The sequence below is a fragment of the Lepeophtheirus salmonis genome, chromosome 2 (assembly GCF_016086655.4).
Source record: "Lepeophtheirus salmonis chromosome 2, UVic_Lsal_1.4, whole genome shotgun sequence".
NCBI classification, from domain to species: Eukaryota; Metazoa; Arthropoda; class Copepoda; order Siphonostomatoida; family Caligidae; genus Lepeophtheirus; species Lepeophtheirus salmonis.
Window position 1 is genome coordinate 35,149,516 of NC_052132.2, and position 72,089 is coordinate 35,221,604.

At 31.3% G+C, this 72,089-nt stretch overlaps 2 protein-coding genes across 3 annotated transcripts; both read left to right on the forward strand.

Moving 5' to 3' along the window:
* The first annotated feature begins 21,964 nt into the window (after positions 1 to 21,964).
* Cbl (E3 ubiquitin-protein ligase CBL) lies at positions 21,965 to 32,325 on the forward strand. 2 transcript variants are annotated; one of them, XM_040707718.2, is made up of 10 exons: positions 21,965 to 23,426; positions 24,168 to 24,416; positions 24,483 to 24,899; positions 24,969 to 25,188; positions 25,253 to 25,444; positions 29,397 to 29,521; positions 29,591 to 29,727; positions 30,566 to 31,009; positions 31,684 to 31,807; positions 31,871 to 32,325. In XM_040707718.2, exons 1-10 carry the CDS (start codon positions 23,125 to 23,127, stop codon positions 32,064 to 32,066), a joined length of 2,406 nt encoding a protein of 801 aa, XP_040563652.1. In that variant the 5' UTR covers positions 21,965 to 23,124; the 3' UTR covers positions 32,067 to 32,325. The 2 variants fall into 2 exon arrangements, with proteins under 2 accessions (XP_040563652.1, XP_040563654.1); XM_040707720.2 differs by lacking the exon at positions 30,566 to 31,009.
* Positions 32,326 to 32,723: 398 nt separating this feature from the next.
* On the forward strand, positions 32,724 to 35,467 carry mst (misato mitochondrial distribution and morphology regulator). Its single transcript, XM_040707721.2, has 2 exons — positions 32,724 to 32,942; positions 32,996 to 35,467. Exons 1-2 carry the CDS (start codon positions 32,779 to 32,781, stop codon positions 34,275 to 34,277), a joined length of 1,446 nt encoding a protein of 481 aa, XP_040563655.1. The 5' UTR covers positions 32,724 to 32,778; the 3' UTR covers positions 34,278 to 35,467.
* The last annotated feature ends 36,622 nt before the right edge of the window (positions 35,468 to 72,089 follow it).

A 72,089-nucleotide genomic window follows, 5' to 3' on the forward strand; every position in this document is an offset into this window, starting at 1 on the left:
GTGTGAGATTGCTAAAAACCGCCGCCGCCAATACATCCAAGGAACCCAAGGAATGGCAAAAAATAGTTTAAGCCCTAAGTTTGTAAATTGAAAACTGCAATTTTTCTGTGTGTGTGTTTTTTTACGCCATTTAACTCTTTTTTTCTTATGAATGCTACGTTACATGCAAATAACATTATTTCATTTGTCATATCAATAATTGGGTTTTCTTTAATTTTTTTAATGGGTACACTCAATTTTAAATTACTTTTTTGAAAAGTTAAAGTATCTAACGGATTTCTGTTGTAGATAATTCATCGAATCCTCTGAGTAAATGGAATATAAAATAAAATTTAAATAATTAGAATTTTGTTTACTCAAATATTTATATTTTATAAATAATTAATAGAATTAAAGATATAAAATAGATGTAAATTATATTATAAATCTTTTAAAAATACATACTTTTAAATTTATAATGTGTTATTACTCATCATTAAGTTTGAATACGGGAAATTCCTCTAACTGGCAATTTTCCTCCATGGCAATTCTCTCCAGGGCAATTTTCCACGGGCAATTTTCTCTAAGGCAGTTTTCTGCGCACGGCTGAAAATGCATATGAATTAGATATGATATTTATAAGAGACCAATTACAAAAACAATCAGAAACAGTGCTCTTTGTTATAAATGAAACCGACTGCAATATTTAATTAATACAACTACAGCATTATTAATTAGATTATAATATGTACATATATGATATATATCAGTATACACGTTCCATGTTGTATGCACTCGACTATATTAGTTTATTGATACCACAGCATTGTTATTTCTTAAATCAAAATATTTTTATGGTATACATCAGGGGCCACTATATATAGTGCACCCATTTTATACAGACCGACAGAAAAACTTTGCTTTATTCATGTAGATACAACAAGGGATTTTTTCATTCTTCCTAGCATTTCACACACTATGAAATATTCATTGCATGGCGGAGCATAAGCATTGGACACCCTTAACTATTAATGGCCTTACTTAATTGCAGGATTTATATCCTTCTAATATGTTAATTATTAACAACATGACTGACTAACTCATTGTTCATAGTTTATCCAAGGCCATTTTCAAAATTATAGATAATGTTCATACAAATTTTGATATTTTTCTTATCTTTTATTCAACGACTAGATATGACGTCAATGAACATTTTATATTCGTATTGACAAAAACTTGTAACAATAGATAAAAGTAGATTTACTTAAAGATAGAAAATAATCAATTTATATTTATATTCCATATACAAATACTCGTATATGACAAGTTGATGATTTTATATATATATGTTGTAACTTGTTTAAGTCATAACCAAAAATATATTAGTATTAGCGACGAAAAGTATTTGAATATTCCTTTTGTAGGGGGTCATGAACTACCGAGTCGTAAAGAACGTTTATTTAATGACATCATTTTTGACATTTTGAATGAAAATTACTAATTGATAAGTATTCTATCACACATTAAAAAAAAACAAATACCCACAGATATATTACAAGTAAATACAAAATGTATAGGTTGTTTTAACAGATAAAAATAAATTGTAAGAATGATGAATCCCTAAACTTGTACTTACACAAATACAGGGTGGGTGTAAACAGGGTTATATATATATATACCAAAAAAGTTTTTGTCCAACAAGATATATTTTAGTTAATGATCACTTGGGTCCTCGTTTCCATACAATGAAGATGATTTTTGTGTAATATATCAGTCAGGGGCGTCCGTAGGGGAATAGCTGGAGGGGTTGTTGGAGGCCCCCAAAAAAAAAAAAAAAAAAATAATATATATATATAATCCTGTGAACCCCCTTGTCAGTCCACACTTAAAAGATATAATCATCAATATGATTTTTTTAGCATAAAGTCTGTTGTTATTTGAGAAAGAAAACGTAACAAAGATTAACATACACACAGTTGTATTATTTTATACAATGGTATTGTTTAATGTATTATGTCTGTTCATCGAAAGAGTCAATGACCATTGACCATAACATTATTAAGAATCTAATAATTAATTGCTTTTGAGGTTTGCTCCCTGTTTTTTATCCTCACTTTTTGTAAGTAGGTACATGCTATACGTAAATAGATAATTATCTGATAGACCTAATTAAGTAGATGAACAAATACATATTATATAATATATTGCCTCACAATGGAGAAAAAGTGGTGATTTGTTATGTTTTTAATAAAGCTAACAAATTAGTCATATCACTTCAGTTACCTACATAGGTGTTGAAGTAATTGATATTATACTACTTACAAGGCCTTGCAAACGTTTTTGAATCACATCAAATCTTTGATCTCAAAATTCCAAACAAAAAATTGTTATTTTGTTGTAGAAACAGGAAATTCTTTTGATAAATCCAACGTATTTTAAAATTATTTTACAAAGTATATTTATATAATCTAAAAGATATAAAGAACAGTATCCGTGACGAGTGTGAGCCCTAGAGGTTACTTCAAGATATGAAACTTAACAAAACGTCAATCCACGAGATGGCACAATTATGATATGTTCGGGTTAAGTATTTAATACTATCTACGAGTCCGATACAAACCTAATATTAGCTTAAGTAAAAAGTTCTGAGGGTTTTTCGCTAGATTAATACATTGTATTAGAAGAACTTCAATTATTATTAAAGGTTAAGTGTACCCTTAAAAACAGTACATTTACTATTTTGTGTTTTTGGTAAATCCACCTATGTGTTACCTTTGTGCTATTTATGGACTTAATACAGTATGGAATGCCTCAGCAAAACGGTAGTTCCAACGATTCCATAATGATGATATGGACGTCGAAAATCTCGATAAAATAATATAAATTTTCGAGTTAGGCGGGTATATGAGCACTTATTCCATTGCCCAGGAATTAAAAATTAGCCAGAAAACCGTTTGGAACCATCTTAATTGGAAAATCCTAACTATGTTAATTTTCTTTCAAAATAAAACAAATAAACACTCAAAATTTTTACTATACCTATTATTATCCATTACAAACTTTATCTATTGAATTAATCCTGTGTATTAATAATAACATCAACTCCTCAGCTTCCTTCAATCTAATAGGATGTTCCATTAAGGAAAGTAAGGATTCATTATGTGATCATCAAATACAATTTGAGTTCTTTTACAAAAAAAAAAAAAAAACTTGCTAATTGTTGTGAAAAAGTCTTTACAAAGTAACATTGATTCAATTTAAGAGCTATCTAGTGAGTAAAAAATAAAATCACGTCACCCGGTAAACTATTTATAGTGCTCCCTGATTCATATACCAATACATTATAGAGAAAAAAAGGAGTATGTATAATATTCAGGGAACACTGTAATAAATTGAATCTCGCAGGTGTTTAGTTCAACTCATATTAAAAAAGAAGAAAAAGCTGGAAGTACTTAATTTAAAATTTAAAAAATGAACGTGACATTAGATGAGATTAAAAAACGAGCAAAAGTACTCCATGGCTCATCGAATCATATTATTTTTTTCTTCTTAATCTGTCATTTTTAATATTTTTCTTTTGGAGAGTATTAAGAGAGTTACTACGTTTGAGTGGTTTATGAAAAACGAATGCTAACTCCTAGGATTTGTCTTCTTCATTTTTAAAGTAAAATTTGTATTTTTGTCAATGCATAATAACTCTGGGCAATTGGAAAACGTAAATATATATTGTGTACAGGTTACAACTAGAATAAGAAAATTGTACAAGTTGCATTTTTTTTTGTCATAATTTGCATTATTTAATTACAACATTTGTAATTCACGCATTAATCAATAAAATTACAGGGTTATTATGTATTTATAAATATAATGTACTATGTCGCCCCCTGCCCCCAAAAAAATATATAAATATAATCCTGCGGACGCCCCTTGACTTAGGAGTAGAATTGAGGATGAACATCGTATAAATTCTGGGCAATACCCTTGCTGGATACAGAGGGGGATTTGTGTTAATTTTGTTCATGCCGGGATTGTTTGCAGCTGATCTAATAAAATGTAATAACAGCGAAGCTACTCTTCTGCCAAACATTCTTCAAATGATCTTTTTTACAACTCTTAACAATAACAGTCAATAGACTAAACATGGAATATTATTAAGCATTTATTTATTTAAGATTATGTATTGCAATTAACTACTAATGCATTTGATATCGAACAAAAGAGATGATGAGAAAAAAGTTTCTTATTGATATTTCGATTAAATCCCCTCCCCTCCCCCCCTTATATTTCATCTCCAGATCTGTATTTTAACCATTTTAACAGCTTTGTTATTTATTTATTTATTTCGTTTCTACCTACTTTATTTTTACTTTTTTGAATAACCTTTTGTTAATACATTTAATAATTATATTATATGTCTATTATGACCACATTTACTTGTTGGAAATGTAATAAATAATTAGAAATTGCTATGTATACATACTAAAAAGATAAACTTACTTTTTAAAAATATATATTTTCTCTTAATGGGATTACAGGACCTCCATAAATTACTCTTATGAAATCTCATATAACTTGAGATATTCAATACTTTTGATTTGACTTTGCTATTTGAAAATAATATTTATGGTATAACTTAGGGGCGCCCGCATGAATATAATATATATATATATTTATTTGTTTGTTTTTTTGTTGTTTTTTTTGGGGGGGCCTTGGTTTTTGGTATTTTTTTAATTAAAATTCCAATAAGAGGTGTTATTTTGGAATTTAAAAAATGGCATTTTTTGAGATAAATGATCGGATGTTTATTTCAATGTATGGTATTAATAGTGGAAAAAATATCAGGCAAATGACTGCCACAGCTTTGCTTACAAGAGGGTATCCTTTTTATGAAACTTCCCTTTAACAAATCTCAAAATGGATGTTGCATGCCCTCAATAGCTTCACGAATTCCATCTTTGAGGTCTTGAATCGACGCTGAGCTGTTGGTGTAAACCTTATCTTATATGACCCCAAAGGAAGAAGTTGCAAGGTGTTAAATCACAAGATCTCGGTGGCCAATTGTGATCCCCTCTTCGAGAGATGACAAGGTCCGGAAGCTTGTCCCATAAAGGAATGATGGTTTCGTTGCATGTGTGGTACGTAGCATCATCTTGTTGAAAGTAAATATTGTCCAGATCAATACTCTCCAATTCCGTCTATAAAAATTCATTAATCATCTCTGAATAGCGCAATCCATTCATTATGACTGTTGCTTCAGCCTCATTTCTAAAAAAGTAAGGTCCAATTAGCCCGCCGAACGAGTAACCGTATCAAACAGTTATACGTTGAGGAGGGAGAGGCTTTTCAAGAATAAATTTGGGGTTTTCTGAGACCCGGATGCAACAGTTTTGCTTTTTGGCGTAGCCATCAAGCTGGATATGTGCTTCATTAGTCATGATTTTTCGATAAAATTATGGATCATTTCCATGCATTTTAAGAACCCAATCAGCAAAAACCCGACCTTGTTGATGATCGGCCGGCTTTAATTCTTGAGTTAACTGAGTTTTATAACCTTTAAGACACAAATTATTTATGCAAAATACGATGTAATGGCGTTTGTTGAATGCCCAATTCTAAAGAAGGACGAGGAATGGATAAACCTAGGTTTTCTTCAGCACTTTGGGCTACAGCAGCAATATTCTCAGTTTTTTTTGAGCGACCTAGACGAGTTTTATTCTTCACATCAATAACCTTCCCAATAGCTCAAATTTTTCCAAAAATTTCCGTATTGCGGTTCCATCCCAAAAAGTTTTAGCTTTACGAACCATCTTCCCCATTTTTATAGTGAATTATAATAATTTCAATGCGTTGTTGAAGCGTGTGTCGTACTATTTTTAATAATGGCGTAGTTTGTACCTGTCAAATGCAAAGAAATTAGAGCTTGAAAAGTGACTTCTTTGACCGAAATAACGGGCTATTCAAAATAACACCTCTTATAGCCAACCCTTTATATAATTTGTTGTAAAAAAATTTCAAATATTAAATTATTTTATTAAATCACAGAAAATTAATTTGTTATCCAAAAAACTTCAAAATCCATTGAAACTCACATAAAATTAAATTTTTTGACAAATATATCACAAATTAAATTTAAAATAATAAATTTTTTGGAAAAAAAATCAAAAATCTAGAGTAATTCATAAAAAATTGAATTTGAAATATTAAATTTGAAATAATAAAAATTTCAAATATCCATTGCTGTTCACAAAAATTATAATTTACCCGAAAAAAAAAAAATTAATATTAAAAAGCAAAAATCATTTAATTTGGGATGGGCCTCGGTAAATTCTAATTAAGGTAGCAAATTCATAGTCACAATAAAATAATCATAAATTGATTGAATTTTTTAAAAAGAACATATCGGTACCAAATTAAGACTCATAAATTAAATGAGGGTTTATAACTTGGTATATAAACTATTCCCACAAATTTGAATGCAAAATCTGTCAGAAATATGACCATAAAATATTAGGATGTATATAAATCGTTAGTGGTGAAAATTGTGTGTATTTTGGACATGTTAAAAAAAATTAACCCAAAATCAACATGTTAAGCCATTATATTTGAAGAATATTTTATAGGAGAGCAGCTTAACTGCCCTGACGTTTCATTAGATCAACTACAATCATCTGTGACAAAGGAAAAGGGGAGAAGGACATACTTTAATGTCGATTATTGGGCGTGCTTTTTTTTTTTTTTCATTCTTTGTCAAATCATTGTTGTGATAACATTCCCCTCTAATAAATAATCAATAGTTTGTCGTCTACCTTTGTGTAATATTGTAATTAATGTTATTAGTGATATACTTACAAAATTTAAACTATTTTTATATTAACTCTTCTCTGAAATATCATTTGAAATATAGAAGACTAGCTAAGGATTACCCGGCATTGCTCAGGCGTAGAAGGGAGAGGGAAATCACATTGAAAATGGTCAAATTTATTGAGAAAATTAAAAAAAATATTCAGAAAATATTTCTATATATTAATAATTATAATATGAATGTTTCGTTGATGTTGAAAAAGATTCTAATAATCCTAATTCTCTTGGATTCTCCCCAACTCCCCCAAAAAAAAAACAACAACTCTTATGATTGCCTCCTGTAACCTTAATAGTATTATTATGAATATAAAAAAAAAATGTGTTATAAAGATCAAATAACATACCAACATATATGCATCTAAAAAATTGACTAGATGAAAAATCCATTTTTCAAATCAAATCAAATTTGCCAAGAAAATTGCTAAAAACATTTTTACACTAATTTTGCAAAACAAAAATAGTTAATAGCATTTATTGGAATTGTAAAAAAAAAAAAAACTACCAAAATATTTTCTGTAAATGGAAAACAAAAAAGTTATGAAGAATAATGTTGTCGAAAAAATAAAACTCAATTACTGGTTGATTTTTGCAAATATTGCAAAAATAATGTCATAGAATGTTTCGTAAAATTAAAATACTCCAAGTAAGTAGTTGCGTCGGCATTTTTTTGTGCAAAAGCATCGTCTTGTGATATTTCTACTTAAAAAGCTGAAAATTATCGTTCGATAAAAGAATGGAAAAAAAGAGAGAAAAAATGAAAAAAAAATGAAAATTTATTCAGAAAATGACAGATATTTCAGTTAAACAAAGATTTTTATTTGGTAAATTTATATACAAACGAATCTCTAGACACATTTCTACAAACTGTATTTTATCTACTAATCCCATATTCCATTAGAAGTTCATTTTTTTGCACCTGAAATAAACGAAATTGCAATTTTCAACGATTTCTTTTTTTAGCCCATAACTTTTTTGATTTTGAAAAAGTGCAAAAAACGGTTTTTTGTTTTGGATATAGCATAAGCCCCCTTATATGACCTCTCCAAAAATCGACACTCCCGTCTTAGCCTGTCCAAGCTCAAAAGGGTGACCTATGGAAAATTTCACCCTCCTAGGTTCAATGGTGTGGGAACGTGTCAAGGACCTGTAGCCACACACACACACATCTCTCTTTTATATTGATAATTGTCAGTCCAGTCTTCTTTATACTATTTAATATTTAACCACTTCCAGTTTTAATATAGTCATATACATATTTCTTAAATTTGTTACTAAAATTCTAAATGTAAACACTTGTATAAAAATATGTGCTTTTAGAAAATAAATATACACTTTTATTAGAGATTTCAAGTTGGATCGAGTTAATTTATAAAACCTTAGTCTACAAATTCACATGTACAAGAGGTGTGATAACTAATGAAAATGTAATATTATAAAATAAAAACTTGTATAACATCATATTCTTTGCCACATCAGGCAACAATGATATAAAGCTGAATCCATATTTCTAAATTTCTAGGATTTATATTTTTCTCCAAATCTTGAGAAAGGATCTCCAATGTGACGGTGATGAGCAAAATTATGTAGTTGTGGTATTTGGACTTTTACCGGGTTTTTCTGAATTAATTTGGAAAAAAGTATTGACCAATTAATATATTTTCATTTTTTTTTAACCAACAAATAATCGATTTTGCTTAAAAATTAAAAATAAACCTTACAGGTTGGGTTCTAATCCTTGGAGATCACTTTGATCCCCTTTTTTATTTTTAAAATGGGAACTTTTTGATTCTTTTAATTATTTATTTTGGTCTAGTCTACTTATAAATCAAGATAATCATTTTTGAGCAATCAAAATGAAAAGTATATGCTTAATGAAATGCATCTCTTTTGGATTACATCACAGTGTGTGATAATTCTGGACGTCATTAAAATGAAATATTTATTTTTCCTTTAGTCAATTAATTTTTGCTTCATCTGATTAAATGATAAGCATTGTTGATATCTCTATGGATTTTATTTCCTTTCAAATACCCATGACGTCAATTGAACAATTCAATAATAATATTGCAAAATAGATTCAAGTCTTTTATTTATTGTTTCAAAACCCTCTTTTGTGATGAGAAAACACTTTGCAATATAAGATTTTATTCAAATGGATTCTACTTTTGATGATGTACATTGTGCAAACATTTGTATCTCCCTTTATCAATATGGAAGTTGGGAAATAATATAATACATAAGGCCAATCAAATGCATTTAAAGTGAAACAAAGGAAATATTGCCTAAAATATTGGTACTTTATTTAAAGCAAGTAATGAACAGGTAGGATATTATTCCATGCTACATGGAGTTATAAGAAAAAAAAATTCCCTGTTCTTATACCTAGGATACATGCATATTAGTGATTTAATGGATGATTATATAAATTTTATTAGTTTTGATCCTGTTCCTCGGTTAGGCTGGATATCCAATGTTTTTTATCCCATTTTCTCTTCAAAATATTACCTATGTAATACCAGGGACGAGGAGGAAGGGGTAGAGATAGACTCGTTCCTATTGTCAAAGGCAAATTAGCACTTAACTAGGCTGATATCCTGGGACGTCTGCAGGGAGTGGGCTAAAAATAATGTAGCAAGTATTGTGAAGGTCCTTATTTAGAAATGCAGTACAGTTTAGACCGGTCTCATCCAGTCCAGTTCACTCCCACTTGTCAGAATCTACGGTATAAAGTAAATGAACAATAAATTGCATCAATGTACTATAGTATTATCTCAGGGCATCATAAAAAACCAAGATTGACAACCAATTTCCATACGGGAAAATTAAGTTAGAATCTCCTAAAAAATACCACTCCAAGCCCTAAATCAAAACACTATATGTTGGTAATGCCTTATCAGGACATTATAGCAATCCCAATTTCACCCTATTTTCAGTTACACATTGTATTTTAAACTTTATGGATACATATTTAAATGAAAATTATGAAAACATTTGCTATGGATAGTGTGGATTTAAAATCTTCTCATCAATGTCTTCAATACTACCATTTTACACAAACTGACTGTGTTTGTGCGTTTTTCTGGAGGAGCTTAAGGTGTCTTGTTTCCCCGTTTCCATTGAATTACGATGTATAGTCACCACTCTTTAAGGCATGATAGGCAGGTAGTGATTTGCAAAATGTGCTGTAGACATCCGTGTTATGATTATATATCGCTGAGATAGGGATTGTTATAATGTCCTGATAAAGCATAATTAATATATTGATTTAATTTATGCGGGAGACGTGGTAATTTTTTGGTGGTCTGACTTAATTTTTCCCGGACGGAAATTTGTGGTCTGTCTTGGATTTTTATGATGCCCTGAGATACTACTATGTGTTGATAAAAGTTTTGTCCAATTACTTTATGGGTGAAATGAACCGCAAATTCAACGTTTTTTTGGACGACTTTGGAGGGTTTGCAAGTTTTGTACGTCATGTACCTTATGGTTCAAATAAACCGTCCAGAGGCTATTTTCACGGGGGTCTTGATGCCATACTCAGCAGGGGGGTCAGGTTGACAAGCAAAAATTCTATGTTCTAGGTGACTTAAGTAAATTTCTGGGGTCAAACTTTATGTAGCTTTAGGGTGAAATCAACCGTGATAGGCTCTCTGACTAAACCGGTTAATTTTTCGAGAACTGGTTCTTTTAGGTAACCTTAAAAACAGTTTGCAGGTATATTATTTTTCTCGTTTTAGTGGTTCGCGAACTGGTTCGAACCTATGTTTCGTGACATCACTAATATTATGTATATATTCATACATGCCTACCTAATATTCAGAGCCCATTAAATGGTTTGCTTTTAGATTAGTATCTACAAATTTTTTGAAGTGTAGAGAAAATGAATGATTTTGTAATAGAAAAATAAATAAGTTTTTAACACACGCAAGAGTAATTTTTCCACGATCACGTCCTCACAAATATTTACAAAGTAATAATTACACAAATACATTTTTTTATTATTATATCTTATGTTTTTTTGATACAATTTATTATATACCTTGAAATATCACGAGTTATGAGCATGGATGAAATAAGGATTTTTTCAAGAAATTGCCGCATGAAGTTTTCAAGTTATCTTGCAATCTTTCCACCAAAAAGAAACTAAGAAAAAATAGGCCCAGAATCAGTTGTGAGTTGACCAAGTCTTCCCAAATATATATAAATATTAATCAATAACTGTTGGAAATTGTTCAAACCAAATCAAAACGCTGTTTCTAATTCAACCAATCAACATTCAGAACAATAATACTGGGGGAAAATAAAGAGAAATTCGATAGCTGACAAAAAAATACCGTTTAAATTTTCCTTAAGGGAAAACATCGTTGCCTTTTTTGTATCTCGCAACCTTCTTTATTTTTTTTAAATAAACAGAAAAAAAGCTACCAATTCTTTCTTACTTTGGAATAACTATTTCTCAAAAATTGTTGGGGATTGTTCACAGCAATTCAAGGCCTAATTCTTATTCGACCAATCAATGCTGACACTGATTTGGAGAAAAGATGCAGAAAAATAAACAGCTGACACAGAAATACAGTGTAAACTTTTGTGTTAGTGAGTTGACGCCGTTCTTACTAAACCATTATTCTAAATAGAGAAAGAAAAAATGCCCCGATAAAATAGATTTTAAATTATAAGTAGATTTTCAAGTTGAATATATTAATATTTTAAATCTATTTTTAGCGCAACAATGAAGATGTTGCACTTAACAATGTACATGGTATACTGCACATTTATTAAATAAAAGTATCATTGAATCTATTATTATTATTTGTTCAGCTATTTTGTCTTCCTAAAGACACCCTTCAAATACCAATCGATACTAGGTATACCCAAACCTATAAACCAAATCGTTGACCCAATGCGAAAACCTGCTATCTGGACAAAACTGAGATATTTAACTTTCAATATTTAGTTTTTTTCAAATTTCAAATTTTCCTATTATTAGAAACATTACATAGAAACTCGATTATCAGTTTTTTTAACTATGTATGCCTGTAATAAATACTAAACCCATAAAATGTATTTACATTACAGCATAATTCTTTTCATAGACAATCCTTTTGCTGTGATCACGTTTCCTTTACTATGTACAATGTGTACTCAACTATTAATTGGCGGGGAAAACTGGATTTCGCACTGAAAAAAAGTTTTTTAACTCATTTTTTTATTTTTAGCCAGTTAGTTTGATTTTGCACTTTTTTAAGTGATCCCATTTTGAACTATCAAAATTATCTACTCATCGTGAATGGATCGTTTTATTGTTTAGATCCTGGTATCTCATTCCCAAGTATAAAGAGTCCACTCTTCTCTCTTATGGGGTCAGATAATTGTCCTTTGATGAATTATCCCCCCCTTCATTCCCCCTCGGAATCCGAATTCAAAAATCCCTTGAAATATATGATCAAGTTATAATCTTCCACCGCGTGCCTAGATCTTTCTTTTATAGGGAATGATGTCATGAAATTAGCTTTGAAATCGGATGATAATGTTGACTATTTGATAGTATCCCCCCCCCAAAAAAAAAAAAAAAAAACACACATGGGATCTCTATAAACGGATCTAAAAATCCTTGGAGATGCAAATTTTTTAAATAGACTTTTTTTTTTAAATATATACTGAATATTTTCTATAGTATAAGATACGATATTCCAATTTAAAGAAGAGTGTCTTTTTGATCATTTTTCACCCTAAAAATGGAAATATATCGAGTTCAAAGCAAGATACAATATGAAAAAAACCAATATGTAATCATCAAAAAAACACTTTTACATAAGTTTTATAAATCCTACTTTTAATTTGGGGATTGTTTTAAGGGTAAAAAATGACTCTGAACAATAATAGTCCTGAATTACTATAATCCCAGATATTTCAGAATTTGTATTCTTCACTTATAGATAAATTTGATTATTTTCTTCAATTTATTTGCACAAAATTCCCCCCCCCCATTTCCACTTTCTAATTAAAGTTTTACTTGATTAAATCATATGATAAATGGAAGTATTTTTATAGTATATCAGTGAAAATGATAACCTGTAGAGCACGCTTTAAAATTTGTGATTTTTTAAAGAAACTTTAAATAGGAAGGGACTAGGCAGAGTGGGGCATGGGCACGAGTCGCTTTAGGGCATAAACTATGTAAATATCTATCATTATTATGATATAAAAATATAAAAATTTCATATTAATATATTTTGTTTATTTTACTTTAGGATAAAAGAAGTTTTGATACAGCACACTGTATTAAGACTAACAAATTCTACTTTAGGTAATATCGGTCCTCTATAAGTGTAAAATGATTGTATATATTTCACAATATGACTTGTAAAAATTAAGTTGCATTGAAAAAAAATCTCATTGTCACAAGTTTAACTCGACAAAAATACTGAGGGTGGTCTGAAAAGTTTCCGCCCGAACAAAGATACAATACATTTTTTATTTTTCAATATAGTCTCCATGTAACTCTACACACTTCTCCCAGCAATATCTTTGACCCCACCAATAAAAATCGGCGCTTTTCTTCGCAAAATAATTTGTTCACATAGATGATATTTGACGAAAATCTTTGCACTCCACTATTTAGACTGTATTTTTGTTTTGGGCGTCTAATAGTGCATCCAAGTTTCATCTACAGTTATTAATCGGCGCAAAACTTGGATTTATTAAACTAGATTTTGTCCACCTTCACAAAAACACTCACCTCAACTCATTTAAACAACTGTTACATAACAACTGTACGTCCAAAATGGCTGATACTTTGGTGAGTCACTGTCAACAGATACTAGATAGATGTGACTAGCTTTTGTTTACTTGTGCTGCTATCTTCACTTTGAGGTCGGAAACTTTTCAGGCCACCCTTGTAAGTAGGTATCTACTAATGTAATTTCTATCTTTAAAAGATCATAATATATAACACAGGAGAAAGTACATTCACGTAACAGGTCTTATTGTCTATGTACTTGACGCTCTAATTCGTTTTCTTAAACTACACGAACAACTTAATAGAATGTAAATAGTGATAGAATCAGGTTATCTTTCCTTTATAGAATCAGGGCTACTTCCCCAGGGAAAATTAACCAAAATCAGTTGCTACTTAGTTGATTATACTCAACTAGGAAATAGGACATGAGCTGACTTAAGAAAAGTTTATACTATCCACATGGTGGCGTGAAAGTCCCTAGCTTGTTTTTAAAAGATGGAATATGCTCAGAAGAATTTTGACGGCACTCTCTATGTGAGTATAGTACGTCATGTTATTTTTTATCATATACTATTATGATTAAAGGAGTTGTATTTTTTGCCACAAGATAGCGCCACCCTCTGTTGCTTTGTTTTCAAACGAATATAAGTAAACAACGCACATGTCCCATTATTAACTATGTCATAATTGTGAGGAATTGTTCAGAGCTTAACTAGAGATTATTCTAATTAACCAATCAACGTTCAGAACACTGATGAGGAGGGGAAACGCGGAAACATCCATGGATGACAACAAAATAAATAGTTTATTTTTGTGTTAGAGAGATAAAAACGTGTACATAGATCGTGCAAACAAAAAACATTCTTCAATAATTCAAATAGGGCGGGCGGAGTGGGGTCACATGGATGTCCTTCAGTTTTAAACTTATAACTTTTCTCTATCAATAATGATAAAAATTTCATTATAATACTTAATATAGCTCGTACTACGGATTATAAAAGTGTATAATTTTCATCAAATATATTTAAGTGACTGTATATTTTTTGAAGTAGTCGTATAATATGCTTTAAAAAATATTAATGGAAAAAATCACTCAAACTGAGGTTTCTTTAATCCCAAGAAATAAGTATGGTAAAACATTTTTAAAGTAGGTTCATTCAATACAATTAATGATATAGTTTCAGGAGCTATAAAGATATTTTTCTATTTAAATGATATTAACCAAAAAGAAAAAGAAACTTTTTCGAACGTGATAACAGACGATGCTAATATAAGGCCCCAAAAATTGATTTATGCACATTTCGACAATATATTATATGGTGTTACTCAGCGTTGTTTCAAATCCTTTAATCAGAAAAAAATAATGACAACTATTCTTACAATTAGTAAAATGATAAACTTAAAAAATGGATTTTTTTTAATGGACCTTTACAGAAAAGATTAAATAGGATTTAGGTCCAACATTCTGATTTGATCCTTTGATTGTTTTCTCTACTCCATCTATTATTTCGAGAAGCAAGAGTTTTTTGTTAAATACAGGCACTAAAACAATTAACAGAAACGACAATAGTTGATTTATTTGTTTTATAAATATAATAAAATTTTGTCCTCAAGTAGGGGGTTGTTATTTTTATCATTTGAGAGAGCTAAAGCCCCCTCAAAAAAAACATCCCAGTTTGTAATAATCCTTCTTCATTTAAACTTGGCAAATCAATATAATTCTAAAATAAATACAAAATAAAATCTGTCAATAATCGGAAAAGAATATATATATATATATAGATACTCACTCCATATAAAAAAAGGAGCAGGTAAGAAAATAATGTAATAAAAAAATCACTATTAAACAATGTCAATAGCAGCAGTGTTTGTTTGTTTGTTTTTTGTTTTTTTGAGCCATCAACAACGTTATATAATTAAATTTATAAGTAGGCTTACTTTATATAAGCAAGAGTTAACTACGCATCATTAAATGAAGAATTAATCCAGGAATAGTCAGTCATTTTCAAAATAGATTCAATTCATTTGATTGCTTACAACTTCAATACATGGTGAGCTGTTTCATTTAGTATAAAGACATAAATAAGTACATAATATACAACACACGTGATCAAAAATTATTTTATGCCTCAAATTCAATTTTAGTAATACTTGATGTACTGATTACAAAATCTGTAACTAGTTTTTTGTATCAAATCTGGGTTTTTTCTCAATAAAATTGAAGACAAATCAATATCGTAGCTGTGTGGAACGTTCAAGAAGACTTTTTTTTTAAATTTTTTTTAAGGACCCTAATAATTTACGTTTTAAATGAACTCATTTGACGTACAAACTATGGAACCCGGAGGTGTTTTTCCTTTTCAAACAAAGCCCTTAAAATTTATCGTGTTTTTTTGCTTGAAAATATATTCCTTCTCAAGATTGGATTATTGGATATAAAATATGTATAAGCAGATATTTGAAATTAACATAAATTTTGCAAAAATAAAAAAGAAGAAGTTTATTTTCATTGTATTACTAATTACAAGTTGGTTCAAACCTATAAAGAAGGTAAAATACTCACAAAAATCAAATCGAAAATTTTCAAACACCAGATTTGATACAAAAAAATTAATTACAGGATTGTAATCCCTGCGTTAAGTACTTAAAAAATAGAGGAAGCAAATTTTTGTTGACTTGTTTCCTAATTAATTTTTGATTGCCACAATCAATCCATAGTTTAACTTTTGGTTAGTGAACTGGTATTTTTTATACCCCACATTTTATAAAATTGCTTAAATGAATGAAATAATTATTTAATGGTTGACAAATTTAAATAACTTCAAGAGTATTAACCCTTCGTCAACTAATTTGATTGATATTTGCTTTAATTCCAGTTCACGTACTACATTAACAAAAATGTTTACTAATAGAGGGTTAAAGAAACAAAAATATTATATACAAAAGCCTATTTGACAAATAAATTTGAAAAGGCTTTGAAAGTATTACATGAAAAGAAAAACTTGTTTAACGTCTACGAGGAAATTCTGATTGATTCACAGATATCCCCAATAATCGGCATCATTATTAATTTTTCTATAGTCAATCAATGATTGATGTAGAGTTTTTGAAGAGTGATAAAGGGGTGGCGGGCAGTGTTGTGTCAGTCGTTATTTATTTGGTCTACTCTAGTCCAGTGTTAGGGCCGGTCCTTCAGACCAGAACGAGACGGAGCCAGGGAGGACTGGAGTCTTCAGTTCTAAATAAGGATCAACACAGCACTAGTGGCAGGAGTGGAGGAGCGAGTATTGAATGGCGTATGTTTTTAAAATTTTTGAAATAAAAAGGCCGTTCAAAACCATCTTCATAATTTACATCAATATATTGACAAAAAAATGAAGATTTTTAATGAAACCTATAAGGTGTCTACTGGGATGGCAAAAGAGTTCCATCCCTTGTCGCTCTGTAAAACGGCCACTGGTTCAAAAGTAATAAAGACCACAGGAGACATTTAACTGTTAAGTAGCTTATCATTTAAAAATTATTTACTACTTATTCCAAGACTCAAAAGGAGTTTTTATTTATTATTAAAGATATGTACATTGATGGGCAGTTAATGTTTAGTGAAAATATTAAAATAACTGAGAGAAAATTTGTTAAAAAATGGTGTTCCTTCCGATTATTTCTAGAGTCTTAGATATTAATTTGAACTCAAGTCTTATATTTCTATTTGTTTTGTTTGATTTTGTAGTATAACCAAGTGCCCTGGGCCAATTTTAGGGGGAACACACTTTCTTCAGGCCCCTTTTTCTATGGGGGCCCCGTGCTGGACATAATTTGTAAAAAATCAAATATATACATCAAAAATAAATTTTATAAAAAGATAACAAAAATATAAATTTATATATTTTCTTCTTTTTTTGAAGAGGTCATTTTCAAAATAGAAATAAATACTTTTCTAAAATTAAGAAAGACAAATTTTATGCAAAGGCATTAAAGAAGGCTTGGGGTTGTTTTTTTTTTGTTTGTTTTTTTCAAATTGAAAAAAAAACGGCCCTGCACATATATAGATTTGATGGTGGTAATTGAATAAAAATTACGGATATGGAAAATATATCGTGTCTATCTTCCCAAAAAACACAAAAACCCTTTAACATACCCCACTTAATGTAAAGACAGTTTTTCCCCCCTTCAAATACCACAGCATGGGGGTACTTGAAAGGTATCATCGGAATGTTTAAATGAATAATCAAATTCCTAGCCTTTCAATGTATACATAGAGTATTCATGAAGTACATATTTTTGTAATGAATCATGATTTATTTAGTGAAAATAATTATACACATTATATAATTTATTATAATCATCTTATATGAGTATCCTTGATGATTTTTGTACCACAAATAATTATTCATTGACATCTTACCTGGGCGTGGGTAAGAGTCTTAATCATGTTCAACGACTGACTATATACCAACCAAAGGTGTGTATGAGTCACTTCTTACGAGCTTAAGTCAAATTTCGAGTCTTTATGCTCAAAAATTCAGGTAAATTATCGAAACGAGTCTCAATTCAAGTTTCATACCTTTTATACGAGTCGTAGTGGAGTCGAATGGGATAAAACTCAAGTAAAATTAAGAGTAATATATCCATATCATTTCTGATATTATGATAAGTTTAATCACAAAGAGAACCCTCGCAGGCCAATAGTGGCAGAATATTCAACATTTTTGTTTTAAAAAAAAGGTTTATGACTACATTAAATAGTTATTAATACAATGATGAGATCTGAAATATTAACGGTAGTTCATCAGTGTCTTTTGACCAGAGTTGGGCAAGTTAATGTATATTAACTTAACTTGGATAACTTAATTAATGAAGTTTTATTCACTTTTAGCTGAACTTAAACAATAATTAAACTAGCTTTTTTAATCAAAATTAATTTTTTAAACTGCATTCTCTTAACTTTAACATTACTGGGTTAAGTTAAAGCTAAAATGAAAATCCGAAGAGACGTCGTTGAACGTGTTTCATTCCACATTACCCTCCTCCTGTAGTTATCTTATGAGGCAGGCTCCTAGCTATTGCATTACTTTTTAGCTTATTTTTGGGAGTTTGAATCTATATTTTTCTTGATCGTTCAATTGGAAGTGGAAAAAATCCCAGACAGACCGACAGAATAATATTTATTTTTTAATATCAAAATTAACATAATTAAACTCAAAATTAACTTTAACTTAACTAGTATATTTTTAGAAATCGAAATTAACTTTAACTCAACTATTTATTAAAAAATAAAATAATAATTAACTTTAACTTAACTACTTACAAAGATAAGTTAGCTTGTCCATCACTGATTTCGACCATGAGTCTTAATATATAGGTAGAGATGAAAATTCAGTGTATGTTTTAGTTTGCACTTTTTTTTGGAATTGGTAATTTGAATAATGAATTTTCTTTTCGTCAGTTGTTGTCATTATTATTTAAAGTTAATTATTGTGGATTTCCTTTTCCACTAAATTCAATTATATTCAAACCCTAATTAAACATTCGTGCGAGCTCATAAAAGACGGAGTGTAACACTGAGGATTTGTTGCGGATTTATAATTGTAAGTCCTTGTTGGACTCAGAGTAGAATTGGGGATCGACATAAGAGTAATTCTAGCAACTGTCCTTGTTTATATCCTTTTTTCCTTCCTCTCTTGTCTCAGCTGATTGTAGTTGATCTAATGAAACGAAAGGACAGCTAAACTGCTCTCCACCAAAACATTCTTTAAATTGTCTGGGTATTTATGTTGATTTTCGGTTATTTTTAACATCCCCAAAATACACATTATTTCATCACTACTAATACAAGACTTTGAATGTGAGTTCAAGTCCTAATCTTTAATATCAACAATAAATACATATAATGTTTATGAAGATAAGTTATATAACATAGTACCTTGGTACTCGACGAATGCTTGTTTTTATAATTACGGTTGTGAAGTTAGACTTGGAACATGAAAAATCGGTCTTACCTTGGATTTGAATAAAGCTCTGACCAAAGCAACTACATCCATTGAAACTTTATTTAAAAAAAAAAAAAATTATAATAATAATTTTATTTTTTAAGTCTCGGATTTGATGGTCTTGACTCTAATACTTTATGACATACACAACCCAAACGTGAAAACTAATGCATTATATCTATGATAGAAATCGATTTCAAAAATTAAATATCCTCTGATATTATCATTTAATTAGTGCTTTCATGGTTATAAATAAGTAATCTACGCAAACAGTGAAATTCATTTAAATATCAAGCATGCATAATTCGATGAATAATTCAATAAACAATTCACATACCAGTCTTAATCTACTTTAATTCAGCATTTTTCAAAAAATAACTTGAAATGATTACATTTATAAGAAGAAACATTAATTTACTTAAGCTAACCGGTGTGTTTCGCTACTTTTTTTAACTCCACCAATGATGTTGAACAGAGATTATATTTTTACCCCTGTTTGCTTGTCTGGTGGTCTCCAGGATTACAGCAAAAGTTACTGACGGTTTATGATCTAACTTATTACGGAGATTGTACATTGTCACAATTGGAGGCCTATAAATTCTTAGGGGTCAAGGTTGTAAATAACGTTAAAATACAAAATCGGTCATAGCTTTCAAACATATTGAGATACGGAGCTCAAATTGGAGTCATGATGTAGGTTTAATCAAGGTTAATAGATAGACAAGGGTATACCATAACACGTGTACGACTGATGTTTGACTTCCACCACGCTTTTAATATTGACGTCATAGTAGATGATTGGTTGTGTGCTTTATCAAAATCTGTTTTTCTTGCCCAGCAGTCTGTACGATACATTAAACTGAAAATTCTAGCAATAGTGACATCATGGACTATGAGTGGTTGCGTGTTTTGTCAAAATCTGCCTGTCTTGCCCCGGAGTCGGTACAATACATCAGATTGAAAATTCTAGCAAGCCCGATTACATAATAGTCTAACCTTGTTTTTATTAACCTTTTGGTTTAATGAAGATCCCTCAATTTAGTAAAAATAACCAAAGGCGGAGGTTTGCACTCTACCGAGTGTGCATTCTAGTTTTATTTTTTGTTGAAAAAAGGAAGTATACAGATACAATTTTTCTTTTAAATTACGCTTGCAGGTATTTTGACAATTTCTACATCCCTGAGTTAGTTTAAAAAATAATATTTGTGGTAAATCTGAGAGGCAGCATATTTTTTGTATTTATAAATAATTTTAATCTTAAAAACAGGAGGTAGTAAGAATGTGTAACTTAATGCCTTTTAATGAAAAAGTTAATTTATATCCATAATACCTTAATCTTACAAACAAATATATATATTTTTTTAATACTCTAATATTTCTAATAATGTTGGAATTTTTTTTTATTAATCATGGTCCACGTTAAATACGTATCGTATAAAAAATTTGATTAAAAGCTAATTTAAAACTATATCTTGTTTTTCACATATATTGTTTGACCGACCGGGTGAGACGGGATAAAAGTGTTTTGTGTCCTTATTTTTAATAAAATATTTATTCCTCTTTAATTATATTTGCAACTTTTGAATAATTATATGAATATCACAAGGAATTCACTATATTCTATCTACCAACCTTTCCTTCTAAAAGTATCACAAAAAAGGTACAAAACGGTTGGTAGTTGAATAATTTTCCCCAAACATGTAACTATTATTCCATAATAGGACATAAACAAAGTTTAAGAAATACCATGTCTGCAAGGTGGCGTGACAGTCTATAGATTGTTGTTTACAAAAAATGACGCATGTGGAGAATAACATTAACAGTGCTCTCTATGTGAGTTACATAGACCTATATTTTTATTAAATTATCTTATCATTCAGGCAGTTATATTATTTAGCCGCAAGATGGCGAGACTCTCTGTTGCTTTGTTTACAAACAAATATAAGTATTAATGCCCATGGCGCACTGGGAATTGCTCACAACTTAACAAGAGCTTATTCAAATTCAAACAATCAATGTTCAGAACATACACTGCTGAGGGAGGGAAAGCAAGCAAATCTATAGCTGACAACAAAATAAAGTGTAAATTTGTATACTAGTAAGGTAAAGCCGTGATAGCAATCTTCTTTGTATCTTCCGACCTTTTCTTTAAAGGATAACGAAGAAATTCTAAATTTTGAGGGAGTTAGGATTAAAGAAGAAATAAAGTTGAGTGACATTCAACATTCAAACAATAAACGTCAAGAATATTAATAAGGGTGACTGAGAAGAAGAAAATCGACAATTGACAAAAAATATTCTAGATTTGCTGATGTTTTGCAAATATCATTGTAATAAAACACTTTTACAGCAACACTACATTGTAAAAAAACAGTAAAAAGCTCTAATATGACATATATGATATATTTATGAATTAGAGGAAGAAAGTATTTTAAATAAACAAAAACGATATCAACATAACTACAATAAAACATGACGTGAAAAAACCAACTTTCTACGTCGTAAAAAGGGAAACCGAGACAAGGACTCTTCAGTTAGAGAGCCTTATTTGTAGAAAAAAATGTATAATACCTACGTAAAAATTAAATTCAGTATTATGACGTCATGAGATAATAGATTAAATAAAAAGAAAATTGAAAAATATATGTTGTGTACAAGTTGCGATCTCTGTACGAGTTGCAACTTGTATGAGCAAAATACAAGTGTCAATTTTTTCATATTATTATTTACTTACAACATTGGTCCCTCTCATTACCAACTATTAATAGATACTATCATTTCATTTCGATCTATTAGCATTATATGGCTATTATGTATATATTTATGAGTAATATACTCTGTGGGCCTTTGAACTTAATAATGTTCCACATTATACATAAATTGTAGTAATTTGTATTAAAATAGTCAAAATTAGACCACTAATATGTTAATCATCCATGGAATATTCAATTTTTGGATTATCCTTATCCCAAGTAGGCTGTAAATCCTACATTTAAAATTATTCATCTCATTTTTAGTTTGCAACTCGTAAAGTTTGCTTATACAAGATACGACTTGTACAAAATCGCAACTTGTACACAGCATATTATATATAAATATTGAGCTAACAATGATTTGAATCCTCACTCACGCACACAGCGTGAGTGAGGAAAAAGAAGAAAAAGAGAAAAGGAGGGTGAGTGAAATAATAGAATTTTATATAAAATATTAAATATAGAGGTATGAAGTAGAAAGAAAGAGAAAAGGAGGTGCGTTGATGAGGGAAATGGCCGGAGCACAGTAGAAAAGAAAAGAAAAAGAAGATGAGCTGCGCGGAGAATAAGGAAGGAAAGAAGAAGGACAGCTGCTGCTATTAAAGTAGTAGTATTTGAGCTAGAAGAGAGAGATGGAATAAATGTAGAAGTAGATGACTGTGCAGCTGTTGTTAGTAAGAAGAAATCCCATCAAAAGGAGATCACTAATAGTACTTCCCGATCCAACACGCTTGTGGTGAACATTGTAGAAGTGGAGAAAAGAAGAATCGGAAGTGAAATCATTGAATTTTGTTCTGCCTGGATGTCGAGCAACGGCGGGTCCCTAAGTCACCTTCTATCGCGTTTGCAAGGTGCTCTTGGAGATCGCGGAGGAGGGGAAGGGGGAGGAGGTGGCCATGGAACCCCGAGTCCCATCGATCGGAAAGCCATTGACAAAACGTGGAAGTTGATGGACAAGGTCGTGAAGAATTGTCAACATCCGCGGATGAATCTTCGAAACTCTCCTCCTTTTATATTAGATATTCTTCCAGACACGTATCAAAGACTCTTACACATCATTTCCCGCTCACAAGAAGAGGAACTCAACTCGAATGAGTATTTCAGGTCCGTCAGCCCATGGATTCTAACCCCTTTTACTCCTAAACACTTGGCCCCAGACATCATGACAACCTTCTTCATTTATTCATGCAATTCATGGATTCATTCATTATTCAACGCCTTCTTTCTACTTCCAAATATTACTGGCAATAAGAAATCAATAGTTAACGTGTTATAATTGAAACACCACGCTTGAATTTATAAACATATATTTTTGCGTGCAAGTCGCAATGTTGTACAAGATGATATCATTTCTTCCATGAGCAGATTGTGCAAGTGACAATTTGTACCTCTCACGCCCCTTTATTTAATTACATCATCTGTCATTTTCATTAATTACCATATATTGATGTTGTCAGTATATTTTGATGTATTAAAATTGAGCATTTATTGTGTATTTAGGAGAAATATAATTACTGCAGACATTTGAACTTTATACCACAGAATACTTTGATTAATGTCAATGAGTCATTTTCGTAATTCATTCAAATATAACACAACTAATATATTGACAATCCATGAAACTTTCAAGAATTACATTCTCCTCATAACAAATACTCTAAATTACTTATTTAAAAATAGTCAACACATATTTTGGTTGCAACTCGTATACGACCTATGTATACTAAGACAATATAGCTTGCAAATGAATTTTATTTTATTCGTTTCTCGTCTGATTTTTTTATGGAGGAATTGTACCTGTTAATTGTTGCAGTATAATATCTTTTATTATTATTTTAATTTCAGAGTATTTTTAGAAAATCTACAACGAAAGTGTAAACAAGCGAATAAACTTTTTAAAGATGGCCGTGATAAAATGTTTGACGAATCATCACATTATAGAAGGAATTTAACGAAGCTTAGTCTTGTTTTTAGTCATATGTTAAGTGAATTAAGAGCTGAATTTCCAAACGACGATGGTGTATTCGCCGGTACGAATTTTCGGATAACAAAAAGTGATGCTGCAGAATTTTGGAGACAATCTTTCGGAGATAAGTAAGTAATTAATCAAACTGGAGTTATTGTCCGTGTTAATTATATTTCCATAATTTTTTTTTACAGAACCATTGTACCATGGAAAAATTTTCGTCAAACTTTAACTCAGGTCCACACCATAGGATCAGGACTTGAAGCTATGGCTTTAAAATCAACTATTGACCTTACTTGTAATGATTATATTTCAAATTTCGAATTTGATGTGTTCACACGCTTATTTCAACCCTGGTCAAGTTTACTAAGAAATTGGCAAATCCTTGCCGTTACGCATCCTGGATACGTGGCTTTTCTTACGTATGACGAGGTTAAAGCTAGATTACAAAGGCATCTCGATAAACCAGGAAGCTACGTTTTTCGTTTGAGCTGTACCAGACTTGGGCAATGGGCAATCGGCTACGTCACTGCCGAGGGTAACATCCTTCAAACTATTCCTCAAAACAAAAGTCTTTGTCAAGCCTTATTAGACGGATCTCGTGAAGGATTGTAATAAATATATTTCCTCCTAAATCTGTGTTTCCTTGTGTATTGCAACTAGACTTCTTTTTTTTTTAGTTATTTGTATCCTGATGGGCGTTATTTGAATCCAGATCTTAGTTGGGCGGTTCAAGCAACTCCCGAAGATCATATTAAAGTTACCCAAGAACAATACGAGCTTTATTGCGAAATGGGATCCACATTTCAACTTTGTAAAATTTGTGCCGAAAACTGTAAAGATATTAGGATTGAGCCTTGTGGTCATCTCTTGTGTACTCCTTGTTTAAACTCCTGGCAGGTATGAGGACCATTTATACGTCGACTTAATATATCATTCTAATGCATTATTTCTTCTTAAAAAGGATTCGGAAGGAGGAGGAGGTTGTCCTTACTGCCGAGCAGAAATTAAAGGGACGGAACAAATAGTTGTTGATCCTTTTTCTCCAGAGTCATTGACAGCAGCTGCTAATGCTGCACATTCTATTAATAACCCGGATTCTGTTACGGGGAATCTAATCGACTGTGATGACAACTATGATGATGTTATTGCAGAGGTAAGTCGCATGATTAGTATAATTATTATTTTAGCAATACTTAATAAACTGTTAAATGTTATCCCCGATTGGCATGTGACATTAGTGCGTAATGTAATGATTGTTTTAAGATATTTATTTTGTCCCTTTTATTTTATTATTTAACCTTTTCTGTTAAAAATTTCCTTGCTAATGGAATATTAATTGGCTTATAAAATAAGTAAAATATTGTCTTCCAATTTATTTACAAGAATGATGATTTATATCTTGTTAAATTAAATAGTTTTTTCTTGGCTTTTTTCATTTACTTATTTTTATATGTACAGAGTGGTCTAGATTTAGAGTCCCATGAAATTTAACAGACGTAAATTAAGAGTATGTTGTGTAAATATATCTTTATCTATGTCAGAAATATTGCAACAGCGATTTGTCAGCAAAAATACAGAATGCAAATAAAGTGTAAGAATAATGCAGACAATTTTTAGCACTTTTGCTCTCCATCTTCACCTGATCTTAACCCCCTTGACTTTTAAATGTATGGTACGGCCAAAGGGGAGGCCAATGCAGTTCCCACGCCGAGTGAGGACTTCCCTAGGGCAGTCGCGTGAGAAAACCCTCCGTAAGACGTTGTATATAATTGCTGCTAGTCTTTGCCAAGCTGTTCAGAACAACGGCAAGCATATGAAATGAGATATTGGTCATTTGCAGGATAATATTAAATCTGTAAAAAAGTACTAGTATATATTCTAATATGAACCATAATCTCTGTGTAATATAATTTTTTTTATGGGACTCTAATTCCTTGAACCACCTTGTAGGCTCACTTTTAGTATTCAATTGGTATCTTTTCGTTTGTATTATTTGCTTGGCTTTTTTTTTTCCTTTTTTTTTTAGTTTGTTCTTCTTATTTTTTTTCGTTTTTCCAATTATTTTGCAGTACGCAACACTTGATAGACATATTGCGACATCATGACCATACATCGTAGTTAATAACTTTAGGAGATAATTTTCTGGAAACTGTTTCGTGTGCTGCAACAGCAGAGGACCAAAATATTTATAGATTGTTAATTAGTTATAATAATAAATATATTCAATTCAATTCTCCCACATGCAATAATGATTTAATATTTTTTTCTTTCTCATATTTGTTACGAAATCACACTAACTTCTCAATATGAAGAACACATTCAATATATACATCTACAACATAATACATTCAAAACTATTTAAAAATCGTCATATCTTTATTTTTTTATTTTAATACTAAATACTTCTTTTTACATCTTTTTTTATTTGTCGTTATTTTCATGTTGTTAAGTTTTTTTATTTTCATTTTTTTTGTACTAGTCAACTTTTTATCCCTTGTTTCAAGAGCACTTTTTTTATATAAAAATCATATTAATAAAAAACCATTCAATACTGTTTTTGAACAAATTGAATAATTTTCTCTTCCATTTCCTATTTCAAAGCTTTAATTATGATTGCCTACATTCAAGTATAAATAAATAAAAACAACTTACATGTTAACGCCTATTTTTCTGGTGGTTGAAACTAAATCATTCGAGTCAAATGAGAGTTGTTTCTTATTATAATTTACGTCATATGTTTTTATATATGTAGCCTTCTGTATCATTGTAGGTTCTCTAGTTTTTTTCCGGCTTGTGTGTATGTTTAAACTAAAGTTTGTTTCTATATTGTACTTATAGACCTTTTTGATTCTCCCATAATGATAAATTACTTATTTAACCTTTATTGGTGGGGTTGTGGAATGGCTCAAAGTTATTCATCATTTGATTTTAATAAATATTGTATCCTTGGGAGGATTTATCATAATTTTTTAAATAATTTAGATATTGTGGTCCGAACAGGGCCAGTTTTAGCATGAACGGTACCTAGGGTAAAATAAATGTGTGGGACTTTTTAATTTAAAAAAAAAAATGTATATAAAAACTTTTTTATATAAAAGACCCATTCTTCATATTTTATTTAATGACCTCATTTTGTAACTTCATTTTAATGACCTCATTTTTTTAAAGTCTAATAATTTATAAAAAATACTCTTACTTATAGTATATATTTAAGTTTTTACGAAATTATATCTTCACGAGCCGCCAATCAGAGCCATGGCTGGGGAAAGTGTCTTACTAAAACCGGCCCTGGATCCAGGGTGTTTGTATTTTTGTTTAGTTTTCAAATATACATTCCATTAACGTTATAATACATTTTATTTATTTAATAGTTTTTTCAACTACGTACATAAAAGTTGATGTATGTTGGTGTGAGCTAACATTAAAAAACATTAAAGACTTGAGCAAAAATCAAGAAATTGAGAAATATCCCAGTTATTTTTTGTACATCAAATATAAGTAAAGCCCAATATTTCATATACATATTATTTCAATCAAGTATAGGGCCTCTACTCAAATTTATGGGATGAGTTGATTATAGTTTATAACCTTTATTTGGTCTATGAAAGTGTTAATTCGGCCCCTCTCTATTATTGCCTTTCAACCATAAAATCCATCAATTTCTAATTGTTTCAATGGATGAGTAATTTTGGCTACTTTGAGTACCTCCAAAGGATTAATCAGAATAATTCTCTGTACAACAAAATTCAGGCCTGGAAACGCTGGTCGGCTAAGGCCCATATTTACTATTGCTATTTAAGCTGCATAACACAAAAATTACCATTCGAACCTTCAACCTCAATAGGTTTCCTCTTTAGAATATATATTTTTTTTTAATCACGTTTTTAGAGTATACTTATTATTGAAAGCCATATTTCGAAAGGAAATAAATATATAGATGAAAATAAAGGTAATAAAAATTGATAAAAAACATTTTAGGATTCGAAAAATAAAATATTTATTAAGTTATCTTGAATACAGTTCCTACAAAATGTGTCTTAATTATTCAAAAATCCAGTAAAATGAATTATCATATTTGGAATTTAATATTTTTCCAATTGCTTTATATTATAGCTAAAACTAAACCTTACAATACAACTTACAAAGATTTGCCTTCTAAAAAAAGTTTGATTTTGATGGATTTTATAGTTTAACTTTCAATTTTCTTAAAGAATATTTAATAAATAACCAATGCAAGACTGCGTAACAAAATGTTCCGAAATTAAATATGATTAAGTATATTATTTGACTAATTTATATAAGAATTTAATATTTTAGAGACAGGAACATTAACTCCTATTTAAATATGTTTCATATCCAATGTATTTGATTTGTATTGAAAACAGATTAAGTCATTTATTTTTTCGGTTTTATCACGCAACCTTTTGTATTGATTAAATACTCTATAAGATAATTTTAAGTATAATTGAAAAAAATCAATCAAAATCTATTTTTTTGACAGCAAATCTTTTGAAGTTGTATTGTAAAATTTATTCCTTAGCTTAAGCTATAATATAAAACAATGAAAGCAATATTAGCTTCAAAATATGATCCTTCATTTTACTTGATTTTTAGCCGACAGACAAAAATGATGTTGCATAGTGTAATTTGTTAATAGGAATTGACGCTAATTCGTCGTAAAATAATGCAAATGTAATCCTTATTTGTGTTGACGTACCAGTTGTATTTTCTTTTAGTAGATTTTTTGATAGAGACAATAATAAATGTAGTTTTATCCACTTATAACGATAAAATAATGAACTACTAATGATATTATAAGAAGTGGCAAAAATTAAAAGAAACCACATATATTAAATAATCATTTTTATTTTAGTATTCCAATAAACAATCCCTGTGGACTTGAAACTTATGATATTGTTATCATCCCTTCAATCATAAGTATAGACGAATTCTTTTATATGAAATTGCATTAATATTGAAGGGTACTCAGAGTCTCATCATAATTCATTAATTGAATAATGAGGTGGAGTGCAGTAGTTTTTCAAGTGTATATTAGTTGTTGTCACTTTAAAAAATGATGTATAAATAAATATATCCTGTTCTAGTCAACTCAGAGTCCCAATACATCACCACGAAGATCCCCAGCCATACCAGCAGAAGCTTCCCTAAATTGTTGTAGTGTCTTATCTAAAGTACCACCTCTGCCTCCTCGACCAATCATCCACAAAAGGTATAGTTATAATATTAATAATGGTTGTTTAATTTCGAAGCTAAAGTAATACATTATTCTTATTTGTAGGAAAGACTGTTTCAAAACAGAAGTTATTCCCAGACCAGTTCCATGTGAATCTAATCTACCCGTTGTCTCTACAAATGGACCTCCTCCCCTCCCCCCACCTCCATCAACCCACAGTCGTCCTAGAACAAAAACTGAAAGTAAGTGATAAAAATAAACGCATAATTCCTAAATAGTATTAGGATTTCTCATTTCCCGGGGAATTGTCCTTCAACAAAATGCAAATTCTTTATATAGAGTGTATATGCAACAATGCCCCTTTAAATTGTTTCATCCTTCCTAAAAAAAGTAAAAATATTTGGAACTCTTTCGAAACCTTAATGAAAATCTAACAAAAAAAAAAAAAAAATGATTGAAGCAACAACGAAAAACACAAAGAATCTTCGATCTCTTTGTCGTCCATTTCGGTTAAAAAATATTGAGAAAAATTGTTGGATTGGATGTTTGTTCAAAATGCCAAAAATACTAAATAAGGAACTGATAAGGTTATAGGAATGTTGGACTTTATAGGAAGCCCAATGCTATTAAAAGCTATAAAGGTACAAGAAAATAGAGAGAAAATCGGGACTCATGTCTACTACAAGGTGCGGAGGTATAGTATTCTTCGATGTATCAAGGCAAACTATTCTAAGGAAATTATTTATGGTGAAAAACTCGAAAATTATGCATGGAAGCGCCGTAACTCAATGTACAACGCTCTCGGGAAAAAGTATTTCCTTGAACTCAAATTGTGTAGGCTTGATACTCCGTCGTTCCTATAAATAGAAATATATATTATGTATAGATAGATAATAGATCCGTTGTTACGCAAAAAAGAATATTATGATTTCTAGAAATAAATTATATAAATGGAGATAATATAATGAAATAATGTAATTTCCGCGGAATTTCTCGTAGATAAAAATATAGAGAGATTCCAGGAGAGCAGTCCTAATATTTATATTAATTATAATTATTAACATTCTTTCTTATATGTAGACTGTGATATGCAGGAACATTTGTACGAGAATGGAAGTCAGGCAATATCATCCAAGAGCAGGTCTCCTAGCCCTAATAATTTAATAATTTTGAATCCGACTATACTCCCTACCAACAAAACCTCATATACCTCAATGACCCTCTCACCTAAAACTGCTTCTTCAACTTCTTCAGCACAATTGTCAATTCCTAATATGGTGCCTAAACCTTCATGTTCAAATTCCCGCTCTCCTCTAAGTGATCCTGTTAGCCCAAATGTTCCTCTTCTGAGAAATGAATTAGGTAGGAGACTAAGTGATACTACAACCTGGCTTAGTGCTCCGGATCCTTTAATACCAACATCCTCGTCATCCTCGTCGTCGACATCATCATCATCATCAAAGCCCGGAAGCAAGTCCAAAGCTAGTGATCACACATATCAAAACACCAATATAGTACCATCAAGTAAAAAGAGGGAGATTTGTTCTGTAGACTGTCCCGTGTTTGAGAGTATATTTTTTTTACTTCACCAATACATTTTCTGCTTGGTTTGGTAAAAAAAATCCGATTTCCAAAATTGTTCTAGATTTTTATAAAGGTTTTGGGACATTGAGCCTATAAAGAAGTAATTTCCTGTTGTCAAAATTACGCTTTTTCACCCTTGTTCCATTTTTTTGATAAAATAACAACTATTCTATTTGAATTAAAGGTTTTACACAATTTTCAATTTTAATAATTAATCGGGGAACAATTAAAGGAAATATAAATAGATTAGTATTTCGCTCTAGACAACTCTCGAATTATTGACTCTTTGAAATTTTGTAACGACACATCAGACGTCATAAACATAGAAAATAGCTTTGCTTGATAACTTTTTTAAATCGACAATAACTCAAAAACCCTTACAAAAACAAATGGGGTAGATAGACTAAAAATTGAAATGGTTCAACCAAAAAAAGTTGATTTTTTCCAAACTAAAAGCGCCCATGCCTTTCCGAAAATGCATTAAATTCAAAACAGCTTTGGGAATCTCATTTTTTCTCTAATTTGCATTATAAGTTTAAATATATACTCAAAAACGGAGCAGTTTAGTCTAAGTGTGTTTTTATCTCATTTGTATTGTGTTTCATTCTTTATAGGTTCAAAATCTGGAGAAGTTAGTAGTATATTTAAGGAGATTTTACCAATACCTTTCGAGTCAATTATCGGGAGCAGAAGTAGCAGTAGTGCTAGTAGCACGAACATTGGATGCTCAGATAAGAGGTACACTAAAGAAATTACTTTTATGTATAGCTTATTTTATTTCCTTTCATTTTTTCTATATAGATCTCGTTATGGGAATGTGTTTAAGAGCATGGACGCCTCAGTTTCTTATGAAAATATTAACATGGATTATATATCTCAGTTGTGTATTGAGGGTTTCCCCCAAAATCTTGTCATTCGAGCTCTGGGCATTACTAGAAATGATTTGTCTATGGCGAGAGATATTCTCAAAGAGTTCGCTCAACCCAATAATAATTAATAGATCAAATTCATCGTCTTCGGAACAAATCCTCTAGCTAGCCGTGGTTCAATCTTTTGTTGTTGTTTGATAAATAATTATTCACCGTTTTATCAATTCCTATTGATGGGCTTATGTTTTTGTTAATTAGTTATATAGTTCAATTCTATCTAATTAAATGATCAAAACTTTATAACAATTATATTATTACTTAATAATATTCATATATTTTGTCTCAATCTAGTCAATGAACAGAAATATATATATTTATAAATTTCAATTTTGAAATTATTTATTTCTAATTACAACAGTCAAAAAGTGAGGATTAAAGGATATTGGGGATGAGGTAATTCACAATTCCATAGAAGGCTTAATAAGAATGTAGTATTCCAGATTCTGAATAAATTTTGGAAACAAGGCTTAAGAATCGACCCTTTTTTTTCTTTTTTTTTTTTGTATCTCTAGAATAGAAATTAGTAAAGACAATGGCGCATTATAATTTATAAGTACAGTTCTGGCTTCGAATCAATTTAATAAACCTCATCACGATTCCGCAACATTCATAATTAAATTTTATGATTATTCATTCACATTTTTGCACCCAAAAATGAATTCCCGAGTATTTCATCGACCACGAAATTATAATTCATAAATACACGTGACTTGCTTATGTACATTTCCTCTTTTATTCTTCTTTTTGCAAAGGTGGGTGTTGTGAAATAAAACACGCACGATGTCAACGAAAGAGGTTCTTACGCTCCAATGCGGTCCATATTCCAACTTTGTTGGCGCTCATTTTTGGAACATTCAAGATAAGGATCTTCTCTATGAACCCCGAGCCGTTCTTCCCAAGACGAATCCTGGTGTTTTATATCGAGAGGGTCTTTCATTAACTAAGTACTTATTTATTTAATAAATTAACAAGTTGTAGCTTTTTATTTTGATTGAAGTGAAGTGACGTTTACTCCACGCCTTGTATCCGTTGATTTGAAAGGAGGTCTTGGCTCTCTTCCTCGATATGGAGAACTGTATTCAGTGAAGGATGATAGAGAAAATACGGGTCTTTGGGATGGAGAAATCACAAAGGAAAATAGTAATGAGTATGAAGAGAAAGACATTGATGAATCGGAAAAATTCGCAAATCCTCACTTTGAATTTTGGTCAGATTACTTAAATCCTATGCTGCATTCGAATACTAATGTTGTTCTGAATGAATATCAAAAGAATAATACTCTAAAGCCTTTTGACATTTTCGGACTTGGAACCAAGCCTGATGAAAATGCGGAGGAAGAAGTATTCGAAACTATACGATTCTTCTCTGAAGAAGCGGATCACTTGCAAGGTTTTCACTTCTTGACTGATATTGACTCTGGATTTGGTGGATTATCTCTTCGCATCAAAGATCATTTCCTTGATGAATATCCTAGAAAACCTATTCTAACTTTTCCTATGTGGCCTTCTTTCTATAATGATAGTACAGATACTCCTTTCAACCCACTTCGAAACCCATGTCGGTTTCTAAATATCACTCTGTCTTTGTACCATCTCTATGAAACTTCCTTACTTACACCCATGTCTCTCAATCCAGGGTATTTTCCTCTTCCACGCAGACCGAATGCCATTCCAGGGATTTCCCTTGATCACTCATCCTTCTATCATACGTCAGCACTTTTAGCTTCATCTTTAGATACTCTATCTCTCCCTTGGAGGCTAAAAAATAATTCACATGTCACACACGAATTTGTGGATTTATTATCCCAAAGGGGAAGGAAATTCTGCTCCTTAGCCTTTTCAATGCCACTACGTGATGATATTCCGCAATTCCATACTTTAACACCTGGTGTAGACTATTCCTCCAGCTCCAAGATTGCAATACAATCTGCCACTCAAAGGGGATCACAAACCAAATTTAACTTACAAGAGTATTTATCAACTAATTTTTCTACAACATACAATTATCACAATGTAATCCTGGATGAGGGGTCTCCTGTTGGAAGTCCATATCCACAGATATTTGACACTTCTATGGAAAGAGCGAATATGATAACTTCATGGAATTCTTCAAATAGTATGGAGAAAGTGCTGGAAAACATATCTAATCAAGCTGAAAAATTAAATTTGCAAAAAATGAATCGATTTTTGGAGGCAGGGCTTGAAGAAGACGAATTCAAAGAGGTTATTAATGGTTTGAGAAGTATTGCTGAGGACTATTCAGATGCTCAGTATATATGAAAAGTTCAAAAAGATCATTCATTTTTGGGATATTGCCATCTTCTACTGAAATATATATGACTAATTCCTTCAGTTCTTTTACTATAAATTTGTTGTTTTAATTTTTTCCCATGGTTACTACACTGGAAGCCTCATCCCGCTCATTCAAACCCCTCAAGGGACCTTTCTTTGTTTCATTATTACCCCTAGCTACATGATAAATTGATATGTATGACTCATCGTTTGCTCAGGCAACAGTACACCGATATTGATCTCACTTTTAACATAAAATAACACATTTACGTAATCCAGAAATATTCACGATTCACCGGAAGTTTATACATGTTATGCTCTCAGACGTATCCTTTAGAGCTCATGGATTATGTAAAGCCTGACATATATATGTCATGTTACATTTATGAACTGTCAGCCATAAAAGAAAATCATCGACAATAAATTAAGGACATTTATGGAGGAAAATTTTAAACTTAAAAATTTAATACACACATACGTAATCATAATTTGTAGACATTAATTAACTTATATCATTTTTAATTAAAAGCGTGGTTATACATTTTTTATTCCGTCTACCAAAGCTTTTTAATGCTATAATATGAAAATTAATATGTTAAATTGAATAAGAAAAAACACGAAACCTTACTAAAATAACAAAACCTCAACATAAATTTTACTCCTGTAGTTTTCGTTAACCCTTAAAAAATCTGACATACTACCACACATATAATACCGCTTGCGTCAATTGGAACCATTTTTACTCTTCGGTATCTTTTTATGAATTCGTCGCAAAATATGGGTGCTATTACAAAGCATTTCAATAGCAATGTATAATTCATAACAAAACTGATAACATGTTTATGGATTAACCGATTCATATCCGAAAGAACGAAGAAATTGCATCATAGTAGAATGTTCCTTTGTCTCCTATAAGTAAGTGATTACTTATTCAAGCAACCAAATTGAAATGAGTATTTGTAGCTTTAATTGTACAAAAGTTAAAATTATTTAGCATATATTTTGTGTCAAAATGGGAACATCTATTACTTTACTTATTCCATAGTTTACACTTATTTTAATAAATAAGTGTATAAGACTATACTGGGTCCATTGGTTGCCATAAAATTGGTATTACATGCTATTTTTTTTGTATTTATATGTATGTAGAATATAATGCAAGACAGAGGAAATAAAAACCTATGTTTCATTTCATACCCAGACGTACACATCCAAAAATTATATTTGGCTCTGACAAATATGGGAAATAAGATAAATAATCAAATTTTCTGGAGTATTTGAAGGATTTAAATAAGGATATTATTATTTTATAAGTGATAACATATATTTTGGATTTCAGACCAAAGAATACTCATATTTTCATTGTTATAAAGTCAAATAATTATTTGTTTTAATTTACAAATGATCAATAAATAGGAGTTAACACAAAAAATTATATTTTTTAGTTGCATGATAATCCTAAGAGGTAAGAAATCAAGTGGTAGCTTTCAATAACTGTCTTTTAAAATCAAATACTTTGGAATTTTATAGAGCATTCATGTTTTTTAAAAGGCATTGTTATTTTAGTAGAATAGAATTGAATAATAATAGGATTTCAATTAATAATTCTTTCATTTCTTAATTGGGCGTTTATAAAGTATAAAGGGAAATGAAAGGTCTTTTGGTAGTAGTTGTAACCATATTAGCCTCGAATATCTTTCAAGATACAAATCAGTGCCATCATGATATAATGCGTTTCAAACTTTACCATAGACTGGAATGGAATCAAAATAATGAAGATAGGCTTGTGGATATCATAGAAGAAGAATCGAACAAGGAACACCAAACAACCCATTCTGCCTATTTTTCAAATCGTCTTCGAAGTGGACCAAGCTTAAGAAAACAAGAATTTCTTCCAGGTGAATGGATCATGGATGATTTTAATTACCCACCCACTATTCCTGTAACAGCAACAACGGAATCCACTACAACTACTACAAAAACAACATCCAAGACAACCATATCAACAACGAAAAGTCTCCCTTCTGCCTCAACAACAATCAATCCCCAGGTTACATATAGAGGTGAACCAAATGAACTGTTTGTTACACAAAAAGAGGATTTATATACTTATCCAACAAAGCGTGGTCCTCGTATCCGTGAAGAGGAAGAATATGGAGGGAGCTATGACAACGATGATCTTCAAATAAAGACAAGTCAACCCCCTAGGTTAAACCCCTATCATACTAATATAGAATTAAATACAGATGAAGAACCCTTAGGTGAGCCAGTTAAGAGACGACCTCGTTTCAAACCAACTACCATAGACCATAGAAGGAATACCAATGAGGAATCAATTGAACTACCTAAGAAGGATGCAGTCATGGAGGAAAATAGCTCTGAACCTTCTTCCACTGCTAATGTCCGACGACAAAGCTCGAAGAAACTTGTACCTAATTTAATTAATGGAACTGCTGTTCCTCAATCAGAGGATGAATATAAAATAATGGATTTCCCAGAGCCGAGTGCAAGTCCAGTAATTGAGAGCAACGGGAATGAAAAGATTCCAGTATTGGAAAGTCCACAAAATCATAGCTTACAACTAGAGAAGGATGAAGTCGAAGAGAGGGATTTTCAGAATGAAAAAGTGGAGAACAAAACAGAAAATATGGCTATGGTTAATGAAAAGAAACCACGTTTTAATGCTCTTCATTTCCCTCCTAAAGAATCCGAATAAAATGAAATATTCAGCCAAATTCCATTAGGTATATATTATTGAACATGATATGTAACGAAATGTTAATTAATAAACAGACTATTGAATGTCTTTATAATTTCCGTAAACAAGAATGCTTTCCATTATGTTTTTTTCTAAGAAGTTGACGGATAAAATAATAGTTAGAGAATGAAATAGAAAATATGATAATGATTTTAACAAAGATTTATTTATTTATTCTTGTATTAGGATGAAAAATAATTGAAGTTTTGCATTATTTTGTACAAAATTTATGTCGAAATATAAATCCTTTTTATTAAAATATTATTAGAAACTAACTTTCATGACAAAATCAGATTAAAAACAAGATTATATAACTCTACATTATTTTTCCACGATACCTTCATTCATCGCCTCAACTAATTCAGCAGAAGTGTTAAATTTTCTCTCTGTCATTCTAAGTCTATCATATATTGGGAGAGACCTGAGTATCACAGCTATTTTCAGCTCTTCCAAAGGCTTGTTCATTTTTTCTAAACTAGATTCCATCCATTCATTTCGTTCCTTGAGCGTTTCCCCAGGTACTTCCCCACTCATCATTCTCTCAAAAACTCCGTCCGACTCAAAGACATGAATCAATGCACCACGAAGAACTCTATAACAGTCTGAATTATTTGACGTAAACCAAAGGACTTCGTCGGGGAGTTTTGATAATATATCAATGTCCAGATTCTCAATCATTTTCTCATATTTCGAATGTTCCTTTGTTATCCCACATTCTTTCATAGTGAGTTCGAAAGACTCTAGCCAAGGAGTAACATTAGAGGGAGAAAATTTATCAATGTCTGGATTCGTTACTTTCGAATTTTTCATCATTTTATGTGGTGAAGATTTGGGCACAATTAACACATATAAAGTAGTACATTTTGACTCCGAATGTATTTGTAATATCTAAAAAAAAGAACCTAATAGAACTTGAAAAAATTGTAGAAACGGAACAATATTAGATAAGAAACACAGTACATAATATCATATTTCAAAGCTTTACTATATTATAGAGTTATCAATTGAGTTGCAATTCTTCTTATTTGTCAGTAAAAGAACATAACTGTTATTGGTAGATTATCAAGGGGGTCTGCATGGGGCAGGGATGGGCTGTAGCCTCCCCAAATTCAGGAATGATTACCTTTTTTTTTTTGAGGAGGATGAAGAAAAAAATCGAAAAAAACAAATTTTTTTTTGAAAGATTTATTCTTATAAAAAAATTCATTCAAGAAAATTTTGGAGCAGAGTAAAGAATTAAATTTTTTAAGAATAGCTATTTATTTTTGATTTTTTTTTCAAAAATCCTCCACCCCTTAAATATAATCCTGCAAACGCCCCTGATTATACACAAGAACATTCTTGAGTATCTAAACTTATCCCATAAATTTGAATACAAACAGAAACGTACGTAGGAATTGTTGTTTTTTTTAAATCTAAAAATCATAGCAAAAAAAAATAAAAAAAATAATTTTTTGAAAAAAAAGTCAAAAATTTATAGATATTGACAAAAATTGAATTTTTTTGAAAAAAAAATTGAAAAGTTAAGTTTTTGGAAAAAAATTTCAAAAACCACAGCCCCTCACAAAAAATTAAATTTCTTGGAAAAAAAGTTCTTACATCCATAGCTATTCACAGAAAATTTGTTTCTTTGGGAAAAACTTTGATTTGATTTTTTTTTTTTTTTGAAATTTGGGGAGGAGGGGCTACATAGTGTTGATCAGTCGGATTTACTGTCTTAGAACAAAACTATAATACCGTGGGTCCTTCGGACTCTCAGTACTAGAATTAATAACAAAAGAAGATATAAAATTGAGTGACTTCATCAAGGACTAAACTTTATATGTTTTTATACCGCAAGTCCTTGCTTACAAGTCAAATCCTTGAATATTTTTATTGGGCCCTTGAGTACTTTCATTGAGTCCAGTACTTGAAAGAGTCATTTATATCCAGTAAAAAAATGACTTTTGAGCCCAAGTCGAGTCGTGAGTCTTTGATTGTGTGATTATGTCGATTTGCATGTCATCAAAATAGGGACTGAAGCCTAGGTCGAGTCGTAAGTCTCGAAGTCAAGTCCAGATATTTGTCAATTTCTAGCAAAAAGATATTATGACTCATCCTTTGAAGACACCGCCAATTTCACTTCAAGTATCTAAAATGCATCCTCACAATGCAATTAAAATGTAAAAATGGGTAGATCCTATTTAAAAGGGGCCATATCGGAGGCAAATTAAGTCTAATAAATCACTTGTAGTAGACTCTAAACTATAGTTAACGATCTTTAATATTTCAACTCATCACAGAAATTTAAATATAAAGACCAAAATTAATCAGAATATATTAATGAAATATTAGGGATTTATGAAGTTAAAAAATAAATTGGGAGTTTCTCCTTTTCTTGATATTTTTTCAAGATTGTTTTTGTCTTGACGAACTCCATGTTGTTTATTAGATATAATTAATTTTTTCATTTTTTTTTACAGTTAATATATTTAGGATAAATTTATACCTACTTACGTTTGAACTAGAGAAAAGAAGGCCTTAGTATTGCACAAGGTACATACACTTTTTACTGCTGCCAAATAAATGAAGCAAGAGAAAAAAGAAAAATGAACAGCTGTTATTTTAGATTCTATATATAACATAATATATATGGACATGGAATTCTGGAGAATTCTAGAATTCCATGATATGGACCTATATGAGTCAGTAGTGTGAATCATGGATGTTTGAACACACTTTTCATAAGAGGATGATTGTTGAACTGCATTTACTTTAAAATGCATTGTTTGTCTCTCATGAATGTTATAATTCGTGAGCAGACTTTTGGTCCTAAATTTTTTTTGCCGTATGAATTTTTGGCGAACGGACATTTCCTCTAAGGGCCATATGGCCCATTTGATCGAAAAATTACATTGAATTGTTGATATATACGATTTTATATTTTGATTCAATTGAAAATGATTGTATGATAAATAAGTATTGTTCTCTTCATTGACAATATGTGCCATATACAGAGTGGTCCATTAAAATCTGAACACTTTGAGTTTTAAACTTCAACAAGATATAATTTATTAATTAACATTATAATTTGAACAAAATTTATACTATAAATAGATGTGAGTCTGAGCACTCTTAATTATAAATGTAGCCACCCTTAGCGACAATAGTGGCTTCCAGGTGGCGGTAGAATGCCTGGTACTCGCTCTTGATGTAGTCCTCTTTCATGGTGTCCCAGTGCTGGCTGACAATGGCTTTGGTGGTCTGGGTGTTTGGATGACGAACACTGCAGGCCTTCCCCGGGACATGTATCCAAAATGTGCAGTCGAGGTTTTTTTTTATCAGGGGAGTGGTGTCAAAAACGAGTTAAAAAGAACTCAAAAGACTAATTCAAAAGAGTCTTACAACGAAAGGTACGGGTTTCTTTCATTGCTGGTGTCAAAAGTGGCCTCTCTCCCCTCACAAGGCTCTTTCTACCTACTCTTTCTTGCATGGGTCATCATTGACTTTAGGGGATTGGACAGGTCTATTTTCCTTGAACTCATCTGGGTCCATTTTGTCCTTTTTGACAGGGCATTTCTTTCTCTCCAACCTTTCGAACTTGCTGACGTCGTAGACGGTGGCTTTGAGACGCCCATCTTTTGGAATGCACAAACGGAAATTCGTCGATCATGTTCGAATGCCATTTTCTCGACTTGTACGCAAGCTAGAGAGCTCATGTTTGTTCCTTTTGTAACTAATTGCTTATACTTTAATATATCGAAATATGGATTAATTTCAATCACTCAACCTTCATTAATTATCGAATGAGTAAGTGTCCAGTGGACCCCTTGAAATGAAGCTTTACTCTAATCCCACGTTACTTTCCTAGTGTCTTCTGAAACCCCAATTAAAAAAATAATAATAAAAGAAAAATCTGTATTTTCTTAATTGCACGTTTTTATTGTTCTTACTTAAACGTAAATTCCTGATTTATCTTCATAAATGAGCAGGGTTGACCAGAATTAAATTCCCATAAAAAAATTAAACTACTCACAGATTCTATATTTATTTGTACTAGAATATGTATGAATTCAGGTTTAATATTGTCCAATAATTGCCGGATAAACCATTGAATATGCCTGCCCTTGTTCTGAGCAATAACGTGGAGACGGCTCATCACTGACTTGCAGATAATATGGTGGCTAATGAGCCTAGAAACTGAAATGATTGACCATAGCCTACATTGCAAATTTAATGGGATAATGGTCAGGTAAAGAGTGATGCCAAAATTGCCCTTGCATCATTTTTGCATTTCATTTGCAGTGTTATCTGGGGTTGGGCTGAGTTTAATACTCCTTCAGCTTAAAAAATGGATTCTAATTTAAAGATCCGACATGCTGCTATACTATTATAAAGGTAATCCACATATTTGATTGCTATTAAACACCTGGAAAATCATTTTCATCAAAAAATATACATTTATAAGATACAAAGTTGAAACATTTATCTACATTGTACAATGTGTTCATTGACACACATATATTGTGAGGATAAATCTTGGTAAAAAACGTCAAAATAAGACTTATTTTGTTAAGGTGTAAAAAACCCCAAAAGAAAATATTTATGTTAGGATTACCTAGAAAAAAGTAACAAAAAGTTAAAAAATTAAATTTAAAATTAAATATGCATATATGAAGAAACAGTTACTCAAATTAAATTTATACAGAAAACAGAAAGAGCCCCAACATTTATCATTGCTCTGATTAGATGTTCTACAATTAAATTATCGACAAATTGGCGTGGATTCTGAAGTCGAAGTGGATACTTTGCCCAGGGTCGGTTCAAGGGAAGGGACTGGGGATAATCATTGAAATGTGGACACCATTTATAAAAAAAGAACATAAAGCCTAGGCTAAAAAAAAATGCCAAACAATAAATAGTATACAAAATGTCATTAAAGAAGACTGCATTTTATTGTGTAAAAATTTAAAAAAAGGAATGATAAATGGGCCTTGTACATTTATATTTGTACAAGTCTCTGCTCACGCTAAACCGGCATTGACTTCTGATACCTACACTGCAGTCCTATATCTGAGCGTTTTTGTCGGATAATTCTAATTATTATTATCATATAACTTACAATAAACAACCTTATCAGATTATATGGAATTAATGCACACTGTTAATTTGCTCTTAGCCTCTAATACATAAACAAGAAGTTCTACAAAAACGTCTAACTGTTCACTCTTTATATGGTTGAGGAGGGGCAGTTAATTTAAATCGTAATAAATAATATGACTGGCCGCTGTCTGTAGGTTTATTATACATCATTTTGAAAAGAATAAAAAATATTGTTATTTAAGAACCATAAAAACACGTTTTGCTAATTAATTTACTATCCAAATGCAATGGGGTTTCCCTCAATTTTTTGCTGCAATCATTATCATTCTCCTAAATGAACTTTTGGTAGACATTTGATACTAAACTATCATATATATTCCAGGCAACAATAATGAAGCAATTTAAGTATGTTTTAAAAGGTTTAAAACGGTGTTACGACACTAACATAACAGCTGTTTTTCTATTTTGTTATCAACTATTTATTTTTCTACTTCCTATCCCCTAATTAATGTTTAGATCGAATGTTTATTGGTTGAGTTTAAATAAGCTCGTGTTAAGCTCTGATTAATTACCAAGAACTGTTAAAATATATTCTATTGTATTGTGAAACCTTTACACCAAAAAGAAACGGTTAAACAGGGCTAAAATCCGTTGTTAGTAGCCAATTCATCCAAACTATGAAACAATTATTCATTGATTTTCGAGAATTATTCACGAAAATTTACTAAAGCTAATTATAATTCAAATAATCAAGGTTCAGAACGCTCATAAGTCAATAATAAATATAATCAAATAATTCACAAATGTATTAAAATCCAATAATACTGTATCAATTAGGAAGAGAAGGCTTACTTTGCAATTTGCATGTAAATACAAAGTTATATGTGGATCGACATTGGACTTCAAGACCTATAAGTCCCAACAAGGAGTTGATCGTTTTTCTCTTTTGGCCAATCATTTAATCCGTAAAAAAAAAAGAAAAAATGAGTATATCTCTAATGTAAAAGATTATAAACTCTTTCTTCAAACAAAAAAATATCCATAGTCTCTACTCCAAGTTAAAAATCAATTGGCGAAATGAAGATCACGTGATTAATATTTGGCCAAATATAGTTTGCTACGTGACAACATTTTTTTCTGCTATGGGAATTATACACTAGCGGGGTAGACGGCATTACTTTGACTTATTAGGCGTCGACAAATAACCACACTCATACTATATATAATATAAATTTCCTCTACTAACAAATCCTCAATGTTACTCTCCATTTTTATGAGCACACTCACACGTAGTTACTCAATACTTATATGTGCTTTACTTCAGAATGAAATACTAATGATAACAGTTGCCAACTACAACAAAACTTACACCCTAAAATTGCTTAGGATTTACAGCCCAAAATATATGGTGTCCTAGGAATAGGAAAAACGTACAGGAGATCATAGTTTTGAGTTTAAAAAATGATCAATGGCAGTTCCTTTAGTTTTTTTTTGTTCATTCTTTAATAGATCGTCGTGGTGTTAACATCTCGCTCTGAATGATGAATTTTTGTATACTTTTAGTGTGTATATATTTTTTTTTTTTTGCACTAATACTACTTTAAATGTTGAAGGTTGAAGGCTCTATAACAATAATCAATTTTCTTCCTACCAAATCAATTAATAGGTTGATTTCTTAATTCCGTTGTTCCATATGTCTCACTCCCGCCTTCTTCCTGCACTCTCCAAAAGGCTAACCCCTATGTACTAATCCATTGTTATTATGTTTAATATGACGCACTGAGCTTTAGCTACACAAGCTCATAGATAAACTTCATCCAAAGCCAGGCTCATTATATCGTTTTCATCTTCTGTTTCTTTTTTAATTTGACGCACTGAGCTATAGCTACACACTATCATTATTAAAAAGGATTCCTTCCGGAGAAACAAACTTCATCATTTTGTTAATATAAATATGTACTTAAAGGTTCCTTTATGAATTTAGCCTTAAGATACCTACAACATAAAATAAAGATCCCAGAAAACCGCGGAACAAGTTGTATTTACAATGTATATGATATATACACTCTATATACAATGTATAGTTCTTTGATGGCTCAAAAGTCTATATTTCATATCCATGTATGTAATTTATACTTTAATGCCTGAAGGTACGAGTATGAATGTGATTGATACGTAAACATTGAATTTTACGAAACCCAAGAGACTGCACCAGTAAATATGTGTACTGTGTAGTGTATGTAGATACGTCATAGAAATAAATATATTGTTATCCTTCTTTTGACAAAAGAACAAATGGAATACGAAACAATGGGTCCATATTACTGAGTCATTGTTTATTGTATGAGTGTGTACATTTAAAATGTTTATAATACATTTATTTATTTTTTATTCAATAAATATATATGTATTTTAATAAATTTAAAAACTACTTTGATCTTTAAAAGTTGGTTAAGAGTCAAAATAATCTTCACATTTTGTAATTGTCGAATCAAAGTCCTTCAATTACCAGCAGCAGGTGGCTACCTTTATTTTATCTCCCAACCTTTCCTTCTCCAAACAGAAAGAGAACGAAAGCCGAGCATTAATTCTTAGGCAATTCTTCCCGGCTATGAAATTATTATTCAGTAATGGTTAACACTTTAACAAGGATGGGCTATCACTCGAGGTGATACATCAATCTTCCACTCATCGATGGCATTGAACAATGAGGTATCGGAGTTCCAAGCAGAGTTTTTTGTAATCACAAAATCAGTGGAGGTTTCTTATCAATTAAGAAAAACCATCAAAAAATGTGATAACTCGATCAGATTCTCAATCAGCAGTTGCTGCTATCCTTAACCCGCTTACTACCAGCTATGAAGTCAGAAAGTGTAAAGAAATTTTGGAAAAAGGGAGGAGTGGGAAAAATATATACCTTGATTGGTGCAAAGATCATTCTGATATTACAGGGAATGAACTTGCACACCTCCTTGCAAAGAGTGGTCCTGAGAGTAACAATCGTAAGTGTGTAGGAGTGCACCCCAGCTACGCAAAAAGGAAAATGCATCATTTCTTCAATGAAGTTTGTTGCAATAAATACAAAAAAGATCAAGGCATGAAACATACACATGAAAGCATGAGGATAATGGTTCAAGCTTATACTGGTCACGGGCCTTTTTTGTCCCAACTCAGCAAATGGAAGAACACAAATGCGATGTATAATGTCTGTTTTGAAGAGCCACAAACTTCAGACTACCTTTTCAATAGATGTCCACCTCTCTTACATAACAAAAAATGCAAAAAGAGGAAGGACTTCATGTTTTAAAATTTATGAAATGTACAATGATGAAAAAAATTATTGAAAATTACTTTAACATCAGATAAGTTTAAGGAGCTACTATAATAGTACATTTCCCCCTTTGTATTTGTGTGGTTGTGTTCATTGCCTTAATTTGGATTGTTTTATTATAGCATATGTATATATATGATAAACAGTAATAAATTATTTTACTAACTAAAAAAACAGTTAAACAAAAAATAATTAAAATCCAACTAGTCAACGTTCAGAATACTGATAAAGGAGGAAAAATCCTAAAAATCGACAGTTGACATCCAAATAGAGGTGTTTTTTTTTGTCTTGTTTTTTATTGACCTTTATTGGCATGCATTTAAACATTTACAGTCTTATTATAATATAACACACTATACTCGAAAAATAATTCGCTAAACCATGTAGACAAACGAAAATTAAAAATACCATTATAAAATATGGCACAATCAACAAGAGTATTTAAAATAAATAATTTAGAAATAACATCAATGTGACGATGAACAAAAAAAAAACATTAAAGAGTTTAAATCTTCAATAAAACATTCGCATAAAGATTACCAATATCTAAAATTCCATCGTGATTGTCTTCTTTTACTGTCCGTAATTTATAGACTATATATTGCCTTTAAATAATAATTACATCAACTCTCTCATTATTTGAAGTAGAGAGGAAATCTTCTTTACACAGTTGTTTATCGAATAATGTACCCAACATTTTAATAACGTCCCCATAAATTGTAAATAAAGATTTACATTCCCACAAAATATGATCGGTTGTCTCTTTTGAAAATTGACAGAAAAAGCAAATCCCCCTTTAGTCATTAAAATACTTAAAAACAACCTCGAGAGTCCCGGATAATATTCTATATTTAAACCATCTTTCGCTCGAACTAAAAAACTAGAGGACGTTTTACTGAAATATTTGCTCCAAAAATAGATGAATAAAACACAAAAGCCATTTTATTCATTAAACAATCTGTCAAGCTAACATCTGCTTCAATATTGGAGTATTGGTACACACAGCATTTTGGTTAATGCAACCTCTAGTTGCCATCTCCCATCGTAAAGATAATTCAAACTTTTTAACTACTTCAGTAGCACCAACACAAAAAATTTTAAAAAGTCCCAGATGTGGGCTTAACTGAAATTCCACATGGTTTAGCTTTAAGAATTCATTTAAATGAATTTTCCAATAGTCGTCATATTCCCATAACTTTCTAATCCAATAGAAGCTCTGAGTTTTCCATAGAAAAACGAAATCCACCACACCCAGGCCAACAAAGTTCAATGGATTATGGACTCTTTGGAGGTTTATGTTGTTTTTTTGGTCAATAATTTCAAGTGGGAATCTTCTAGACATAATATTTCCCTAGCAATACTGTTGTTGAAAGATGTAACATGGAAGAGGTGAGTTACTTTAGGAATAATATAAATATTCCATGCCCTGATCCAATCCCATAATTTTAAATTGAAAGAAGAGAAATAAGAAGCCGTCTTCCTAATTCTCTTACAAATCTCTTTCCCAATACTTTTGCAACTTCCTTCGCCTATCCAAGATCCCAAGAGCTGTAACTTTGATTTCAATTTAAAATTAGGCAAAGCCTTTCCATGTACCCCGTTATAAGGACTGATAATTTCAGTTTTCTCTTCATTCAACAACCGACCAGGTAATTTAGAGAATGAAGATAGTACCCCAAAAGTGTTTTTGATTGATTTTATTGTCTTATACGGACTCCCTCAAAATATCATTATTAAGATAACATATACATTTTAAATTTGAGTATGGCAACTGAAAGCCATTTATTCCAGTTCTATGATCTATTTCTTGTATTAACCTATCAAAGCATATAATAAAAAGTATTGTGGACAGAGGATCTCCCTGACGAACGCCCCTGTTGTTCGAAAAATATTCGAATTCGTTTTTGCATTTAATCATTGTACGATTACGCGCTCAGGTAACTGCAACCATACGAATGATACAATCACCAAATCCTTTTCGGTACAGCGTTTTAATTATGTACTAATGAGACAAAGTATCAAAGGCATTTGCAAAATCCACTGCCATCACTGTTAAGTCACTGTTAAACTCGACAAGAGTGACTACGAATGAAACAAATTTGTACGAGCAATTTTGCATAACAAGAGGTATTAAATTTTAAAGATAGATAGTATCCTTTTTTTGTTTCGGAAGCAAGACGATGCGTCTCTCTGAAGCGAAGTCAGGAAAAAAACCAACACTAAGAACCTCTTCATAAAACAAGAATAAAATCGGTGGAAGATGGGAGATATATTTCTTATAAAATTCAAAGGTAAACCCCGATGGACCAGGAGCTTTATTTAATTTTGCATTTTTATTAATAGCACATATAATTTCTTCAATAGAAAGGTGACCCTCAACCACGTTGTTATCTTCATTTGATAGTGAAATCTCTGTATCATACTTCAAAATACAGTTTATGTTAGTAAGGGTACGCCGTACTCGTGTGCATTAGCAAACTGAGAAAACATCCAAAGATTCAAGATGGCTCCGAGGTCTTGAATTTAGTAAATAAAGGAGCACGAATATGCCTTAGAAACGATCTTACTTTAATCCATATATTGGATCTCTCTGCGAAGAGAAATAAAATGTGAATATGCTCATAAAAAACGGAGAGTGACACTACGGACTTCTGGGGTAGTTATCTTCTATATTATTATGCAAAGTGTCTCTGTTAGTCGACGCTTAATTACTTCAGGCAATCCCGGAAATATTAATAGTTTTAATAGGGAAAGGAGGGAGCATTGTTCAATGAATCAGGAGTATACTACCCTCTGTCTGCAATACCTATTATACACATCTTTTTCATAATATATGATGTTTTCCAGATTTGCTTGCTTTGATAGATTTGTAATAAACTGCATTGTTAACCAAACAAAGTAACTTGACTTAAATCCCCACTAATTTGCTACTTATTTAATCTAAATAGCTTTTAGAATAACAAAAAACGGGGGTTGTTCACATGTAGCACCATTGTATCATAAAGATATTGGATGTATTCCAGCATCACTAACAAAATACTGCAGGCTCCCCTATAAGTACAAGTGAACCCCTCCTAACAGAATTTAGTTCCAAAAAAATCATGGAATACCGATCCAATTTTGGTACCGGACCCAGTACAAAAATATTATTCCGTGACAACACTACGAGGAATCAACTAGAATTTTATTAGGGCTCTTTTGTAAACAAAGTTTAAAAATAGGATAAAGGGCTTTCGCGTGACATTAAGATGACAGGGTCGTAATGCATCTTTTGAATCTGGTTAGGCTAGGAAGAGGGGGGCAATTTGTAGATAAATCAAAGTTAGTAGAAATTTGTCTGGGAATTCGTTTGTATATAAATTTGACAGATAAAAATTGATGTTTAACAGAAATATCTGTTATTTTGAAAATAATTTTTAATTTCTTTCTCTTTTTTCATCTAACATCAATTTTCAATTTTAAAGAAGAAATGCAGACAAACAATGCCTTTTGAACGTACAAATGTAGACTTTAACATTACACAATTTAGTATTTTCATTTTCCAGAACAATTAAATATATTACTTTTACAATATTTGCAAAAATGAATCAGTTCTCGAGGGTTATTTTTTCGAAAGATTATGCTCCATAATTTTTTTCGTTTTGCAAAGTATTTCCTGGTTTTTGTTTCTCTTTACAATGCCAGTAAAGGCTATTCACTACTTTTTTTTGCAAAAAATTAATGCAATTTTTTTTTTTTTTACAATTTTCGAAAATATAAAACTTTTTTTTCAGGCATATATGTTGGAATGTTTTTTAATGTTATAAGGCACTTTTTTTAAAAATTCATAGTAATACATTTCATATAGTATACAAACCCTTTACTATAATGCGTTATAGAATAACATAACGCTCACCCGCACTGAAGGGGTCAAAGCATTAAGAAAGTTCATTGACTATTTTCAATGTGATTTCCTCTCCCTCTAAAATGTACTAACCTGAGTTAATATATTCACGACAAATATTCCGTCAAGTTTGGTGAGGATGTTTATATGTGACATAAGTGAAAACGTTTTATACAATTATGTAAAGAAATAAATCCATCCTTCCGTGGAGTCCAGAAAAGTTTCTAAAGTAAAGGCATCATACTTATCTACAAAAATTGAAGGATAAAAAGTTTAGCGTCACTAGAAAGTTGGATACTTATTAATTAAGATTAAAGGAGACCAGGGATAGTGAGAATACTTTCTTGTTTTGCAACAGTTAAAAAATATCATTGGTAAGGTGAAAACTTCTTAGTGTTTTTTCACTTTATTTTAACAATAAAATTAAACTAATTAGTGATTATCCGATTTAGATTGTTCACACGGTTTTCTGGCTAATTTTCAGTTCCTGGGAAATTGAATAATTACTCACATGCCGGTCCAATTCGAGGATTTCTATTATTTTATCGATATTTTTGACGTCCATATTGCCAGAACGGAATCTTTGGAACCCCCGCTTTCCTGATGAATTCGATATTGTATTGGATCCATAAACAGCAGAAATTATTTGGGTCGTTTCTCCACCTTTTCACCTTAATTGTAGTACTACTGAAGAATATGTCAAATGTTCTCTTTTTTAGATCCAGTTTGGAACACTGTAACGCACAACTGGCTTCACCAAACACCAAACTATAAATGAACTTTTTTTAGCGTACGCTTAACCATTAAGGTTTTTTTAATGCAATGTGTTAATAATGAGATATCGCTCACTAAAGACATCTAGCTCAACAAAAACGCTTTGAACTTTTTATTTAACCTAATATCATAACATTTACATTAAATATCAGTAATCATTTTTATAGATGGAATCAAATCACTCTAAAAAACCGTTTCAGGATCTTATTCTAGCTAAAAAACATAGATGTTGTAGAAAGTAATTATATAAACTTAATTTGGAAGAATAGACAATGCAAGGAAAAGTGAATCAATTGTTGTAACTGTCCGGTTCGTACTGAGTGCTACAATTTCTCTTCGCTCAGTGAGTTTTGAATTTTGATAATGGAAAAACTATATTAACAAAGCAAATTTTAGCTGTATGTATAAATTTTTGTTCCAAGATATTACAATGTAGAAAATGTAGATTTTGCAGTCGTTTAGCATGTATCATTTTGTGAGTATACAGGGTGCACTGTATATAGTGCTCCCTGATCTATATATTTATATATTTTTTATCTAAGAAAAGACAATGTTGTAGTACTAATGATATGTTGTATGTAGCATCGCATATGTGTGAAAGGAAAACTGATTCTATTGGTTTTTCTTATTGCTCTCTTATGTGTATCATGATTAAAGGAGACGTGTGTAAAGAAAAAGAAAAGTATAGCAATTAGAAAAGGAAGAAAAATTGATCCGTAGGCTTTTTCACTGAACACGAAGAAAAATAGACAAAAATTAATGATTTTTTTCCCCACAATAATCTGAGTTATCTTATGAAATGGTGATGTACATTTTATGGCTGTGGCTTTGTTATGCTTGAGATTAGCAGGCCATTGCACCCGTCTTATATTGTCCCTGGTCTTCCCTACGTTTTGCAATTTATTTCTAGAGTTTTATAGTTTTGAGGTTTCATGGATAAAGACCCCTTAAAAGTGCAACAATATTTCGTTTGGGAGTTCAAAGATCTTAAAAGAAGACACATTAATGTACCAATATTATTATTTTAGACAAACGAATAATTATATAGTATCGTAATATAAGCTAAGATGATAATTATTATTTGATCTATGTTAGCATCAACATACAGGGTGGTCCAGATAACTAGGAGCCTACATTTGTAAGGTTGCTGTTTAATTTACTGTGATTGTTAACACTTCACTGTTATTGACCCTCCAATTGTTTTATACTATTCCAACAACTGAGGATTCGAGCATCAACGTCAAGCGTTTGTCTGAACGTCATTTTTTTCACACTTTTAGCTCAATAATTTAAAACATTTACACTTTATTTTGTTATCAGCCATCAATGTTTCTTCTTTTTCCTCCCTTATAACTGTTCTAAAAGTTGATTAGTTATTTTCGATTTAGTGATCCATTCCGATTAATTATTGGTCAATATTTATGTAGTTGGGAACAATCTGCTAATATCAATTAATTTTGAGCCTTTTTTTTTTTTTTTCGTTTCTTTTGGAAGGCAAGGTTCCGAGATACAATAATAATTTTGATTCAAGGCCAAGAAAAGTCACGGACTAGAATGGTAAGTAATGGTGAAATTCATGTGAACAGCATGCCTTGCATTTGCTTGTCAACACGTTTCAAGAACATGGATAAGAACAAAGGAAGCCATGTTGAGTAAGTCCTTTCACAATGAGAGTTATAATGGGGCATGAGCCTTGTTTACTCATATAATTTTGTAAACAAGGCGACAGAGATTGACACCATCTTGTGGCAAAAAATGCAACTCTCTTAATGATAATATAATTTAATACAAATTATAGGTGTAAGTTACTCACATAGAGGGTGTTGTGAAAATTATATTTACCAGGCACCATTGTAAAAACATGGCTACAGACTGTTACACCACTTCGTAGATAATATATTTTATTGTATCCAACATATTGGATTAAAAAAGTTATGCATTTATTACTTTGTTTGTTTTTGGTCCGAATTATCTGGGCCATCCTGTATTTGTAAACAAGAGAATCATTTCAACCTTTCAAAAGAGTGCCCCAGGAATCAGAATATATATAATACATTTGATTTTTGTACCCCTCCTATGTACTACTCTGTAGACCTTTAAGAAGTCGAGATCAAAGGGAGAGAGAGAGACTTAGTTCATACATATATAAATACGATCCATATGGCATTATAGCTTCTCTCTAATCCCTCCAGATTATTTAAAACCTTAATTACAACCGTATGAATCTTCTGATGTACAGAGAGAAGAGAAGCAAATAGATATATTGTATACTAGTCATCCGAAGAAAAATTAGAGAAAGCCAGGACATTGAGAAAATCATCAATGTATATGTCGTAGGTATTACACCTTTTGGAAGTTAAATAGGTAGCAAGATGGATTAAAATTTATCACATGTGCTGAATGGTCCCAGATTTCACACATAGACAATGCTATTTATTTTTTTAAGTTCGTGTTATTTTCAGTTAGTAGCAACCTTCAAAAGACAGCTGTCAAAATTTCATAAAAATATATTCCTTAGCCATTGAGTTATTGTGCTAGAAGTGACTCTACTTTTGTTAAAAATATAATTTTGAATAAAAGAAAACCCCGTTTTTCTTTGTTAAGCCCGGGACTCTTCAGCCCAAGTGTTATATGAATAGAAGTTGTTCGACTTTTGGGTTATTATTATTTTATTCTTTTTTTACCAAAGGACAATTTGCGGAATTTATATTTTGCCAAAAGACAATTTGAGCCTGGATCATAACAAAGTGGCAGACACTACTCTAACATGATAGTATCCTTGTTTGTCAATCCATTATTTCCAATATGAATAATCCATCATGTCAAATGATAATTGATAACAGAGAATAGATTAGCACTTCATCTATTCGAATCTCTGTCATGTTCTTTTTTATTTATTATTTAATTTATTTTAAATGCTACATTCAACGGTACAGGATTCGAACTTATTCGAACTATATGCTATTGATTTGTGCTTATATGATGATCATGAATGAATAGAATTAATAAAAAAATATTAATCTGCAAAAAAACACAAATTAATTTACCTATATGCCATATATTGTATATGAACAATACCTATTCATCATGATATCCATGTTTAAATTAATATATGCAATCATATATATCAATATATTAAATATCTTTTTTTGTGCCAAATGTTCCAAATTGTCTTGCAGCAAATTACCCTTCAGGGAAATGCATATAGTCCCCTCACGATATACATAATGTGAGTGTATTATGTACTTTAATATATTTAGGATTTTAAAACATAAATTTGTTTCTATTGGGTCTGGTTCAATAGCGATATTGATTTGTTTTTAATTTTATTAATTGAACTATAGTTTTGAAAAAGTATGGTTTTGTTCACTGGTATTATAATTAATGGATAATGATATTAACAGACTTGATCTAATAGGTATATACATAATAAATCATTAGTTATCGCGTCTTTACCATCATAGTATCTACTAATTTTTCAGCAATATCATCATTATAGGTATCAAACAGTGACATCAATTTAGCCATATTGGAGCATGGCTTTACCTACAGAGTGTGCTATAAAAAGTTATAACTTTTGAACTATAATTGCATTTGCAAAAGATAATAAATATTACATTTGGGTTAAGAATTAGAATAAATGAATTTCTTTGATAAGTAACTGGACTTTTCATGATGTTGTTTCAGTATAATAAATCTGATAAATCCGCTCTCCAAAAATATTTTTGAGTCTTTTTCTGACTAAAAACCATGTTTGATGTGAAATGTAATTATATAAATAATAAAGAATAATAAAACATTCGAGGAAAATTGCAATACTTGTTGCAACTGTCTCCCTCCTACTGAGCATTACGATTTATCAAATTTCTCCTGACTGAGTGAGTTTTAAATTTTGATTAAATTATGTTAATCGATAGCAAAAATATAATATAATTAATTCAAATGATATTATTACACAAAAAATTGACTGCATTTTATAAAAATAAGGATCCTTTAAGAAACTACATTACACCTCATTAACAGTTTTTATTTAAAAAGTCGAAGAAAAGTTCACAAAACAAAACTTTTTAATTTTTTCCCGCAATAATTTGCGTTATACTATATAGTTGTGATGATGTAAATTTTATGGATGTAGCTTTTTTTGATGTTCGAGAAAAGGGGACTCCGAAATGCAACTAATTTTTTTTTTCACGAGAAATAGGAAAATGATTTTTATGACCCAAAATTTATGGTTTCGTGGGCTTCAGAGTGTTTTCTTTAATAATATTTTTACAATATTTACATCATTTATTGGGTACTAGGGAAACTGCCCTTGGGAAAATTGCATGTATTTTGTTCAAACTTCATGATAAATAATAACATATTATAAATTCACTTACCACGTAGGTGCCTATGAAATGATACTTTTTTTTTTAATTTTGAGCGTTTACTGTGAAAAAATGGTTTCAAATTTAATTTTCAAAGTATACACTTTCACTAGCCACACTTTGTTCCCATTTTTCAGGCAATTTATGGATGACTTTCCAGAAAAATTGTTCGTCTTTGGCTGCAAACCAACCATCGATCCATTTTTTGGCTTCAGCGTGAGATTCCAAGCGTAAATAATTGAGTGCATGGCCCATTGATGCAAACAAGTAATAATCGGAAGGCGCCAGGTCTGGTGAGTAAGCCACATGAGCAAAAGATTCCCAGTTGTACGATTCAACAAGCTGGCGGGTGGCTATAGAGCGATGTGGTGGTGCGTTGTCACCAAGGAAAATTACCTTGTGTTGCCTGGATTCATATCTTGGGCGTTTTTGGCGTATAGCATAGTTCAAATCGGCCCATTGTTGTTCGTAGCGATCACCATTAACTGTTTGACCGGGTTGCAGAAGGTCATACCATATGACACCACACTGGTCCCAGAACACACACCTTCCGAAACGCCTTCTTTCCGAAACAATCATTTCTCACTTCAAAATAACCACTTTGGAATTTTTCAAACCACCTGAAGCACTGGGCTCCGCTTTAGCATTTGATGAGATTGAGAAGCATTTTTATTCAATTGGTAACAGAAAATCAATGATGTCCGCATATCGTAGTTTGTAAGCAACAATTAGACAATTTTACGTGCAAAAAAAGTGCGTTGTTGAATGAAACTACACAAACAAAGAATTAAATATTGTTGACACATGTCGAAATAAGCATTTAGATTTTTGGACCGGCTTATAATGTCTAACTGGCGACACCTAGGGACCAATCGACGAAAGTCTTATTTCTGAGGCGCATACCTAGTAATATTATGTATGACAAATATCTAAACATATTTGTTCGTTCCATACTCCAAGGGAGTACCTTCAAGTGTGAGTAATATTATTGCAATATAGGAGGAGGAGGGAGGTGGAAATAAATAGATTAGGCGCTCTTAATATATGGTTGAATACTCTCCGCCTTCGGATTGGCAAATTTCCTGGGGGGTAGTGTTGGATAGTTAAAAACCACCACCAAAGCATCATATACATCTAAGGAACCCCTCTAATATTAAACAAATAGTTCGAAGCCCTTGGGTTACTTGAGGGTTCCCTGGATCCTTAAAAACCACCCCCAAAGCATCACATACATCCAAACAACCCCTCTAATATCAATAAATAGTTCCAAGCCCTCGAGTTGTGCGGGGTTCTTGAGAAAACCCCTGGATCGTTAAAAAATCTATCAATGCATCACATACATCCCCTATAATACCAAAAATAGTTTCAAGCCCTCAAGTTGGGCGTGAAAGTCTTGGCAGTGTTAAAAACCAAGTGTCATGGGCCGAATCAACAATGTGCATGTCTCACAATCCCTAAAAAAACTTTAAAATCTTATAAGCTATATTAGTTCAATGTATACTTCTGTAATATTACTTTAGCACGCACATATTGTTGACATCTTTTTAAATCCTCCTTCAAAAACGTGTATTGGATGAAGTGGCGGTGGTTTTTAGCAATGCCAGTCCTTACAAATCCTCTTGATCCATTTCTTAGAATATTGGATTGAATTTAAAAAAATTCAAGGAAATTGTATTGCAATAATATTACTCACAATTGAAGGTACTCCCTTGGGGGATGGAAAAAACAAATATATTTAGATATTTGTCATAAATAATATGAAGCGAATTTATAATGCGTTATTATTCATCATGAAGTTTGAACAAAATATAGGCAATTTTCTCCCGGGCAATTTTCCTCCATGGCAGTTATCTTCAGAGCAGTTTTCCGCGCACGCATTCAGTGTTATCCTTTTTCTTGAAAGATCTAAATAAAAGAAAAAAATATAGTATATTGTTCATACATGTTTCCAGATTCAAAAAATAGTTATATTGTTTATGTATTTTTTTCTGAATCTGAGAAAATGTTCTTATAAGTGTAAGAATGTGCCGATATCAAAATTTCAACCGATTCCGATACCATCTTTAGGAACAATTCCGATTGAAATACCTAATTAATATTATGTATAAAGGAATTATGTCAACAAATAACAAAACTATTTACTTTTTTCATATTTAAGTTTTTATTAATTAGTACTTGAAAAAACATATGATGTCATGTTACAAACAATTTATCTATTAAATCGGTCTAAACCAATATTTTTAGGACCGAACTAGATCTAACTTTTTTTTTTGGACCGATCTATAACAAATTTTTATATCAGACCAGATCAGACAGAGCTTTTTTTTTGGACCGAACTAATTCGGTCCAACAAAAAATATAACGGCCTCAGACCGGTCTAGGATTTCCATAACGAAACCCAACACTAGCTCAGAATATAGACACTATCAATATTATATTTCAGTATAATTTTGGTATTTGACATATTTTAAACAAACCTTTGTTATTTAAAATTTTTGACAAGATGCTTTGTGGGATCGCATATTTTGTTATTTTTTTCTTGTCAAAAAAAAATTGACATTTATTTCATTTTCTGACTTTTATTAATAAAATATACCCATTTTTTGTTTTGTTTTCTTTGATGCTCTTATTTTTTACGTTTAAAATACAGAGCTTAGGGGAAGTGATACAAATTCCCTTCTTCCAATATATGTGTTCTACTATATGTAAGTATTTTTTTATAATCGAATATTATGAGCTGTCCGTCACCCTTACTCGACAAAAGTACAAAATGTTATATTTAATTTAACAAAAATATACTTTTTTTAAATTTTATATGTGAAAAAATGATTTTTTTTAAAATATAAAAAGTATAATATAAAACATACCAGTGTATTAATGATTAAGTGAACATGGTCATGGAATTTACTATAAAAAATAATAATTTGGACGCCCTCGGTACTTATATTAGAATGATGGATCACCTGTTGTGTTATACAAAAAAGTAAAACAAAATGGGTTTATTTTACCACCATTTTACTTAAAATATGTATAGATATATATATGTGGCCATTCATTCTTTGAATAATGAGTATTGAGTATGTTTTGGGTTATTTATAGTAATTACAAACAAAAAATTTAATCACAGATTCGAAATATAAATTTTAAGTTGTCAATCAAGAATCCTGTTACTTGAAGAAATGTATTTAGTGAAGCAATGGGACATGAGCTTCTTAGTAGTTTGTTTGCAAATACGATGATATTGGTGACATCTTGCGTTTATCATCGTTTATAAGTAGTTAGTATATTTACTTGTTCATTTTGATAATATAATACATCAGCGCCATCTTGCGGATATTTATGTTTTTTGTAGTTTCCTCATTCCCTATTTTTTAATTAGCTTATTTTAGCACCTCCAGTATAAAAATCACATTGATCACTAAAAGTGCATTTGTAATCATTTTTTGTTACATAAAAATAATCTTCTTTTTGTTCAATAATGAATGATGAGGCCATGGGTCGGACTGAATCCCTTGATAGGCCTAACACCACAAACAATACAATGAGTGCTAAATTTGTTTGACAGAGATGAAGTACTCTTGTAAAGACTTAAATCGTTTTTATTGACTCGGTTTATATTTTTACGATTGTTGCCGAATCAGGAAACCCTAATTTTATGAAAGTCAATAACAATGTGGACTCTCAGGATCAAAATACTTCAAACTCGAAATTATAAGAAGTTCCAGGGGGGAGGTTGCTGTAGTCCCCTCCAAATCAAGGAATTTTTGTCTTGATGAAGAAAAAAATATATTGGGAAAACAGAATCCTTTGGTCACAAAATTGTTTTAAAAAAGCTGTCATAAGGACACAGGAGGCATAAAGCCCCTTCTTCTTCAACATAATTGTATAATTATAACTTTAGTGATAGGCAACACACATTTCTGAGCCCTGCATTTTATTTTCTAAAAAAATAAATTCAAAATTTATTCCCCAAAAATACAAAATTCGAAATGAAATTCATATTAAAAAAGAGAGACAGTTCCCCACACATTTATTTTTGCCCTATGCCCTTTTCATCATTAAATCAGTACTAGTCGAGTCTGAACTTGAATTATTTTATAAATACTCGGTCTTGACTTAAACTCAGGTCCATACGGGTGTAGAATTGACTTGTAATCGAATACAGTTTCCAGGTACCTAATATCTCCTATACTTTCAGTCGTTAAATTTCAACACATCTCAAAAATATTCATAAAAAATATATCAGCTAAACAGAAAAGTCAGTCAAATGTCAATTTACTTTAAAAGTCACTTTAAATGGAACGACGTTGCTCAATTGACAACACGCTTGTGAAAATTATTCTCATAAACTCAATGTGGGGATATTTGCGCCCTGGTCGTTCTTAGCGAAGGTATATATATTGAATATGGACTTCAAAGAAGACTCCTAGGTGAGATGGAGTACATTTAATAGATAATAATCGTTTATTATACTTAATTAATCAGTGCAACTCTATCTGGCCAATTAAAGGAATATAGAAAAAAATGTCAAAATTTTTATGTCGCGTATAACACAGCCACTAGTCATGCTAGTTCTTTCCTTAGTCTTGTGATTAGTCAATGTCATCAGAGTAAAGGGTGACGTTGCAGGGAGAAGTTGTTTGTATTTCTGTTGCTTGATTATGAGTGCATTAATTATGTTCAGAAACTTATGAATGTATAAGCATCCATTTCATTTGTTGTTTATCTTGTGAAATATCTTATATTCCAAATATTTTATTCATGTCTATCACAATTATTTACTAAATATAACTATAAATTACTTATAACTATAAATTAAATCAATATTTATAGTCTCTAGACTCAAATGACTCAATATAGGATATAAAATATATGCTTAAAAAATTAAATGTTGGAGTGGAAGTCGGAGACATTCAAAATACTGGAGTCGGGCATTTTATGTACCAACTCCGCAGCCCTAAGTAGAACACTTTTTATCATGTAGCAAATAAGTTGTAAAAAAAATAACGATATGCATTTTAAAAAAAAACATATTGCAAGAGATATAATTTATTACTCTAGACCAGGGGTCGGCAACCAATGGCACGCAGAGGCATATTCACTTGCATGCGCAAATCAGAGCATATTCCTGTGGTTTGTGGTTGTTTTTACCATTATTGTTGATAGTGGAACACTCATTGATTAGAAATGTTGAAATTGGCACTCCATATCTCAAAGGTTGCCTTCCCCTGCGTTAGACCTTTATGGACTAACTAAAGAATCGTGGTTTAAGAGAGAAGACGTAAATTTTATCAATATCATTTGTATATAAACTAAATGCATATAAACTTTTGTTAAAAATCGGTATAAGACCAAAGTACGCAATCTCAGACCGTAGAACCGAAATTTACACGACTTCAATTCGTGTACCGATTATTTTGATCTCAATCAATGAACTGATTTTTTTCCAATCCACCTGATTTATGAGTTGTACAAATATGGAGTATGCAACGCATTTAACTTTAAATGTCCTTAAAATGCAAATGTTCGTAATTTGGAATAGGAAGAGACCAAATTTTAGAAAGACTAATTTTTTGACCAATCTATACCGAATTTTTCTTCCGGTCCAGACTCAACATCCTAAAGTATCATATTTGTTTTTAAATACTGATCCTATATAAATATTTTATTATTTGAAATGTTAATTGTTATAATCTATGGTATTATTGATGGATGATTATGTTATAAATTATGCCTATATATATAATATGAAATATAAAATGTAATTGAATGGATGTTAAAAACTTTTTAAGGATCCAGTATTTTCAATATATGCAAATATGGATGTCAATTCTATCTAATTATGCTTGATATTTTAAAAATGCTTATCATTTAATGGATTTAATTAAATGTGATTGCTTAACATACTTGTTTTTCCATAGATATTAGTTATTAGTCATTATCATTATTGCTGCAAAAAATATCTGATTTACTTATTTTAAAGCATGATTTGGTAGAATTTAGTACAATAATCGTAAAATGTTTATTAAGAAGTTAATATGTATTATAAATTATATATTTACTTTTTGATTACACCTTAGAACACATTTGCTCTTGGTTAGTAAGAAGAATATACATAACATACGAGCACAATAGGTAACAATGAGTGTTTTTCAATACAATCACAAATTAATCCATATTTCCAAAAAACATCAGAAGGTGAAAGTATAATAGATATTGATAGATTGAAGGTGTGACATACGGGATGGTCCATTGGAATCTAAACACTTGCAAATTCAAACATTAATGAAGTTTGAGAGATTGAAATTAATTCATATTTCGATATATTAAAGCATAACCAATTAGTTACAAAATAAAACAAACCTGAGGTCTCTAGCTGACGTACAAGAAGAGAAAAGGACACTTGAACGTGATTGACAAATTTCCATTTGTGTACTCCATGCATTTGGGCGTTTCCAGTCTACGTCGTCAGCAAGTCCGAAACGTTGGATAGTAAGAAGGACTCTGTCAAAAAGGCCAAACTGGACCTTGGAAGAGTTAAAGAAAACAGTCCAGGCCATTCTTCTTAAGTCCATGAGGGTCCATGCAAGAGATCTCCGGATTTTAAACCACACTGTCCAGAGAACTATCAAATAAGTAGGTGGAAAGAGCCTTGTGAGGGGAGAGAGGCCCCTTTTGACACCAGCAATGAAAGAAACTCTTATGAATGATTATTTTGAACTCTTTTTTGACACTTTTGCCCCCGCCCCCTACAGGCCTAATGCAAATACCCCCGACTACATCTTTTGGGTGCATGTTGAGGGGAAGGACTGCAGTGTTCGTAGTCCAACCATCGAGCCTTTTAAAGCCACTGTCAGCTAGCACTGGGACGCCATGACAGAAAACTAAATTTGCAGCGGATACCAGGACTGGAAGTCATCATTGGAGCTAAGATAGGCTACATTAATGATTAGAAAGCTCAGACACACATCTATTTATAGTATACATTTTGTTGAAATTCTACGATTATTAAATGAATTATACCTTGATGAAGTTTAAAATAAAAAGTGTTCAAATTTTAATGGACCCCTTTTTATAATAATTACTCCATCTGAACTAAGGATGATCTTTGAAGTCTAGATAGGTACATAATGTACCTTTCCATCAGACCTCCGCCTATTAAGTTCAAGAGAATAAATTCTTGCAAGTGTGTTGTCCACTCAGCTACACTGCTACTTTTACAATTTATTTATCTTAGATTAGACAAGCGAAGGCGGTAGGTTCATCTATTAGAAGAGACCAGGGACAGTTGTAACTTATATCATTTGAATTATTGTTTATTTTGCTATAAATTGATATAACTTTTTTGTTTTACTCACAAAGAGTATTGAGAGATTGAGTTGAGAGCGAATTTATCTTATATACTATAATATAATATTATAAAAAACATTATGGATTTTTTTCAAAAACGGAGACAGATACAGACTTTAGACATAAAATAAAAGTTGTTTAGAATTATGAGTGACGTACCTAAGGGCGTGTTTCATTCTGATCAGACCAGATTCCTGGAATCTGGAGGGTAATTTTAATTCCTTGGTAATAAGGTGATTTTTTTCATCAATCATGATCGATTCGACCGTGTCTCAAAGTTTTTTTTAAAGGCATGGGTTGTATATTCGAAAATGCACCCAAAAAATGAAAAATCCAAAAACCGAATTATTGAACAAACGGAAAGAGGGAGAAGTTACATTGAATAATAATTAAAAAAGGGAATTACATAGATTATTAGCGAGTTATTTTTAGTATATATCTTCATTATAGTGGAAAAAGGAACATATATTTTTAATTTTTATGTTGTCTATCAACAATTTTTACTCAATTCTGGAGTTATTTAAAGCAATTATAAAATAATTCGAAATATAATATATAATACTTGTACGTCCTAGTATGCTTATAGTGTTACATTTTAATCCAATACGATTAACTCTTATCTAAGAATTCATTGTATAATATAATACATTGAAAGTTTAAAACTCTCGTTTTAGTTTATAACGTAACACCTTAAAATCTCTAGTTATTACTTCCTCAAATAAATAATTTAGACTAATTTTCTTAATTTCTGACAAAAACTCAATTTTTTAACTGATACAAATGTCTCCGTAAGGAGACTTTAAATAAATTTAAATAGTATTCAAATATGCTTTTTCGTTTTTTTACGACAATTTCTGAGTAAATGAGCAAAAACTAAAACTGTTACAGCTATTATCAGTCTCCCCATCCAATGTAATGTAACTCTAAGATACAGAAATAGTAGTGTGCTCTGAGGTTTGGTCTGAGGCGCCATAATTTTTGTTAGAAGGAATTCATTCCGATTTTATAGATAAAATAGGGAGATCCATAGAGTAAGGCCTATATTAATTTGTCCACCATTAGAAAACGATTAAATATCGTCAAAGATCGTGATTTGGACCAAAATATCCGTCCAAATCAGTCTAGAAAAATCATGTAAGACCGAATTGGTGTCTATCAATCTTGGACCAAGTCTCAAAACTAAAAATATTCCTTCACTTTAGACAGTTAGTACACGACTGTCCAAAGTCTCTTTGAGAGATATTCCACTACTCATAAACAAAGCCTCCTTCAAAGAAACTAGCAATCATCGTTTGAAGTTCATGAACAACGCAAGGATCTGTCTGTTTTTTGTTTTGTTTTTGTTCATTCCTTACTCTTTTCCACAACTTGCATCTTTCACAATACATAATGGTACAAATATATTATAATTTGATTAAGTTAGGAGAAAAAATGAACAGAGTTAATTCAATAACAGTTGAGCTACTACATAATACAACTATATATCTCCTCTCACACTTTTGCCACCATATACATACATAGTCATTTTGACTCTATATATACTCTATACACACAGAATACGTCAGTACACTTCATTGATCTATCTATAATTTATATTTTTTGCATTTCCCCCATTCGATAAAAATAAAAGAGGGGATGGAAAACAAGGATTTTCCAGATCCTCGTACAGAAGTCCCATTAATAATGTTAATCCAAGAGGATAAATACTCTCTGAACAAATGTTTCTTTTTCTTTTAGTGTCCATTAGTCTCTGCAGTTTCGAACAAAATGAATCATCTACGTAGAAGACTAATTGATAGGAGAGAGAGAAAGAAAATGTCTGGAAGAACAGTACATGTACATTCTATATACTAACCATCATTAAAACTAGCAGGGGCGTAGATAATAGGGGCGGATACATGATTTTAATTGAGGCATGGCATATATGAGCCTAGAAAGGAGTAAAATCATTAAAATATATTATGTTAATTTGTAAAACTTAAACCTTACCTCACTAATATAAAAATTGACACTGCATTTTATTGTTAGCTGTCGGATTTTATGAGCCCCCCTTAATAGTGCTCTGAAAATTACATTGGTTGAACTCAAACGAGTTTTTCTTAAGTTGTAGACAAACAATTATTGTGTCATAATTCCACAGTTGGGAAGAATTGGCTAACTGTTCCTAAATGATTTTGGTACTTTTTTCTGTTTTTCTTTTCTTTTGTAAGATACAATAAAAGCAAAGTTTTAAAACTGCATTATTATATAGAGCGTTTTTACGTGACGTCAGTATGGTTAATGTTGACCATGTTGGGGGTCTAAACCACAAAGTTTTATAACAATGAAAACCCTTTTTTTCGTTAATATTAAGGAAAATAGTGAATGTTAAAATGGGACCAATAAATAAAATGTCTTAAACCTTAATGACTATGGAAAATATATCTCTCTTTTCCCTAGTTTTATTGTATATCAGAACCTAAAAGGTATAAAAAATATATTAGTAAATCGTTATACAATCTTATTTCCATATTGAATAAGATTTTTTTCTCTAATTATCCACCTTTTTTTTTATCTATTCAAAAAAAAAAGTACAAATCTAGCCTTTATAGGGATTTTTACTTTGGTTTAATTCAAATCTCAATGTGTATGATTGGCATCAAGTAGTACTCAATGCAGGAGTTGAGATTTTTTTTAAATTTTATTTTTAAAACCATTTGATGAAGTTTAATCAAGATTTATTGAGAATCGTTCCTTTTTATGTGGTAAAAATATCAACTTTGAGCCCCCAATATGGTGTCTCCCTTCAATTATGATGTATATTATGCTGTCATTTGGAGCTAATGTATAACATATTGAGGGCCAATTCCTCTTAATCTACCTTTATTCGAATTTGATTCCTTTTTATGTAGGGCTTGGATTGAGAGGGATTTAATTAACCAAGTGCTTATGTACTTTATGAGTGGTTCAACTACAGAAAATAAAGGTTTACATTTCCATAACATAGCAGAACTATAATAATGATTTCAAAAAAATAAGGTACATGTTTTTCTTTTTTAATAAAGGCTGCATTAATCCCATTGGTACAACATAAATAGTGGTCTTGTATATAATTCAAGAGTATTGCTTATTGCTTTAAAATACCTATAAATAACAATGAGCATAGAGTATATGTAACAGCAACGTTGAGTTTGATTAACACTAGGAAGCAACGTTACCTTTATTTTTAGCACGCAACCTTTTGTCCAAAAAAAGAAAACGAAAAAAGCCCAAAATTAGTTATATCTAGCCAAAGAAGTCAATCATACCAACTGCTATTCATCTCTAAAGTACTTTCAGATCAAGGGCGGCCCTAACAAATTTAGAACCCTGGGCAAGTTTTTGGGCGACCCCTTCCCCGCTTACATTGCAGTAAATTCCTCTATTAGTGTACATATACTCACGAGAAACTGAATAACTTTATTGCAAACTTCTTTTATGTAGATAAGGACATTCAAAATACTTAGAATCAAAGAAATAAAGCAGTTCTACTTACAAAGACCTCTTGTGATGTTTCTTGGTACTGTCTTAATTGAATGACTTAAAAACTACTCCACACCACCACCTCCTCAACTTCACATAACCTATTACAGCTTTACTCTCCTGGTTTTTCTTACAGCACCGTCATCCACAACATCATCATATGACAACTGATTGGAGACCAAATAGTTTATGCTTATAATGACAAGTCCACAGAGACGTTCTTGCATCATAGTAGGTAAGTTTTAATCATTTTCAGCTTAGAGAAGCTTCTTTTAGCAGATGTTACTGCGACAGGAAGAGTGGCAGAGATTCTCAAGGCAACCCACATCAAGAGGTTGTATGGGCTCTTCTGGAGACTCATACCCAAAGAGCATTTTTATGGTTATCAAGCACTTTTGTTAGAGTTCAGCCTCCAGGTGTATCCCTTAACATATGTCCTTTGCAGTTGTCTGTGCATAAGAAAATCCAGTGGTTCTGGTTTTTCAGCAAGTCGGCAGCCACATACTGAGGTGGATGCAACAGGAAGATTTGTACAGGAATGATCGAGAAACCCAAGCAGTACGTCTGAAGATGAGAAGGGTGTCACAATACATATAGCCAATAAATATATTATATCAACAATAAATAGAAAAAAAATATTATTGATAAAAACAAGAGATGTGTGCGTAATGTAGACTATACCAAGGTTAATATAAATACAAGGTTATACAATAACACGTGTACGACTGATTTTTGACTTCCACCATGCCTTTTAATGTTGACTTCATAGTGTATGAGGGGTTGCATATTTTGTCAAAATCTGTTTTTCTTGCCTAGCAGTCGGTACGATACATCAAATTCTGGCAAACCCGATTATTTTATGATCGAACCTTGTATTTTTATTAACCTTAGACTATACTAAATAATATACAATGTGCTTGTTCTGATAGCCAAATTTTATCAGTAATAGAATAGTATCCCTTTTATGGTCAATGCATCAAGTGTGGCGGTGATCTGCGGTCAGAACTTAAATGTCATCTCTCGGTAAAATAACACGAGCTGATTCATTTACCGATTAATTTTTAAGACATCATGAGTCGTAATATTCTGATTCTATGGTGCTCAATGGCATTTTGTGGTAGGCATCCACAAATAACTCAACGTAAGGAAAACACTCCTGGGAAAATATGAACTAATCCGATGCCAATTTAAATGTTAACAAACTTAGCATTATAGCACCTACAATTACAATTTACACAGTGCTCCGAAGGAGGTGTAATGGGAGTACCAGGGGCATCCACAGGGGGTGGGCTGGAGGGACTGTTGTCCCCGCCCAAATTTCCAAAAAAAATAATTCTTAAAAAATGATTTCAAAAAATTTAAATTCCTGTAAATAGCTAGATTTTTGTCCAAAAAATGTAATATTTATAATTTAATTTTTTGTTAACGGTTATGAACTGTTGAAAAAAAAAAATTCCAAAAAGTTTTAACTTTCTGTGAATAGCTATAGATTTTTGAATTTATTTTGGGAAAAATTTAATTTTTGTATTTGTTTTTCCAGAAATTTTATATTTGAAATTATTTTTCCAAAATAATTAACTTGTGACATTTGTTGTGAATACTTATGGGTTTTTGATTTTTTGTCTAAAAAAAATTCAAAAACAAGCTCCCCCCTCCCAAAATAAATAAATATATATATATATATACAGGGTGTCCACGATAAATTGGAACTATCTTAAAATTCAACCTGCTTGATAAAAATAGAATTTGGAGTGTATTTGTTAATATGAAAAAGTTAGACATGATATTAAACAATAAATTTATTCAACATGTCCTCCCTCAGCAGTCACCATCTTCTCCATCCTGCCCCTAAAGGATTGGCATGCCCTGATGACTTCCACGGAATCGACAGCATTCCACTCCCTCGTAATGGAGCCCTTCAGGGCCGCGATGCTCTTGTGGCTGACCTTGCACACCTCCCTCTCCAACTTCCCCTACCAGTAGTAATCACACGGATTGAGGTCGGGTGAGTTGGAGGGCCAGGTGTTGCGATCCCAGAAAGTGATGTCGTAGGAGTTGAAGAGGTTAGTGGTCCTCATGGCGATGTGTGCGGGCGCTGAGTCTTGTTCGAATATGAACTCCCTCCCAGCGGCCGTATCCTTCATCCAGGGGATGACGAACTCCTCCATGACTTCGCAGTACCTTATCGCGTTAACCCTTTCCTTGGGATTGAAGAAGAAAGGAGGCATCACCTCACCGGGGCTGCAGATGACACCCAGGGTCATCACAGAGGCTGGGAACTTTCTGGTGAAGAACACAGGGACCTCTTCTCTCTCCTTGGCAAGCCATATGTCATTCTGGACGTTGTGGCTTCTGTCGACAGTCCAATTCTTCTCGTCGGAGAAGAAGATGATTCTTCCTCCATGGCTCTTCAGATCATTGAGGAGACGCTTACCGTTGGTGAGGCTGGTGGCCTTCATGGATGCTGTGAGGATGTGTTGTTTGGCCATTCGGTATGACCTGTACCCGAGGTCCTCATTCACAGCCTTGGAGACCAGCTGCTTGCTCACTCCACGGTTCTTGGCCAACCTGGACAAGGAAGTCCCCGGTGAAGCATTGATGGACTTCCAGAGCCCTTCAAGGAAGCGGGGAGTGCGGATTCGATCATGTTGTGGGCCTTGCGGCAGACCTTCCACTCAACCTCCCTGTCATTGAAGACCCAGTACACCGTGGTCTTGGGGTAGTTAAGAAGCTTGTAGATAGGAGAGGGCTTGTGTCCCGCGCGAGCCAATTCGAGGATGGCGTCATAGTTAAAAAGAATAATTTCTCCTGAGCTCGTTGTCCATTTAAGTACTAGCTTCATTACATAAATTTTATTTAAATAATTCATAATATATTGTGCATGAAATGACGCCTCTTAATGGGAGTTCTAACATTTATTTTATTTTTCAAGGACCGATTACAAGGACTGGGTCGATTTAAGTCCCTTGAAATATACAATCCTAATTAGAGGGTTACTTAATACTAGTCTTGGAACTACCAGTTAATACTTCGAACCATATTTTATAATAGTTATTCAACAGTTCTTTTTCACACTTGACTAAAATGAAGTTAATTGTTTTTCTCTCCCTAAAGATACCTACCTATAAAATATGAAGAATGTATGAGCTAATACATGTGAATGTGGGCTGATATACATAATAATAATCCATTCATATATGTAAGTAACATCTGTTTACCACTTTTTGATTTTAGATTATCATCGAGTTATAGATACGGATTTTCATAGAGATGAGATAAAAAATATGGTTTCGTCATTTGACAAAATGCATATTATAGAATTGATTGAACTTTGATATCAATTATGATAACAAATTCCTTTTAACAACACTTGAGGGGCATCTTCTTATATAGTCAGTGAGGTTATCTTGTCATGGTCAGGGCTGCAGAGTCGGTATATAAAATCTCCAACTTCGACTCCAGTATTTTGAGTGTCACCGACTCCAACATATATTTTTTTAATATAATATTTTATTATGACTTTATAAGTCATTTGAGTTTAGAAACTAAATATAGATTTACTTTATAACTATAGGTAGTGCTTAGATATATGTACTAAATAATTGTGGTAGGTATAGAGAAAATATTTGGAATATAAGATATTTAACAAGATGAACAACAAATGAAATGGATCCAAATCTATCTACATGCGAATACATTCATAAGTGTCGTGAACATAATTAATGCACTCATAATCAAGCAACAACAATACAAACAACTACTCACTGCAATGTTACACTTTTCTCTGATGACATTGACTATTCACAAGAATAAGTAATCCTCTACCCAACATAATAATTTAGACTTTAGTGATGTTCGGGAATTATGATTGTATAGACTATAAAATACATTTGAAATTGGATAAATAAACTTATACATGAGTTAATTTTCAAGCTTAATAAATTAATAGTACTGAATACCTATAAATTATAAACATTTAGAAAAACCCTTTACGTCAGAGCCGAAGTCGCTACAAATTTTCCGACTCTTGACTCAAACTCCATTAAAAAAGGCACGGACTCCTAAGCCCTGGTCATAACAATATCAAACAATAGTAGCAATTTTTCGAGAATAGATGACGAAAGATGCGGGGTTTCAATCAAATATATTTAGAGGAATCGGCTACAGTTACAACTGATCCTTTTTTCTGAACATCTCAAAAAGCAAAATGTACAAAATTTACATCACAATACTCAATGTAATGGCCCCTATTTTGCAAAAAAAAAAAAAAAAAAAGATTTTAGTGGGTAAAATAATTTTTGAAAGCTCTAATAATGAAATCGTGTTTTTTATTCTTTTTGCTATACCTTATAGTCCCATATTAATTGATTATTTTGTTATCAGTTGATGTACAGGGTGTTGCAATATACCTTCCTTTTTTATTTTTATCAGGCTTTAAAAGTAGTTACATTGCTTCAATCTAGAGGCAATATCCTAAGGTTTTCTTGAAAATACAGTCAGTTGCTTTTATCTGTTGGAGTAGTGAGGAACGGTCGTTTGCTTTCAAAAATAAATATTACCAAAAAATGATTTGGCATAATATTTAATGCAATTGATGAAAATCAATTAATTTCTTCAATTTTTAAATTACAAAAAACGGTTTTTTTATGCATTTTTTAAATTATAAATTTGCAAAATTCTTTGAATACGAACAGCTCCACAAATAATGATACGAAAGGTCCACAATCAGATCTGGTGTCACTCAAGGATTCTCAATTAATGCAGTTTGTCCAAATCATGTAATTCAAAACGGATTTATTCTGGAAACCCCAATATTTTAAAGAGCTTTGCGGAATTGCCAATTACAAATTACTTATTTAACTAATCATCGTCAACTATAGAATAAGATATTTTAATAATTAAATTTGTATAAAATTGTTACCTCTCTAAATCCTCATAATGAAAAAATATTTAAAGAGGAACAAAAAATGAAAAAAATTGCCGTTTACTTAAATACATATGTTCGGTTTATTCTGTATATGGACAAAATGGAACGTCCCCTCCCTGAGATGATTTTTAAAACAGTGTGAAACAAAGCTTTCAATGTGTATTATCATAATGAAACAAAAATATTTATTTATAAAAAGAGTTTTTATTGCCTTTTGAAAAAGGTGGTTATTTTGTTTCACACTTTATAATAAATCTTGAGAATCAGAGGCTGACTTCTCGCGAAATCCACCTATGCTTGAATTGTGTAGATATTTATTCGTCCCAAAATATCATTTAGTCTAATTTTTTTCATTTCTAATTCAAACTCAATTTTTTAATTCTTCATTCGGTGTCCCCAACGAACACGGAAACGTGCAAATGCAAACACAATTTGTGAAAAAAACTCATGATTGGAGACTAGGTTCCCATCCTGTTCTGTCTTGCATTTCAGTTCTAAAATTTATAAAGTTCGGTCCTTGATGATGTCACTCAATGTATTTTTAATTAGTTCTATTACTGATAGTCCCAAGGGCTGATAGGATTGATCCTAAGGCTGTACTGGGGCGAATAAATAATTACAGACACAGACCACTCCTGATTGGTATATTATCTAAATAGATTCAATCAATAGCAATTATATAAGGAAATCTATTGTGATACATTTGAGTAGATATGAGTAAGAGAGGCAAAAACAAAAACTATTGCAAATGCCCTCGGTCTTTGCTACAAAAATTCTTTGTATTGTATAGGCGTGTATCTCCTTAAAAGTTATTGGTACTCAATTACATCATTTGTATCTTAGTGTTTTTAAGTTATTCATATTCCATTTTAGTCTATGTAAAACTATTTCATATGGTCATCAAATTGAATCACAGCTTATTTATATATTCCACAATATGGAGTGGTCAGAAAACTTTTGCTAGTATGTAACGTTCCAATGTCATTGAAATTCACCTCTTGTTCAATGATTTATACCTACCTACATGACATGGGGGGTCTCTTGCTATGTAAATAGTGTTTATATTTATAGTCGTTATAGAAAATAAATATTCGGAAACGTTCTAACAAGAAATACTTATGTATATAGGCTGCGTATAAGTAGATTGCACAACTTGCAAATTCTTTGTCTTAAAATGCGGTATTTAATTAGAACATTAATCATTTTACAAAACAACTTTGTATTCATATCATTTTGATCTATTAAAATCACGCATTTATTTTGTATTTAGGAGAAAGATCCCTGTGAGCATTTGAACTTGTAATAATTACTATAATACTTATATTTTATTAATTTTTGTTAAAATAATCAAAAATTAGATCACTAATATGTCAGTTATCCATATTCTTCGGTTTTATTCAATTACATATTACATGATCCTCATCCCAAGTACTGTAAATTCTTCATCACATTTTTTGTTGCACCTTGTACAATTTGCTTATACAAGTTACATCTTGTACAAAATCCCAACTTGTACATAACTTATACAATAATTTATGATTCAAGATACTGAATAATGTTTCTTATTAAATCCTCATTTTAAGCATGTTTTCAATAAAGACACTATAATACTTTTGATAGTGCAATATTTCAAATTCTATTGACTGGTTCTATTTCCCTGGAGCTATTTGTAATGCCTTTTCGTGACAATTTATAAACCATTCTCTAAAGAGTGTATACAATATACATACTAACTACTAAGGTATTGTTAAGGGCTTACATATGCATTTATGTACTTCCATGAGTCACATAGATTACTTACTAATATTCAAGCCCTTCTATTAAGAA

Bases quoted from the DNA above. Each gene is read 5' to 3' on its own strand.
- Cbl (XM_040707718.2), top strand. From the start codon at position 23,125: ATGTCGAGCAACGGCGGGTCCCTAAGTCACCTTCTATCGCGTTTGCAA. The intron at 24,900-24,968 runs GTAATAAATATA...TTTTTTTTTTAG, and splicing joins GACGGATCTCGTGAAGGATT to TTATTTGTATCCTGATGGGC. The intron at 31,010-31,683 runs GTAAAAAGAGGG...CATTCTTTATAG, and splicing joins CACCAATATAGTACCATCAA to GTTCAAAATCTGGAGAAGTT.
- mst (XM_040707721.2), top strand. From the start codon at position 32,779: ATGTCAACGAAAGAGGTTCTTACGCTCCAATGCGGTCCATATTCCAAC. The intron at 32,943-32,995 runs GTACTTATTTAT...TTTTGATTGAAG, and splicing joins GAGGGTCTTTCATTAACTAA to TGAAGTGACGTTTACTCCAC.